Source organism: Antennarius striatus, chromosome 3, assembly GCF_040054535.1.
Source record: "Antennarius striatus isolate MH-2024 chromosome 3, ASM4005453v1, whole genome shotgun sequence".
Classification (NCBI taxonomy): Eukaryota; Metazoa; Chordata; class Actinopteri; order Lophiiformes; family Antennariidae; genus Antennarius; species Antennarius striatus.
Genome location: NC_090778.1, coordinates 3,450,077 through 3,501,394, shown reverse-complemented (window position 1 = coordinate 3,501,394; position 51,318 = coordinate 3,450,077). Strand labels below are relative to the sequence as shown.

The following is a 51,318-nucleotide window of genomic DNA, read 5'->3' as shown; positions in this document are numbered from 1 at the left end:
TAATAATAATAATAATAATAATAATAATAATAACCAGAAGAAAAGGAACAAGATCAAGATTAAAAACAAGTGAACGTTAAAATACCAGACAAAATCAATTCGTATTTTATGATTCAAGTGAAAATTGATTCACATATTTTTTTAAAATCTAAAACACTTTATAGTTTTAACAAGCTAAAATATTCTTGGTATTACTTCCAAAATATTGCGTCATAATAAAAGCCATACAGAGAATGAAACATTCCACAGACCCTACTCTGGTTTGCGTACGCTGCCCCTCCGGGTTTCCGTAGAACTCGTTTGTCACCCGGAAGTTGTTTTAGATCCATGTGACGTTTATGTTTCATAAAAATGGCGGAGTCGGAGGAGGAGGTGGATGTGTTGGTGAAGAGAGTTGTGAAAGATATCACTAACGCCTTCAAGAGGAACCCCAACATGTAAGTAGAGCTGAGTCTAAACACAGCAGACGGACTGAAGCGGGTTCGTCCCGTCTAGCGGGTCTAAACACAAACAACAGCACGACCCGGCTTTTCAACTGTCAGGGCTCGGACTATTACCTGGACGCGAGCGCTCCAGAGACACGGTGTACTTACATTAGCCAGGTTAACGACTCTTTTGGTGCAATAATTAGACGGAAGTATCCCGATGAACAACTCAACGACGCCAGTGTAGCGGTTTATTTTTCTTTGACCGGTTTAAGGCGAGCCGTTTCGTTTGCGTTGGACATGTTAGCCCCTGGACGAGGTCGGCAAGATGCGCAGGCAAGTGACGTCATAGTTTTGTAGTTTATTTAAGTCTGTGCGCGCGCGCGCGCGTACTGGATGTAAACAAAAGCGACTGTGTTTTGAAAGCTAACGCTAGCGTTACTTGCTAGCCGTTCATCTGTTCAATGCATATAGTAATTTAAAGTAATGTCCGTTACTCTCAAGTTTCAGTTAAGATGAAAATCAAAAGAGTGACTTTTATTATTCCAACAACAAGAAAGTAGATGAGTGGTGGCGCACGGTTGGTCGTATGTACTCATGTTCGTAAGTCGAACCTTCACATCTTGAGCACTATCTGTATACAGGTTGTCCCAGAAATGTACACACTTCACATGACTGTAAACTATTTGTTTATTATAATTATGTATTTTCCAAATTTTAAAGCATTTACAAACATTTTACGGCTTTTGTCACCACCTGGTCTCACCACATAATCTATCTGGAAAGTCTGCCTTTTCGAAGTAATACTCGCAGTACTGTAATACTTTGTTCTGGATCATCTTAAGAGCATGGTTAATCTTGGTAGAGCTCCACAAATCCTCTCTTCTCATTACATTCAAAGTAAACATTAATCCAGGACATTTGTATACATGTGGAATTGCTTATTTTGGCTCCATGTACCAGTACTTTCACAGTAATAAACGAAACCTGGCTTCTAACAATAAACCCGCTTCTCCCAAATGAAAACTAGACATGGACACACCTGTTACAGGTCGGTGCTGTGGCATCTCAGCTGCTCTCACTGCTGTGAACTGGTACATGTTATAGATTATTTCAGAACTTCTTTGTTTGAAGATAGTTTCTGCTTATCCCGTGTTGAATTTGTGCATGTTATATTTTGCCCCCAGCCAAGCTATAGAGTATCTGTAAGTTCTAGCCATGTCTTTGAGCTGTAGACTACAGAGCTGACGTGTCCTGCTTTCTGCGTCCTCAGTGATGAGATTGGAGTGATCCCGTGTCCAGAGGCTCGCTACAACCGCAGTCCCATCGTACTGGTGGAGAACAAGCTGGGTGTGGAGAGCTGGTGTGTCAAGTTCCTGCTGCCATATGTCCACAACAAGCTGCTGCTGTACCGCCAGCGCAAACACTGGCTGGACAGGGAAGGTACCTGAACGCATCCTCTCTCCTTCCTGACTGGCTCTGACTCTGTCCGGACTAGAACACATCACTTTGGTTTTTTTTGTCACAACAAACGCTTGAGTGATGGTTTCGAATATGTGTTACTATTTATAAAATGACTGTTCTACAATAACTTGAGTGCTGGTGACTAATAAAACAACATTGGAATTATTGAGCTATAATTACATTTTAAAAGATCCCATTACATTGAAAACATTTATGACATACTCTACCAGTCAGAAGTTTGGACACACCTTCTCATTCCATGGTTTTTGTTCACTTTCTGCTGAAGACATCAAATCTATGAAGCAAGACAGAGGGAATTTTATAGCAAACAAAGAGAAAGAACTAAATATATTTTGTATTTTAGACTTTTACAAGTAACCACCCTTTGCTCTGATGACTGCTTTGTAAAAACCCCTGGTCTTCTTTCAGTGAGTTTCATGAGGTTGTCACCTGAAATGGTTTCACTTCACACATAAGCCATGTCAGGGTTCATTCATTCTGCCTTCTTAGTGAGGTTGGAACCATCAGCTGTTGTATAGACATCAGGTTTGTTGCACAGTTGACAACCCATTTTGACAACTGTTAGAATCCATATTATGGTCAGAACTGATCAGCTGTCTGACCAAGAAGGAGAGTGATAAGAGTGCTGCGTCACGTGACCTGGCCTCCACAGTCACCTGACCTCATCCCAATGAGACAGTTAGGAATGAGTTGGATTGCAAAGTGAAGACAAGAAGGCCAACAAGTGTCCAGCATCTCTGGTGGACCACATGAAGCGTATGGAGAGAATGTCAAGAGTGTGAAGTTGTCATTAAAGCAAAAACTGTAAACTATAAAACATGTTTTGAGGTACAGTATTTCACATTTTTTTCTTCACTGCATAATTCCATTTGTGTTCATAGTTTTGATGCCTTCAGTGAGAATGTACGATGGAAATAGTCATGAAAATAAAAGCCTTGAATTAGAAGTTTTGTCTAAACCTTTGAATGACTGCGTATATACAGTTATGTTCATAATAATAGCAGTGTGTCTAAAGATGTGAGTAAACCTTAAAATTCTTCAAATAGTTTTTATTTTAACACACACAAATGCATTGGGGACACTTCACATTCTATTTCAAAGCAAGAAAAGTGGCAAAAGTCATTGAATTTGATTATATTTTACAGGAAGTAAAATATAATCAAATATTTATGTCTGGGAGTACCCTACTGTAGTGAAGCCCATAACGCAGGTTGTTGTTTGTGTGTCCATCAGCTTTAGTAGACATCACCTCCACTGTGTTGCTGCTAAACCCGGACTTCACAACCGCCTGGAATATCAGGTACGGATAAATCCTGAATAAAGCCTTTCACAGCTGCAGGAATCTTTTCAAGAATGTTCATTAATAATTCTCTTTAATGACTTAAACCGCTGCTCTGAAGCCTGATAAATAAATCAAATACATGTAATTTATTGTTGTGTGTAACGGAGGCTTGATTGTTGTTGCAGGAAAGAGTTGCTGCAGTGTGGCGTTGTTAATCCAGAGAAGGATCTCTACCTGGGAAAGCTGGCTCTCACCAAATTCCCCAAGAGCCCAGAGACGTGGATACACCGGTGAGACCCCCACCAGAGCACGCTGTCATCGTCACGTCACACATGGAACATATGGAAATGATGCACATTATTTTCCTCGAGTCAGAAGAAAGTACGACCTTTAAACCAGAATTGAATCCCCTGTATCACGTTGTCGTCTGTTGTCTCCACGCAGACGCTGGGTGTTGCAGCAGATCCTGCGTCAGTTCTCTACCGTGGGCCACAGCAGGAAGCAGCAGCAGAACGACGCTGAGCAGGCCGACGCCGAGAGGAGCCAACAGCTCAGGGACCATCTCGCCAGGACGCTCCACCAGGAGATGAAGGTGTGCTGTGACGCCGCCTGTCGTTACCCCAGCAACTACAATGCCTGGTCCCACCGTATCTGGGTGCTGCAGCACATGGCTGTGGGCAACATCAAGGTGAGATGAGATTCCAGTAGTAGCTGTAACGTTGCTGTCCTTTTCAGAGTCAGTGTGGGTGTGTAATGTCTACTTCTAACGGTGAAGTTGATGTTCCTCCTTTTCCACAGGTTTTCCACGATGAGCTGTCATCCATGCGTCTTTGGGTGTCCATGCATGTGTCCGACCACAGCGGCTTCCACTACCGCCAGTTCCTGCTCAAAGAACTGATGGCCGAGCTCTCCCAGACCCCAGCTTCCACCACTACCACCACCACGCCCCCCCAGCGCCGCTCCATCACAGTCACCAACAGCAGTCCTCACCATCACAGCCACACCCAGCCCAACAGGGAGTGGTCAGCAGAGGCGGCGGGGGACGAGGAGAGGCAGCTGGGCGCCACCACGGTCCTTCAGCTCCTCCTCCAGGAGATGGAGCTGTGCTCCGACCTGATCCAGTCTTTCCCTGGACACGAGGCTCTCTGGAGCCACAGGTGAGACCAGACATCGGGCCGATAAAGCTGTCACAAAAAGAAATGCTTTCTACTTTTACCAACACTCCATTGTCCAACCATTTATTTCTAATTGTTTTTGTACAAATTCAGCTGGTTTTTCTTTTTTATATATATATATATATATATATATATATATATATATATATATATATATATATATATATATATAAATAAGATCGACTACAAATAACAGGAAGTACAAATGTCCTGCAGTACAGTCAAAAGATTCCGACCTGTTTTAAATGCAGTATTTCGTACTGGTTTCTAATAATATAACATTAGAATATCCGTTACATGCGCAAATTGAGGATATATTTGTTGAACAATATTAAAAGTAGTGAAAATTAGCTGAAACAGTGACACTGGGTTCACAGTTTAATGCATGTTTAAAAATAATCTCATCTCTAATAGTCTAATATTTTATATATTGCGGCACGGTGGCGCAGTGGGTAGCGCTGTCGCCGCACAGCAAGGCAGTTCCAGATTCGCCAAAATTTGCATGGATAATAATAGCTGGAGGAGGCTCCAGTCGTAATGAAATATTCCTATAATGCTGTATTGACATTTTTTCTGCTGCATAAAGAAAGAAAACTGTGAGGTTTTTACGATAATGAAAATACCAGTGAAAAGCTGAAGTTAGGTTGTTAGTATTTAGACTTTATTTGACCAGTGACGGAGGTGGGGTGTTTACAAAGCAGTAAAACGATTTAAATGTAAGTGAACAATCACTTCTGTGCCTGTTGAACATGTGGCCAGTGTGGCGTGGTGTTAAACTGAACAGTACCTATCTGTGTCCACTAGGAGGCACGTCTTCTACTTGTGGCACCAGTGGAGACGGGAACATCAGCGGCGCTGCAGCAGCAACGGAGGCGGCGAGTCGCTCCACGTCAACGACTGCTGCAGCTCAGACCCGCAGAAAGCGGCCAATCAGAGCTGCGCCGGCAGGGGGGGGGAGGCGGTGAACGGACAGAGGTGCGCAAATGACGCCATGGAAGTAGACGGGGCGTCCCTGCCGGACCCACGCGACAGCAAGCGTCTGAAGAGAGGCGTCCTGCCGCCCGAACCCCCCGCCCTGTCCTCTGAGTACGGCTTCGTGAGCGGCACCCTGGACAACTGCTGTAACCCCGAGCAGAGACGATTCGCCCTGGCGTACAGGAAGTGGTTGGACACGGTCTTTGGTCAGCAGCCTTGAGAGAAACAGAACAGTTCGCCTCATCAGCCCCGTTCGCTCCTTTCTCAACATTACAGTTGCCTTTAGATGCAGATTTTGAATCAGCTTGCTTTACCACCTGTAGAGCCGACTTAAGCCAAAATTACTTCAGATACAAACGGCAGTAGGATCCAGTCCCACGTCGCCATTGTTACTGGTTTATTCTCCTGATAGTCAGTATCTAGTCTCTTCTTCCTCGGAAAACATCTGGATCTCCTTGAGCTTCATCTGAGCCAGAAACCCCTTCAGAATGGAAATCTGTACGCAGAGAGCCGAGTGGCTCGTAGCGCGTCTGTAGGTCCGTTTTCTTACTCCAGGTGTCTGTTGCCTCAGGTCAAATTTCCATCACCTGTTTTCATCAGTTTAGCTTTAAATAGGTCAAAAAACTAAACGAAGCTGCCACAGCAGGAGGAGGAGTTAATTTTCTTTGCAGAATTTACACTAAATTTACACTAAAAGTCAGTTCAGTATAGCAGAATATAGAACATTATCTAAATGGATCAAGATTCACCCATTCTATTTTTACTGAAGTTGTTTTTTTGAAGTTGGAGTTTCATTTTTTTTTCATAATTTTTTTAGGTGATTGGCAGAAAGCTTGAGGGGGTGGGACATCTTTGTCAATAGTAGTGAAATAAAATCTCTTGGTGATAAATGCCATTCAGAAATCCAGGTGTATTGCTGTGATGTCAGGAAAAATAATTTTCAAGTTGTAATCACTATCCAGAGATAAAATCCAATTTGACACTGGGTTGAATACTTGACATTGTGTTGTTGTTTTTTTCCTTTTTAAAATAATTTTTATTGAACTTTTTTTAGATGATTAAACCCTCACAATTAGAACCAAATGAAAGCAGCTCCGACTTTTCCAGCTTTTGTGTTTAAATCCATTCTACTCTCACTTGTTTTTAACGGCAGGTTTTAAGCACAGACGGACTCCTGATTTCCTTTGAGGCCTCTCAGATTTCCATTCTGAACGTGGTTACGTTTATCAGCTGTGTCGTGTTCTTTTTCTTCTGTTGCTCATGGTTTGCTGTCGCTGGTTGATTCAGTGATAATACAGTCCAGCAAGTCCAAAACGTTTTGAATTGAAACGAAAACAAACAAACTATGTAGCTTAGTTTCAGTAGCTCACAACAGAAGCCAAAAAATCTAGGCGTAAAAAAAGGTTTTGTTTGCTAACTTGCAAGTCTTATCTTTTGCCAGCTGGAAGCATTAAATACACGAGTGGAGACGGATTATTAGTGCTGATGTTTGGCCTGGAATGATACAGCGCTGGGGCCTTTCACTGGTGCTACATGTTGCCATGACTACAAGGACTTCATCTGTTACAGGGATGTAGCGTGCAACAGGAAAAACTTAACTGCACTTTGGATTATTTGTTGTGATTAGCTAGTCGTTGTTTTGTTGAATATCATCGTTCGAACAAAATTACAATTTTTGAATTCTTTTTGAAACCGGGCTAGTTTATAAACAGGACTAGCTGTTATTATGTATAGAAAATAGACATAACATAAAAAAAGGTCAAGTTATACTATGTCCTTGTGTTGAGGAATAATTAAAAAGCATTACTTTAATTGTCGTGACATGCTGTTTGTGCACAGTTCATCCCTGCAAATGTGGAAAGTGAAAGCGTGTGCCGCTCCGAGAGGGACGATGTTCTTAAATATGAATCTCAACGCATCTGAAGTTAAATGTCTGTATTCCACATGCTTACAACAGAATGGACTGCGCTTTGAGCAGAATCCACCTTGAATCCCAAGGATGCCGTCGGTACACAAATGAACAAACACGTGGATTCACACAGACGTCGTCGTCGCTCTTCACCGAAACTGCGGACACGTCCGCGTTGTTCGGAAAAAGCGGGAGATTCAAAGATGGAATGTTTTAAAAGAGCGCACAGCCTGGATTGACCAATTTCCACCCCATTCCGACCTCCATGTGCTTCCATGTAAACTTTATGTACCGCATTGTACTTGCGTCTCCTAGCAACCTACGATGTGTGAGTTGTTCAGTGAGATGTTTTACCACCTCAAATCACTGTGTACATAATCTGGAAACTAGTATTTGGAGCCATGTGTGCTTTAGGTTTGTTCATCAATAATTGGTGCATATCTGAACTTTGTTTGTGTGTGTGTGTGTGTGGGGGTATTTAAACATCCTTCCAGATCTAGAACACAAACTTTAAATACAAGACTATCTATGCAGAAATGTTTTTAAAGGTTCAACAAGCTTTTTGAAAAGAGTCATGTAGCTTCTGTTTTTCTAAGTTATTCTTCAGTTGTCTTCAGTGGAGGGTAATCCTTAATCTAGCATCTAATTAATTTTCTATTTATTTATAGGGATAAAGTCTTTAATCTTGAATTAATTGTTTTTGTCATCTGCTAACAAATGAAATAAAGTTCACATGGGATAAAAAAAAATTTTTTTGGATGCTTTTGTGTGAGTGCCAAAATTAGATCTACATTAATGATCCTAATCTAGATGAACTACTCCATTTATGTATATTTAAATAAACGACTGCTTCACGGATCATTTATGTCTCAACCCACTGACGTGGATTTATTCTGACTGTCCTGAAGAGCCTCATTGCCGGCAGTCTCCTCGCAGATACCAATGATCACCTTTGTAGCGTTTGCTGCCACCTACCGGCTGATAATAATAATACAACCGATGCAGAGGGAACGACCCCTGACCTCAGGAGTCAAAGGGACTCGACTGAGTGAAAAACGGCGGTGTCTGTCTGAAACGCATTTTATTAAATAATTTCATTATTAACGAGTTGTTTCTGTTAATTTGTTGTCCTGCTGTTGTATCAAAGTGACAGGTTCATTAGTTTAGTATAAATGTCGCCACCCTGTGGCTGGTTAGTGCTGCTTCATCTAGAAACTGTCAATCAGCTGATTGGAGAACAGCTTCACGTCCGGGATGCGGAGCATCTTTCAGTCTTGACAGGCTGCGTGTGATTGGCCAACAGGAAGCGCGTGACAGTTGTGATTGGATAGATGACAACGAACCTGAGCCAAACCGTTGTATGACAAACAGCGCAGAGGTGAGGTCAGAGAAAAGAAATAAAACTTTAAAGAGGACAGTTTGTTGGGGAAGACCAGCGCTACCTGAACATTTTTGGAAAACAGAACCTCTGACAGAATTTCTTTTTAAAAAATTAATAAATCAACTTTTATCTTCGTCGTCTGAGCATGACACCCGTAAGTTTAACTTTGAACTTTAAATTGAGTTTATTTGCGCCAGTAGTTCGAGACGTTCTGAAATGTTAACATTTTATTAAACTAGAGAATTGTAGGTTTATGCAGGTAAAAAGGAAGGAAGAGCTTCAATTTTAGAAAGATAGCACATAAAGCAGGAGAGGTGTAATTTACACCTCTCCTGCATTATGTTTTCATTTTACACCGTGTAAAATAAAAACATACAGTGTAAACATAAACAGTGTAAACATAAACAATAAACTTAAATCATAATCAATTAATAACATAAATATAAATACAATGTTTATGTTGAATAATAATTCAAAATCTAGTTCAGAACCTAATTTGTTCAAAACCTAATGGGTTAGTTAGTCAGTTAGTTCAGAAACTAATTAGTTTAAAACCTAGTTAGTTATTTCAAAACTTAGTTAATTTAAAAACCTAATTAGTTCCATAACTAGTTAGTTTAAAACACAGTTCAAAACTAGTTATTTAAAATCTAGTTAGTTGGTTTAAAATCTAGTTAATAATAATTTAATAATTAAATAATTTAACAAAAAAACAGTGGACATAACACGATGTAAACATACGTAATAATAAATAATAACATAATTAACATGTATACAGTGTTTCTTTTAAATAATAATCCAAAACCTAGTGAGTTGTTCAAAACCTAGTTATTTCCAAACCTAGTTTGTTCAAAAACTAACTAGTTTAAAACCTAGTTAGTTAATTTAAAACCTAGTTAGTTTAAAAGCTAGATCATTCAAAACCTGGTTAGTAGGTTAAAAAAACTAGTTAGTTTAAAACCTAGGTAGTTAGTTCAAAACCTAGTTTAAAAACCTAGTTTGTTAAAAAGACAAGTTAGTTAGTTTGAAACCTAGTAAGTTAGTTCAAAGCCTAGTTAATAATGATAATGATAATAATAATAATAATAATAATAATAATAATAATAATAATAATTTAACAAAAATTTCAAACATAAAAATGGTAAATATAAACAGGTATGTGGTTTATATTTAAACTACATACTGTGTTTACTGTATTTACAGTAAATATAGAAACTATATAGAGATTTAGCAGGAGTTCAGGAGGTTGACAGCTTTGGCGTCCTGTTGCTGGGGCAACGGAGACGGTGTTGTGACGGGAGTGCAGCGTGTGTGAGGAGTCTTGTAGAATTTTATATTCTAGCCAAAGTGTTTGTTTCTCGTAACTGGAGGACTAACAGGTTTTGTGATCTTCGAAAAATGTTGGTTGGTGATGCGTTCAGGTGACCTGCATCACACGTGTAAATTTGTGTTTCTGTCCTCAGGTTTCTCAGCGCCTCAAGTGGACGTCTGTCCTCGTCCCCAACCCCAATCAGCCCGGCATCCCCAGACGGATCCTAAGGAGGGTCCCGGTACCAGCGCCCCCCACCACGCCCCCTGGTTCTCCTCCGGGGGGTTCTCCCTCCAGCTGCCCTCCCTCCTGCACCTGCTGCAGCTGCTTCCCAGAGCTGGTCTCCAATCAGGTCAGTAGGACATGTCTTTGTTTCAGAGTTACATTAAAAAAAAAAGGGACAAGTCACCATAATTTTTTTATCTTCAGTTTTCTCAGCGTTACGTGTGGACGACCGTCCTGGCCCCCGACCCCGACCAGCCCGACAACCCCAGACTGATCATCAAGGGGGTCCTGGCATCAGCGCTCAACATCAGGTCACGCTGTTGCCCCCCTGACATGAGTCCTTTTTCTACTCCCCCCAGATGTCCTCCTACTTCTTCTTCCTCCTCCTCCTCTTCCTCCTTTCCCTCCTCCTCCTCTTCCTCCTTTCCCTCCTCCTCCTCTTCCTCTCGCCAGCCTGCACGTCCTCAGCCCTGCAGGACCACTACTCCTCCACCGATGTGGGTGAGGAAGGTGCGAGCCATCCTCCAGGAGAGGAAGAGGCAGCGTGGCGTTGGGGTGAGAGGAAGAGTTGCTGCCTCCCGAAGATCAACTTCCTCCAAATTATCTTCATGAAATCGATCGGAGATCATTTGGTGTGATTGGTGATTTTTCTGCATCAGCTTCTCTCCTCCCCCTCACACACCTCCCTTCTCTCTCCTTAGATCTCCTTATCACCCGTCCTTCAGCTTCTCCTCTTCCTCAGTCCCACCCCATGCTCTGCTGAGCTCCTCTCCCCTCCTCTTCCTCCTCTTCCCACTAAACTTGACTTCTTCCCTGGAGTCTTTGTGGATTTGTTGTCCTGCGGGTTTCCCCCTGTGCCGTTCCACTGCTGGGGTGAAGGTTGGCAAGAACTGACGTCATCATCGTCACCACCATCATCAATGGGGTTCCTGGTCATTGTTGCTGTGAGCTGAAGGCTTATCATGTGCATACGGCATCTTTTTCTGAGTCACTTTCAGTTCAGATTCATTCTGTAAATATTTGTGAGCTTCTGAACTGGATTAGGGTTCACGGCTCCCTCTGTGTGTTGATGTATCCAACGACCCCAAATACTGACACAGACTGTCCAGAAGGTCACCGACGTGCTGCTCCAGGACCTTCCCTCTGTGACTCGTTGAATGTTTTTATCAGTCATTTTTTAAATGACAACCAGTTTTTTAATGTGAAAGTGCTAAAGGACTGCACGTCGCTCAGTTCATTCGTTGTACATTATGTATTTTATTTTATTTGCACTATGTTTTGGTAGCTATGGAACAGCATACATGCTGTAGTGATGCACTTGAACAATAATGTTATTTATTTTATAGCGTTTTGGAACTGATTAAGTGTGTGAAAGAGTTAGAAAGCAACAGAAGCCATATTAATGCATGTTTAAAGGAAAGAAGGACATTGATACAAAGAGACAGTTTTGCACAGTTTTTACATCAAGATTGAATATTTGATGTAATAAATGAGACAAAATTAGACATTTTGGTTTGTGTCTTTATTTCTGCTACGATGGTCCTGTGTGTTTTTAATGCATCTGATGTGTCATAATCTTATCTCTGGTTCTGGTCAGAATGGAATCTCTGGTCTTTTTTTCTCATAACAATATCTTTAAACTCCTGTGTCTAATCTAGATTGTTTGAACCACTGCAGCTGACATTTGTTCTTTATTCAGATGTTGAACATCTTGGAGTTCAGACACAGACACATGTAAATGTAATCCTCAACACAAACAACAATTGCTGCTTCACTAAGTAAAATATGACAGGTGTTCATATTTTAACAATATGATTTGTCACAATAATCACGTGAATTTTCCAGCATCTGGACATGAAGCTGAGCTCCAATCAGCTGACTGGTGGTTTCTAGATGAAGTAGCAGCAACCAGCCACAAGGTGGCGTCCTTCACAATGACTCAAACATCAATGCTGTCAGTTAACACCTTTTCAGGACACCAATGTTCTGACTTTGGATAAGGAGGACAGACCTATGTGCATCGTTGCTATGACGCCGGACAAAAAATCGACTAACACGTGCGAGCACACACGCAATACACAAACGCAAAACAAAGCACATTTCCCTACATAGCCTAGCATAAGTTGACTTTATTCATGCAGACAGATAATAGGAACGAAAATGTGAGCCGAACTTACGTGCGTTGTAGCTAGACACTGTCGGTCCAGCACGTACACACGTGTTGGAGCGTGCGCGCACGCAAACGCGAAACAAAGCAGTACAGTGGTACCATTACTTATGAATACATAGATACTTTATTAAATCCCCGAGGAAATTGTACTATACGAAATTTTCTACTTATGAAACGCCTCAACAGGACAATATTGCCTCTAGTTACGAAAGAAATTTTGAGTTACGAAAGGTAAAAAAATACAGCATGGGCTGCTACTCGCAGTTCCTAAAGGTTCCTGAACGCAACATTCTTATAGTTGCTCTGCCATTGGCTATTACCTAGCATCCTGGCATCCCATTGGCTGAGAGGGACCTCTGTGTGGAGCTAGATAGGTGTCTATGCAGTGTCCTCGTCATTCGGCCCTCGACCCATGAGGTGTTCTGACAGTTTTACGTAAATATATTAACTTTTAGAGTATTCACTATGGACCCCAAGAAAGTGACGGAGAAAAGAGGAAAAGAAAAGACGAAGAAAAGAGTTTTTTTTGTCCGTACAAACAAAGCAAGAGATAATAAAAAAGCATGAAATAGGGATGCGTTTGGTTGATCTCTCCAAAGAATATGGCCGTAATGCATCTAGAATCACCACGTTATTAAAACAAAAGGACGTTTAAGGAGTGTAAGGCATCACGTGGGTGGTTGGAGAAGTTCAAAAGGAGGACTGGAATTCACTCTGTTGTTCATGGTGGGGCAAGAGGGCATGAAAGAGGGCAAAAAACAATGAGGACAGCAGTTAAAAGGTAACTGACCATCATTATTATTCTTTATTCTTTGTTTTTTACGTTATGCACAACTCTCATTTATTGTCTAATAATCTAATTGTAACATGTATTTGTTACATGTTTTGATGCATTTTTATGCTTTATAAAACATGTCTGAATTTTGGGGGGCTTGGAATGGATTAGGGCATTTGCATGCAAAACATGTCTCTCCTTACAAAATGTTCTACTTACGAAATTTCTTCCAGAACCAATTAATTTTGTAAGTAGAGGTACCACTGTATATCTTTTTTTTTCTTCTTCTTTTTTTAAATAGAGCAGGTGCGGCTTATTGTCCAGAAATTACGGTACATTACATCACCGTTTTGAAGAGGGATGTAATTACAGTCATTTCTAACCGTTAACAGTCTGTTAACAGAACAATCCAAACTCAACCAACACATGGATCATTTTGCCATATATTCCTCTGGAAGTCCAGGTTGCTGTCTTTCCTTCAAGGCAGCATCTACTATTCTAATGTATTCACGAAAGTTGGCATGCATTTCAGGAGTATAAGGGTTGTATTCAAGGTTTCCTTTCTTTGATCGTTTAAAATCTCCATCTTTCAAGCCTTCGACACACAGCAGGCGGTCCTCAGAAACCTTCAACCCCAGGAACTGGACTATTTTCCTCAGTTGGGGGAGCAGATTCCTCTGAAGGTCCTCATAGTAGATCACCTTGATGTTTTTTGCATAATTCAGCCATTTCAATATGTGGGAATGCCACGAACGAGCACCATTCTTCACATACACAGACCATCCTGCAGGACAAAAGACAGGACAGAACAGAGTAGTACTTAGAGATCTGAGTCTAATTTGGTGACTGAGCTCGTAAGTCACACAACTCATGACTGAAACATAGTTTCCCCATTTAAAATAAGTAAAATTGTTTTAATCCATTGCAGCTTTGTAAAAAGACACATATCCCTCAAAATTTTGAAAAAAACAACAGCATATTTTGACCAACCAAAAGACATGCATACATTGCCTGTTCATAATTATAAGTTATGTAAGCAATGATAAAGTATGAAAAGACATGCAAAAGTCATTCAGTTAAACAATCATCCAGTTAACTCAGGGTAACTTTTTAAAACTCTGTATGGAAGCTCCACATTACATTATAGTGTTTATATGTCTGACAAAATCTCTGAGATAAACACCGCAGGAATACCCTGCCATTGACCCTGTTTTTCACTGTTAAAACTATTTTATTGCTCATTGTTACTGTCAAATAATCCATGATGTGAAACCAAAACCAATCTAATACATATATGATGTTTAACTATAGAAGGATTTAATGATATCCTTGAGATGGACACAAAAACAAATCCAAACTAGAACCAATGCAGTCATGGACTGTGACATCGCCGTGACAGCCCTGACAGTAAAGTTAAAATGAACCGGGTCTGTATTTGAAGTACATAAGTAAAAAAAAAAGGCTTGGTGGCATTTTTATTTTTATTGTTTTCCCAACGGGGACTTAGAAAATTGAAATTTATCCTAAGTAATGGAGCGCGGAAGTGACACAACCATAGACAACGGGGTGACGCCATATCAATGCAGAAAAAGCTAGCGACAAGGTGAGAGCTGGCATTTTCATAATAATTTATCTGAATATCGCCAAAAATAACGTCGTCGTCATCGGAAACCGAAGACGATTTCCCAGTGAACCCACCTGGGGGTGTGATTATTCCATATAATTACCACCCGATGTACAAGGAGGATGAGTGTTTGGACATCTAGCGATTCATCCTAGATGTCTTCATCTGAATCACATTCTGACAGAGATATCCAACTAGTTATAATGTCCTGTTTTGGTTACTGTGTGTATGGAAAAGTTAAGCTACCGACCCGGTTTATCCGTGCTCTCAATCTCCTTCCTAGCTTCCCTGAAGGTATTTTAAAGAAGGGTAGGTCCTTGTCTTTGTGTTTCCTTGCTGTTGTGTTGACACAACCGTTCACATCACAGGTAACCATGATGTTTATTGGGTTAATCGCATCGTTGATCGCATTGTGTTCTATGGTTGCCCAGCTAAGTTTGTTACCAGTGACGTATGACGCCCACGTGACCACTGAATGTGTAAGCTGCTGTGGTGCAGATTTTAAAGTTTCAATTTATTCTTGTAAGTCACCAGTTCATTAACTTTTTGTACAATGGGACGACACATGCACATCACAGACAGAAGGGGAACATGCAGAGTCCACACAGAAAGATTCAGAGTCAGGATTTGAAATTCTGGCTTTGAGGCGACAGTGCCATCTACTGTACTGTACCTCTATTATCATTCTATTATGAAATTATTAACACATCAGAAGTCACTATACCTGAAATTGAAATCTTACTTTCATACATCAAAAGTTCTTGAGTTGGAAAAAGAAACAAATACCAAAAAAAATAATGTCACAGGTCCTCACCTGTCCCTTTCCAGTCATCCTCGGAAGCAAATCCAGTGTGGTCTGATATGATGGCTTTGTAGGGATTTCGGATAAATTATTGTTAAAAAGACAAAGTACTTATTTTAAAATTTTGCATCCTTCTGTTCAGCTGTCCATCAGCAAATCCATTGAAAATTATCGCACATCCAATGATGTTATTCCTGGGTCATATTATGAACTTTTTGTATACAAAAAACTTTAATAAGGCTTAACTATAAGATGGGCCAGTCAGCAAACATAACCTCACGTTACACTTGCTGTTTACATTACACATACCTCTAGGGACAATAGGAGTGAGGAGGAATGTTCAAAGCCATTATTCTCACTTTTAACCTTTTGACATATGGTATGGTAGATTAAAATGCTCATGACTTTTGATCTGAAATGGCTATCAGTCACAGTTATGATTAGATGAGAACTTTTATATATTTAACGATACATATATATATATATATACTGTATATATACTGTATATATACTGTATATACTGTATATATGAAAAATAAATGTCCCTCTCACCCTTGTGGGGTGGTATCTGTGTGTCATCCTCAAGAACTTTTATATATTTAACGATACATATATATATATATATATATATATATATATACTGTATATATACTGTATATATACTGTATATATACTGTATATACTGTATATATATATACTGTATATACAGTATATATATACTGTAAAGATACTGTATATATACTGTATATATACCGTATATATACTGTATATATGAAAAATAAATGTCCCTCTCACCCTTGTGGGGTGGTATCTGTGTGTCATCCTCAAGCTCGGGTCCTCTACCAGAGGCCTGGGAGTCTGAAGGTTCTGTCAGTATCTTAGCTGTTCCTAGGACTGCGCTCTTCTGCACTGAGGCTTCAGATGTTGTTCCAGGAATCTGCTGGAGCCACTCTTCCAGTTTGGGGGTCACTGCCCCAAGTGCTCCTACTACCACGGGGACCACATTAACCTTAACCTTCCTCATCTGTTCCAGCTGTTCTTTCAACCCTTGGTACTTCCTCATCTTTTCGTGTTCCTTCTTCCTGATGTTGGCGTCAGCTGGAATCACCACATCTATCACCACTGCTCTCTTCTGCTCTTTGTCCAGCACCACTATGTCCGGTTTGTTAGCCAGCAGCTGTTTGTCAGTCTGGAAGCTGAAGTCCCACAGGATCTTAGCCTTGTCGTTCTCAACCACCAATGGTGGTATGTCCCATTGGGATTTGGGTACTTCTAGTCCATACTGGGTACAGATGTTCCTGTACACTATCACAGCTACTTGGTTGTGCCTTTCCATGTATGCTGAGTTGGCGAGCATCTTACACCCTGCTAGCACGTGCTGGACTGTCTCTGGGGCTTCTTTACATAGCCTCCACCTTGGGTCAGATCTACAGTGGTAGATATTGGCCTCTATTGCTCTTGTACTTAGGGCCTGTTCTTGTGCTGCCATGATCAGTGCCTCTGTGCTGTCTGTCAGTCCAGCTTTATTCAGCCATTGGTAGGTTTTCTTGATATCAGCCACTTCCTCTATCTGACGGTGGTACATGCCATGTAGGGGCTTGTCCCTCCATGTTGTCTCCTCCTTCTCCTCTTCCTCCTCAGGTTTCTGCTGTCTAAGGCATTCACTGAGCAGTTCATCTGTTGGGGCCATCTTCCTGATGTGCTCTTGGATTTTTGATATCTCATCCTGGACAGTGGCCCTGATGCTCACTAGTCCTCGGCCTCCCTCTTTCCGCTTAGTGGAAAGAGCTTGGGGTGAAACCCTCCATGCATGGTGAGGAGCTTTCTCTTCTTGATGTCTGTGGCTTCTATCTCCTCCTTTGGCCAGCTTATGATCCCAGCGGGGTATCTGATGACAGGCAGTGCATACATGTTGATGGATCGGACCTTGTTCTTGCCATTCAGCTGACTTCTCAGGACTTGCCTTACTCTCTGGAGGTATTTGGCTGTGGATGACTTCCTTGCGGCCTCCTCATGGTTGCCGTTAGCCTGTGGGATTCCAAGGTATTTGTAGCTGTCCTTGATGTCTTCTATCCTGCCCCCTGGTAGGTCAACCCCTTTAGTTCTGATCATCTTGCCTCTTCTTGATACCATCTGGCCACATTTGTCTAATCCGAATGACATCCCTATGTCGTCGCTGTAGATCCTGGTGGTGTGGATCAGTGAGTCAATTTCTCGCTCATTCCTGGCATACAGCTTGATGTCATCCATGTAGAGGAGATGGCTGATTGTTGTCCCACTTCGGAATCGGTATCCATAGCCACTCTTTCTAATGATGTGACTGGGGGGGTTCAGGCCTATGCAGAACAGCAGTGGTGATAGTGCATCCCCTTGGTATATGCCGCACTTGATGTTAACTTGGGAAATTGGCTTGGAGTTAGTCTCCAGGTTGTCTTCCACTTCCCCATTGAGTTCTTGATGAAGGCTCTTAGTGTCCTGTTGATCTTATACAGTTCCAGACATTCCAGTATCCACGTGTGTGGCATTGAGTCGTGGATCAGGTCGTTGGTCTCAGTTATGTTCCGTGTGGGGATGGTTCTTATTGGAGCATTCACATCTTCTAGCAGATCTTCTGAAGGTACTTGACAACTTAGCTTCGGGATTTGTCGGAGGCTCCAGGTTTCCATTTGGGTCATGATCATCTTTCTCAGGTCAGCAGCTCTTGTATTGAAGCTGTGTATGTCTCTTGGGGCTTAGTACCCAATCTCAGATTGTGGGGGGGTGATACCCCCCACTATATATATATATATATATATATATATATATATATATATATATATATATATATATATATATATATATATATATATATATATATATTCCTTCTCTCCTTAAGACATTGATTTTAAGAATAATTCCCTTTATGTTGAGATGAAAATGATTTCATCACATTCACGTGAGTGTCTCACTAAATGCACACAATCATCATCATGTAGTTACAGTAATGCATGTATATTACATTTGGAAAAATGTAATATACAGTGATTACAGCTATGATGTCCTCTTTGTGTTAAGGCGTGTTCACGTGCTGATAGACAATGTGCATAGAGCATGATGAGAAGTGCTTTATGGTGAGAAAAACAAGGCTGATAATTAGAGAATAACAAAATAAGGGTATGGGACTTATTTTTTTCTGACTACAACTTCAACTTCATAAAAGCATAATTACAAAAAAACAAGAACCAAAGCAGTCAGAGACTACAACATTCCGCAACACCCAAAATTTTACCTTGACTTACTTGCATAGATCAAAGATCAAAGCTAGTGTTCTGACCTACTTTCATAGATCAAAGCACGCAAAGAGAGCGGCGCACCTTCAGAGTCAACTTCCCCGGAAGATGACAGTGAAACAGAGAGCGAGACTGATGGAGACGGATGTGACAAAGCGCTTTTCGGGCTGTTCAAATCAGACACTGAAGAAGAGGACTTCATGGGTTTGAGCGAAGATAATTAAAGTGACTTGTGATTTCAAACACAGGAGGAATTAAGGTAAATAAATGCTGATCATTTTCTTTACTCCGTGACTGAGGCGTATATCACACAATTCTTGACTGAAACATATTTTCCCCATTTAATATACGTAAAATTGTTTAATCCATTGCAGCTTTGTAAAAAGACACAAATCCCTCAAAATTTTGGAAAAACAACAGCATATTTTTATCAACCTATAGACATGCATACATTGCCTGTTCATAATTATAAGTTATGTAAGCAATGATAAAGTATGAAAAGAAATGCAAAAGTCATTCAGTTAAGCAATCATCCAGTTAACTCAGCATAACTTTTTAAAACTGTATGGAGTTATAGGAGCTCCACTTTACATTACAGTGTGGGTCTGTAATGTCTGAAGTCTCTGAGAATAACACAGCAGGAATACCCTGCCATTGACCCTGTTTTTCTCTGTTAAAACTATTTTATTGCTCATTGTTACTGTCAAATAATTCAAAATTCACTCAGATCATGCTACTGTTCAGCTCATGCCCACGTAGAAGACTGCTCTTAAATCCAGCAAGTCTGTTCAGAAAACTGTCCTGCAGTGGACGGAAGACAGTTTTGAGACTCTGAAAGGTTGCTTCCTAAGCACAGATTGGAGCATCTTCCATGACTTTCCTTCACTTTCCTTACAACAAACCATATATCACCAAGGAGGTTAAAGACTGTTAAAACAGCAAGAAAATGGCTTTTAAAAATGGGGACAAGGGATGTGCGGTTGCGGCTCAAAAGGATCTAAATCGGCTGCTGAGGCAAGCCAGAAGTAACCATCGTTCTGCTTTAGAGGATAGTGTCAGATCTATGAACTCCAAAGGTTTGTGGGATTTCATGAAAAAAAAAAACTAACATGAACCCAAAGCGAAATCAAATTGTCACTCTTGATGAACGTGCTTGTGCAAATGAGTTAAGCGACACTGGTTCGGTTTCTCAGGTACTGGTTGAGCCCTTTGATTTTATTCCTAAGTGTAATGCTTCACATCGCACCATTATTGATCCATTACAGGTCAAGTGAATTTTGAGCAGGGCTGGTGAAAAAAAATCCATGGGGCCAGATGGTTTGCCCGCCATGCTGCTGAAAATGTGCTCTGAAGAGCTCACGGCAGCCTGGTGCCCTATATTTCAGCAGTCAATTGATACGCACATTGTTCCTGATATCTGGAAAAAATCTATTGTAATTCCTGTTCCTAAAGTGTCTTGTCCTTCAGAGAACAGGGATTATAGGCTAATTGCCTTAACTTGTAGTGTTATGAAATGCTTCGAGAGGGTAATTGTGAACCATCTCAAGTCTGATGTAGCTCCTTTTTTGGACCCACTACAATTCGCTTAAGAGCTGGGAAAAGCACTGAGGATGCTGTAGTCAGCATCGTTCATTTAATTATTAAGCATTTGGAAGACCCAAAAGCCTACGCTCGGGTTCTCTTTGCTGACTTCAGCTCCGCCTTTGATACTGTTTGTCCTCAGCTACTGGTAAAGAAGCTATCAAACATGAATGTCAACCTTTACTCGCTGATTACAAACAGATCCTTAGAGGTTTAGGTAACTCTGTACTCTCAAGTCCCAGACTGTTTAGCACTGGTGTACCACAAGGGGGAGTGAGCTCACCTTTTCTGTTTACACTAATGATTGTAGAAGTCAGTTAGTCAGTCATCTTCAGATTACCACCGCTATATCCACCGCAGCGGGGTCACAGGGAGCCGGAGCTTATCTTGGCGGCATAGGGCGTTAGACAGTCCGGGCACGACGCCAGTGCATCGCGGAGCAATTGTAGAAGTAGTCTCCCTAATAACTACATTTTTAAATTTTCTGATGACACTGTTAAACTGAGTCTTCTGAGGGATGACAAGTCTGGTGGGCTATATGCAGAAGATTAAAGGTCCCATATTATGTATGTTTAACTTCAAGGGGCCCTATTATGAAAATCACACTTTTTCGGGTCTCTACATATACATAGTGGTCCTCCCTAACCCGATCAACTCCTAGAATCTGGTAAACAAACGCTCCCTGCATCAATAGATATTTGGAGTTTTAGGAAGTCATGGCTCTGAACGACTCAAATCGATCATATAGCTCTAGAATAGCCATTCTTGACGTCACACTATGCACTCTGTGCTATTGAACAGAGTATTAGACGATATGGATTGGTTGACACTCCCAAGGGCGTGGCAATCCCCAAAACGGAGTTCTTTGCGTCAGACGTGAGGCAGCAGTCTGTTAAAATGGTGTCCGTCAGAGGGAGACATGGTAGTTGCTCAGTTGTTGATTGTACAAATCAACACCAGTGTTTATTTTTCATCCCATCCAAAGAAGAACAGAAGAGAGCGTGGTTGCATTTCATTTTTAATGGCTCTGTGCAGCTACATCACCTGCACATTTGTTTGTGTGTGAACCACTTCACTCCAGCCTGTTTTAGCAATGAGGGTCAGTCCAGACGGGGCTTTGCCTTGAGACTGATCCTCATTCAAGGACCACTCCCAACCATACGGGACCAAGGAACTGCACCCTAGTTACAGGTAAGTCTCACCACATTTATCTTTCTTGCAGTTGTCTGTCAGCATTAGTGATTGAGTGCTATTTGGCTAATTAGGTAGTACTGCTTTGTTTCGCATTTGCGTGTGTGTGCGCTCCAACATGTATGTACATGCTGAACGTACAATATCTAGGTACAACGCACATAAGTTGGGCTCACATTTTATCTTTTATCCTGTTGTCTGTTAGCATGAATGAAGTCATGTTGTGCTAGGCTATGTATGGAGGTCTCCTTTGTTTTGCGTTTGCGTATTGCTGATCACGTGTGCGTGCTGGATCTACAGTAGGTACAACACACAGAAGTTGGTCTCATATTTTCTCATTGTTTGTTAGCATGAAGTCATGTTATTCTAGGTTATGCAGGTCAATGTGCTTTTTTCGCATTTGCGTATTGCGTGTGTGTGCGTGCCGCACCTACAGTATAAAGCTAAAACGCACGTAAGTTGATCTCATATTTTCTTCATTTTTGTTAGCACGAATGAAGTCATGTTATGCTAGGCTATGTAGGGAGGTCTCCTTTGTTTCATGTTTGCGTATTGCATGTGTGTGCATGCTCCCACACGTGTGTGTGTGCTGGCCTACAGTATAAAGTTAAAACACACCTAAGTTGGTCTCATATTTTCTTTCTTATTATCTGTCAGCATAAATAAAGTGAACTTATGCTAGGCTAAGTAGGGAGTTGTGCTTGTTTCTTATTGTGTGTTTGCGCGCACATGTTAGAGTCTATTGTTTGTTCGGCGTTATAGCAACAACACACACAGGTCTGTCCTCCTTATCCAAAATCAGAAAATCAGTGTCCTGAAATTAGTGTCCCTCTTCCTTGTGCATCCATTCAGCCTACAGCTTCAAGTGTCGTGGCGTGCCAAACTGACCCAGTGGACACCCATACTGTTGGTACACAGCTGTCCTTCAGGACTCTTCATTCCCACTATAGAAGTAAAGGTAAGTACAAGTCATATTCCATACAATATGTTTTAATAAAATTGGTTAAATAGACTAATTTTCTTAATATTGTTGTCTATAGGTGTTCGTGAATGCACGTGTGTTGATAGTAGTTCAGTAAAAAATAATAATTTTGTGTATTAGAATATTCCAGCAAGACAGTAAGTGAAGTGAAGAGTTTAGTATAAAAAAAATTTGAGACAGATTCATGTATGTCATATGATATTGATTTGGCTCCTTATTTTGTTACGTTTGGTGTACCCCTCTACAAGATCCACTTTCCAAAGGCTTTTGAAGGGACAATGCAGAGTCAAACCTCACGAGAAAGAGCCAACATTCTGTTAGTGTTGCAATATTTTAATATTTCAAACAAACATGTTTTGAAATTCTGCTGGTAATTGCTCACAACACAGTAAAAAGTAACCATACAAATAAATAAATAGTAGCAAGTATCAGAATGTATTTTGAACACAATTTTTCCAAACAAAGAAATGAATCAAACAATATCAATAACAGTAATGATACATCTTTGTGTTTTATTGAACAGGTTTTGTAGCTGACATGTTGGACCTCATATTTGACAGTCTTGGTGGACCCCATGCCATACACAAATGAGATGTTGGCCATTCGTGTCCCCAAGAATCTGTCGGCCCCGTATGAGCGTCCGGACAAGGAGGAGGTCATTGCCAGCTACATGACCAGGTTCAACCGAGACTCGGTCTGAATCCAGCGTAGTGGCCTTCATCTTCAGGAAACTCTCGGCGTATGCGAAGGACCACACAGGCTGGAATGACGACCCGGATTCTGCGTCATAAGTAGCCCCAGCACCAGCCAACAAAGGTGCGATAGGCCAGATGTCTGCACCGTCTACAGAAAAAGGACACAAAATTATTTATTTCACAATGTGTTCAATCCTGAATATTATAACTGTTGTTGATTTCCTGATAGGATGGCCCTGTGTTCTCATTATTGTTATTGGATGTAGTGTTTTACGTAAATAAATGCTTGTATATGTCAACAGAAATGGATTGTGAATACCAAAAAATGTTCAACATGTAATAAGACAAAATTCAAGGTGTCGCAAATACAAAATATTAGACTTTGTTGTACCTATATTTGTCATGTGTTACTGCATTAATGAAGGTATGCCTGATGAAGCAAAATAAAACATAGCTTTAGTTTTTATTGTGAAATTTTTCAAAGAACGACTGACCGATGTATTCGTCTCAGACGTGAAGGGCCATACTCAGCCCTCAGTACGTGACCAGCCATTTGTAGGGTGTACACATTTAGGCACACAGGCTGAAACCCAGGATGTTTAGTCATGCACGGAACCTAATCAACCTCTTGCAGACGTCTCCTAACCTACAGTGAAAAATATGGTAAAGGTCATTTTCATTTATAATTGTAAAAGTAGCTAAATAGAGACAGAACTGTGTGGTTTAGCTGTGAGCTTGCTACTTGTGGTATCTCCAAACAGCAGATGTTTTCTGCTTCTGTTGGCATACGTTCAGTGACCACAGGCACTGCACAATAAACAGAAGATGAAGACATCTCAAAATTGAGTAGATAAAGGCATCACTGCAATATGACTACATCAATTCACCATTAACCAGCTGTGATGGTGGCAAGTGTTATCTCCATGCGTCTTGTAACAGAGGACTGCCTAAAATATTTAGCAGCTTAGTAATGGGTTAAATCAATGTCATATAAAAATAAAGTAACTTGACTGTGAGCAGAAGCTAGCATTAGCCACATGGTAATAACTATCAGAACCACCATCAGACTTTACTGTCACTTATAGAAGTACAGCAACATTTTAGCAGTCAACACGTCCTTATATATACAAAAAACATAAAAAGACAGATATGACATTACTGTGCGATAAGAGGCGGGAGTAGAAAAAAATGTAGCTACCGGACGATGCTCCGGTCCTGTGATGACGTCGGTTACAAAACACAACACAGAACCAACTAAGTAACGTTCGCACTTACTAACCATTCAGAAACGTTCTGCTGCAGCCGCACAGTTGGTGTTTCTTCAGGAGCCCCCGCTTCTGGGTCCGACTCAGGGTCATAAATGTACGGCGACGCGATGGGGCCTCCGAACGCCACAGTGATAACAAATGTAATGCTGGTCAGTGTCCTGTTAACCTAATGCTCTCCTTCAGAGGGGCGTGACCCAGGTGAAGGAGACGTTGACCATCGTTACATTTGCTCATTAGCATACTACAGCCGGAGGCCTGAAACAAAGCGTTTTGTGAGTAGCTCAGGTAAGTGATTTTGAAAAGCTGATATTTAGGACCACAGATCACTTTAGGTCAAAATATTTGGAATAGTCTAGTTGGACATCTGGCAGCTGAATGACATTAAGTTTAAAATACATTATAGGACCTTTAAAGCACTGCAATAAATTCTGGGTAATCCTGGAATGTATGTACCAAAGGCATCAATCTTAACAGTACTGTAAATGTAGGAGTGGTGACATAAAAATGAAAAAAAACAATGAGTAGCGACTTCAACAACGAGCGACTTCAAAAAACGAGTAGCCGAGAGGCTGAGGCTGGGGCTTTACTAAAGAATACATTTAACTTTTTAAAAAGAACAATCAACTTATGAAACTGTGCTCAAACTCATAATCAAAGTGATCAACAAAAAATGCGACCCTGCTCACCGTCTCTCCCGCTCTCCGGCCACACAGGTGAGCGGGTGCCCCTATTAACCTATATTAACACCCCCCTCAACATCCATTTGACCTACTTATTCCCTCATTAACGTGATCACCCAAACTCTACATCACAAACATCACAACCACAAACACAATATTTAAACCATCACACCCCTACAAAATACCTATAAATCTGTTCATGGCTCCAACACTAGTCGTTTTCTTTCCTGTAATTGACATATCTTGTCATTTCAGAATCTTTCTCAAACTTCCTGCATATAATCTGCTCATTTCTATTACCTTTGTTGCCCGGCCTGCTGCTGCTCATCATTTATTCAACCTCTTTATTACTTTTAATCTTTTTAGCCATCAGTAGGATTGTTAGAGATTGATTCCTGCTATACAGGTTTCCTGTTCTTCCTGTCTAACAACTCCTATAGAATGAATCATCTCCTTTACAGTATAGTCATTGACTGAACTACAACCTTGGAAATGATATCATTCTATGTTGATCATTTGAATCTTTTCATGTTATGTACAATATCTAATGATAGAAAATCTTGCACAACAGCTGAGCAAGTTGATTATGAATGTCTTTTATGAAAGACGTCAAATCTTGGGTTGTTTCCAGAGTCCAAGAATGACTGATTTAGTGTGAGGTTTATAACTGTAAACAGTGGATGGATGGAACATTACAATAGTATAAATGTGAGTCTGGCTATTAAATACATTGTCTGATGCAACCTGAACACATCATCAGGAATGTATCCTGGGTTCATGGGGTGTTTCGGATCTTGCAACAATATACACCTGAACACAAGTCATTCAGGTGGCATTCACTTGCCCCCATGTCTCTCCTCTCTGGATCCAGAGCCATCTCGAGGCTTTCTCAGCTGCCTGAGTAGAAAAAAAAAGTACCGGATGATGCTCCGGTCCTGTGATGATGTAGGTTACACAACACAACATAGAACCAACTAAGTAACGTTCACACGTACTAACCATTCAGAAACCATTCAGAAACTGATGTCAGTTTATAAATAACAGTTTCTAAGCTAAATGTTATGATGCATTAACCTGTATTTTGCTTTTGTGGTTAAGCTTAATGAACTGTTGTTGAAATGTCCAATTCTCAAGTTTCATATAATGTTTCCCATTTGTCTTTGTTACTTCACATCCTCCTCCATATCCTACCCCTCCTCTTCCACCTCCTCTTCACCAACTAAACATTGTCTAAAACCTTCAACAATCCTCATTTAAGTTTATTCAAGCAAAGCCAACCAAGATTCTGAGAACTGAGTTGAGAGAGAAGAACAATATTCTGTCATGAAAACCCACCTTGCAAATTTCAGGTGACAAATATTCTGCAGATTTGTTCTGGAAATCAAACCTATGACTTCCATACAGGATCAGTTGAGGCCTGGGTTAACAACGACCGCCATCGGTGCTGTTGACCTACAGGGTGCCGGTGGAAATTGGATTACTGTTGGTCGAAGAAGGAGAGGAGGAAAGTGTGTCCGTAGGAAGAGAGAGAATAGGAACGCCAAGAGTATAGGCCTGAGAGTAGGGACGTTGAATGTTGGAACTATGACAGGAAAAGGTAGAGAGTTGGTTGACAAGAAGCAGAGAAGGAAGGTAGACATACTGTGTGTACAGGAGACCAGGTGGAAAGTACCAAAGCTAGAAGTTTAGGAGCAGGGTTCAAGTTGTTCTATCATAGTGTAGATAGGTAGAGAATTTTTAAAAATATATATTGACTATGGAGTAGGAGTAGGAATGGAGTAGGAGTTATCTTGAAAGAGGAGTTTGTTAGGAATGTCCTGGAAGTAAAAAGAGTTTCAGATAGAGTGATGAGTCTGAAGCTAGAAATAGAAGGTGTGGTTAGAATTCAATGTGGTTAGTGGGTATTCTCCACAGGTAGGATGTGAGCTAGAGTAGAAGGAGAAATTCTGGTTGGACTTTGATGAAGTGATGCATATCTACAAGTGACAGTTGTCATTGGTGCAGACTTCAATGGAAATGTTGGTGCAGGAGAGAGAGGTGACGAGGAACTGATGGGCAGGTTTGGTATCCAGGAGAGGAACGCAGAAGGACAGATGGTGGTTGACTTTACAAAAAGGATGGAAATGGCTGTAGTGAATACTTTCTTCCAGAAGAGGCAAGGGTGACCTCTAAGAGTGGAGGTAGGAGCACACAGGTAGACTACATCTTGTGTAGTTGGTGTAATCTGAAGGAGATCAGTGACTGCAAAGTATTGGTAGGTGAGAGTGCAGCCAAACAGCATAGGATGGTGGTGTGTAGGATGACTCTGGTGGTGAGGAAGATGAAGAGAACAAAGACAGAGCAGAGGACGAAATGGTGGGAGCTGAAAAAGGAAGAGTGTTGCATGACTTTTAGGAAGGAGTTAAGACAGGCTCTGGATGGTCAGGAGGTGCTTCCAGATGACTGGACAACTACAGCTAACGTGATCAGGGAGACAGGTAGGAGAGTACTTGGTGTGTCATCTGGAAGGAAAGTAGATAAGGAGACTTGGTGGTGGAATGAGGAGGTACAGGAGTATATACAGAGAAAGAGGTTAGCTAAGAGGAAGTGGGACACTGAGAGGACTGAGGAGAGTAGACAGGAGTACAGGGAGATGCAGCGTAAGGTGAAAGTAAAAACAAATCCACATTCGAGCTCCTGCTTCAATAAGCACTCGCCCTGCTCTAGTGTTCTTAAACAGGAATCTGAGTCCTTCTTTCTTTTGTCTGACAGCACTTACTAAAGAATACATTTAACTTTTTATCAATGAAAAAGAATGAACAACTCATGAAACTGTTCTCAAACTCTTAATCAAAGTGATCACAGTGATAAAAAAAAAAAAAAAAACGTCCAACAAAGAATGTGGCGACATTCAACGTGTCTTCACAAAAGACAAAATAGATTCACGCAAAAAGGAATTCACATTCAATAACAATAGAAGAACAATAATAACAAACTAAACAAGATATAATTACAATCATACGATGAAAACAGAAAAAAGTGAACTGTTGGACATTAAACAAGAATACTTGAAGATCATTACATGCAGTACTGTATCTCAGTCAGGATCCTCACACTGATTATTCCCTTCGGATTAATTAGAATGTGCCTTTGAAATAAAAGATGTTTTACAAGCTAACTAAAAGAAATATACATAAATTAATTCAACCAGTGGCTGAACACAAGATTCTCACTCAGCACAGAACATAAGACATCCTTGCCACACCACAAGTTTGTAAAAGTATTTAAAACATTCATAGCTCTGAAGTAGTTAATCTTGATTCCAATCCTTGTTTGAGACATTCTTTTTAGAATGGTTTCTGCACTGCAGGCGCACGAGCCTTCAACCTTTTTTCTCCAGATAGCGGTTCTAAACACCTTCATATGAACACAGAGGACAGTAACACAACCATTACACATCACACACCATGTACCATATTGGCCCGAATATAAGACATTGAAATAAGACTGAAAAAGTGGGGTTCGTCTTACATTCAAGGTCTAGACATTATACCCATTTACAACGCTATATGGTGCCAGATATCTTTAAAGCGAATGCTGAACTAACTCCCCAGGCCAAAGCGAACCCCTGTCACAAACAAGAAAAATAAAAAATAGCGGTAAGAAAGAAAAGAGAAGAAAATTAGAGAAAACAGAAAATGGAGAAACGTAGCGACAATCTGGAAAAAGTGAGTCAAAGATCGGCCAGGTTAACCGGCATGTGATAAGACAGTTTTTGCATGATTTGAATGAGGCAAAATAACCTACTTTTTCTCTCGAATATATTGTTATAATCATTTGTTTCAGATGTACTGTAATTATTTTCTGTAATTATTCACCTATTGTCTGCGCCAAGACTTCATCTGGTATGATTCAAGATGTCAGTCATTCGCGGGCAGCAGGGGCAGCAGGTAGTGGATCCCTCCACGCTGCAGCCCCCTCCCCCTCCCCCTCCTCCTCTACAACAATCAGCTCACATCCACCCCCCACTGGTCACGTCATGTTAGTGCCACCCCCAACTGCTCACTTCTTCAACCCACCACCCTCACCCATACCCCCCAGCACACAGTCCCCCTGCTCCACCCTGTCCCACACCGAATCCCATGTGAGAAAGCAGCTCCAGAGAATCAAGGCAAGGAAGGCTGTGGATCCAGATGGCATCAGCTCCGGGCTCCTGAAATCCTGCGCAGACCAGCTGTGTGGGATTGTCGGACACTTGTTAAACCTGAGTCTGAAGCTGGGGATGGCTCCACAGCTGTGGAAAATATCCTGCGTGGGCCAATGCCCAAGATTCCACACCCCAAGGACCTCAACAGCTACAGGCCGGTGGCGCTAACATCCCACCTGATGAAGACCCTGGAGTGACTGGTCCGCTGTCATCTCCGTCCCCAGGTGAGCCCATCACTGGACCCACTCTAGTTTGACTACCAGCCTGCCATCGGGGTGAACAATGCTGTTATCTTCCTCCAACAACGAGCCCTCTTTCACCTGGAGAAGCCTAGGAGTACTATGAGGATCACGTTTTTGATCACTCCAGTGCTTTCAACACAATTGAACCATCACTGCTGAGGGACAAGCTGGAGAACACCGGGTTGGATCATCACCTCACAGAATGGATCTTGGATTATTTAACCAACCGCCAACAGTTTGTGAAAACCCTGGACTGTGTGTCAAACACAGTTGTCTGGCAACACGAGGGCACCACAAGGAACAGTTCTGGCTCCGTTCCTATTTACCCTCTACACTTCTCCTACAACTTCCCCACTTGTCACCTGCAGAAGTTCTCTGACGGCACTGCAATCATTGGCTTCATCACTGATGGGGACGACAGAGTACAGAGAACTAACTCAGGACTTTGTGGACAGGTGCCAGCGGAACAGCCTCCAAATCAATACTGGGAAAACCAAGGAACTGGTGGTGGATTTCCGCAGGTGAGCACTCTGCCTGGTTACACTGGTGAACATCCTCACAACACAAATGCTCTCTATAAAAAGGGTCAGAACAGACTATCTGCTAAGGAGGATGAGGTCTTTCGGAGTGCAGGGGCCACTCCTGCAGACCTTCTATGAGACCTTGGTGGCCTCGGCTATTTTTCATGGGGTGGTGTGCTGGGGGAGCAGCATCACTGCCACCGACAGGAGAAGACTGGACCGGCTGATCAGGAAGGCAGGCTCTGTCCTAGGTTGCCCCCTGGACTCAGTGGAGGTGGTGGGAGAAAGGAGGATGACAGCCAGGCTGTCATCAGTGATGAAGAACAGCTTCCACTCCCTGCTGGGCACATTACGATCAATGGAGAGCTCCTTCAGCGATCGGTTGCTTCATCCAAAATACTTGAACGCTATCGCAGGTCTTTCCTGCCTACAGCTATCAGACTGTACAATCAGCACTCCTCCCAGTCGACCACATACAGACAATCATGCACACAATCTGGATGACCGGAGTAGTCTGTAGTTGTAGAGGTAAATCGTAAATTGTTGATTTCTAAAATATGTACACTACATGTTAATAAGAATACCATATGTTAATTTTTAATTTTACTGTTGTGATCCCCAGAGTGAAATTAAGAACGCACACTCTAGTATGTTAGTCATCAATCACACGCATTCATATTAGTGTGTACAGGCCCCTGTAATACACATAATGACACACAAGGGAGCCTGACACACACATTGTGTCAGCTTCTTAATCTGGGCAGTCTATGATGTCCTACTACCCCACTAAACCTGTTTTGGGAAGGCGGAGACCCCAAACTGCCGGTTGTGCTCAGAGAGAGGAACGCTCGAACACGTCCTGAGCTCCTGCCCAGCAGCACTTGGCCAGGGCTGGTATACCTGGTGCCACATTCAGGTGCTGAAGCCGATTGCTGAAGCCATCAGCAGGGGTATCAGCAGCTGCAGGCGGGTGCACAACGCCACCAACACCATCACATTTGTCAAAGCAGGAGTTCAGCCAGAGGCAGGTGGCAAGAAGGCACCAGCAGGGATCCTGGCAACTGCCCAAGATTGGCAGCTCTCGGTAGACCTAGAGAAGCAGCTACAGTTCCCCCAGTATGTCATCAGCACCACTCTGACGCCAGACATTCTCCTGATCTCAGAGAGCACCAAGAACATCATGATCATGGAGCTAATGGTGCCATGGGAGGACTGCTTGGCTGGAAGGCACGATGTATGCCCATGATGTATGCAGGGGATTTGTGGGGCGCTCGCTCCACAAGGCCCTGACCGTGTTGGGAATTACAGGAACAGCAAGGACAAAGCCATCAAGAATACCTCTGAGGCAGCTGAGAAAGCCTCGAGATGGCTCTGGATCCAGAGAGGAGAGACATGGGGGCAAGTGAATGCCACCTGAATGACTTGTGTTCAGGTGTATATTGTTGCAAGACCCGAAACACCCCATGAACCCAGGATACATTCCTGATGATGTGTTCAGGTTGCATCAGACAATGTATTTAATAGCCAGACTCACATTTATACTATTGTAATGTTCCATCCATCCATCCATCCATCCATCTTCCTCCGCTGTTTACACTTATAAACCTCACACTAAATCAGTCATTCTTGGACTCTGGAAACAACCCAAGATATGACGTCTTTCATAAAAGGCATTCATAATCAACTTGCCCAGCTGTTATGCAAGATTTTCTATCATTAGATATTGTACAGGACATGAAAAGATTCAATTGATCAACATAGAATGATATCATTTCCAAGGTTGTAGTTCAGTCAATGACTATACTGTAAAGGAGATGATTCATTCTATAGGAGTTGTTAGACAGGAAGAACAGGAAACCTGTATAGCAGGAATCAATCTCTAACAATCCTACTGATGGCTAAAAAGATTAAAAGTAATAAAGAGGTTGAATAAATGATGAGCAGCAGCAGGCCGGGCAACAAAGGTAATAGAAATGAGCAGATTATATGCAGGAAGGTTGAGAAAGATTCTGAAATGACAAGATATGTCAATTACAGGAAAGAAAACGACTAGTGTTGGAGCCATGAACAGATTTAGAGGTATTTTGTAGGGGTGTGATGGTTTAAATATTGTGTTTGTGGTTGTGATGTTTGTGATGTAGAGTTTGGTTGATCACGTTAATGAGGGAATAAGTAGGTCAAATGGATGTTGAGGGGGGTGTTGATATAGGTTAATAGGGGCACCCGCTCACCTGTGTGGCCGGAGAGCGGGAGAGACGGTGAGCAGGGTCGCATTTTTTGTTGATCACTTTGATTATGAGTTTGAGCACAGTTTCATAAGTTGATTGTTCTTTTTAAAAAGTTAAATGTATTCTTTAGTAAAGCCCCAGCCTCAGCCTCTCGGCTACTCGTTTTTTGAAGTCGCTCGTTGTTGAAGTCGCTACTCATTGTTTTTTTTCATTTTTATGTCACCACTCCTACATTTACAGTACTGTTAAGATTGATGCCTTTGGTACATACATTCCAGGATTACCCAGAATTTATTGCAGTGCTTTAAAGGTCCTATAATGTATTTTAAACTTAATGTCATTCAGCTCCCAGATGTCCAACTAGACTATTCCAAATATTTTGACCTAAAGTGATCTGTGGTCCTAAATATCAGCTTTTCAAAATCACTTACCTGAGCTACTCACAAAACACTTTGTTTCAGGCCTCCGGCTGTAGTATGCTAATGAGCAAATGTAACGATGGTCAACGTCTCCTTCACCTGGGTCACGCCCCTCTGAAGGAGAGCATTAGGTTAACAGGACACTGACCAGCATTACATTTGTTATCACTGTGGCGTTCGGAGGCCCCATCGCGTCGCCGTACATTTATGACCCTGAGTCGGACCCAGAAGCGGGGGCTCCTGAAGAAACACCAACTGTGCGGCTGCAGCAGAACGTTTCTGAATGGTTAGTAAGTGCGAACGTTACTTAGTTGGTTCTGTGTTGTGTTTTGTAACCGACATCCTCACAGGACCGGAGCATCGTCCGGTAGCTACATTTTTTTCTACTCCCGCCTCTTATCGCACAGTAATAATGTCATATCCGTCTTATTATGTATTTTGTATGTTGTATATATAAGGACGTGTTGACTGCTAAAATGTTGCTGTACTTCTATAAGTGACAGTAAAGTCTGATGGTGGTTCTGATAGTTATTACCATGTGGCTAATGCTAGCTTCTGCTCATGGCTAAGTTACTTTATTTTTATATGACATTGATTTAACCCGTTACTAAGGTGCAAAATATTTTAGGCAGTCCTCTGTGACAAGACACACGGAGATAACACTTGCCACCATCACACCAGGTTAATGGTGAATTGACGTAGCTATATTGCAGTGATGCCTTTATCTACTCAATTTTGAGATGTCTTCACCTTCTGTTTATTGTACAGGTGCCGCTGTGGTCACTGAACGGATGCCAACAGAAGCAGAAAACATCTGCTGTTTGGAGATACCACAAGTAGCAAGCTCACAGCTAAACCACACAGTTACGTCTCTATTTGGCTACTTTTATAATTATAAATTCAAATGACCTTTACCATGTTTTCACTGTAGGAGCTGTCTGCAGGAGGTTGATGAGGTTCCGTGCATGACTAAACATCCTGGGTTCCAGCCTGTGTGACTAAACGTGTACACCCTACAAATGTCCGGTCACGTACTGAGTCACATTGTGAAATAAATAATTTTGTGTCCTTTTTCTGTAGACGGTGCAGACATCTGGCCTATCGCACCTTTGTTGGCTGGTGCTGGGGCTGCTTAGGGAGCAGAATCTGGGTCATCATCCCAGCCTGTGTGGTCCTTCGCATACGCCGAGAGTTTCCTGAAGATGAAGGCCACTACGCTGGATTCAGACTGAGTCTCGGTTGAACCTGGTCATACGGACGCTCATATGGGGCAGACAGATTCTCGGGGACACGAATGGCCAACATCTCATTTGTGTATGGCATGGAGTCCACCAAGACTGTCAAATATGAGGTCCAACATGTCAGCTACAAAACCTGTTCAATAAAACACAAAGATGTATCATTACTGTTATTGATATTGTTTGATTCATTTCTTTGTTTGGAAAAATTGTGTTCAAAATACATTCTGGTACTTGCTACCATTTATTTATTTGTATGGTTACTTTTTACTGTGTTGTGAGCAATTACCAGCAGAATTTCAAAACATGTTTGTTTGAAATATTAAAATATTGCAACACTAACAGAATGTTGGCTCTGTCTTGTGAGGTTTGACTCTGCATTGTCCCTTCAAAAGCCTTTGGAAAGTGGATCTTGTAGAGGGGTACACCAAACGTAACAAAATAAGGAACCAAATCAATATCATATGACATACATGAATCTGTCTCAAATTTTTTTTATACTAAACTCTTCACTTCACTTACTGTCTTGCTGGAATATTCTAATACACAACCATGTTATTTTTTACTGAACTACTATCAACACACATGCATTCACGAACACCTATAGACAACAATATTAAGAAAATTAGTCTATTTAACCAATTTTATTAAAACATATTGTATGGAATATGACTTGTACTTACCTTTACTTCTATAGTGGGAATGAAGAGTCCTGAAGGACAGCTGTGTACCAACAGTATGGGTGTCCACTGGGTCAGTTTGGCACGCCACGACACTTGAAGCTGTGGGCTGAATGGATGCACAAGGAAGAGGGACACTAATTTCAGGACACCGATTTTCTGATTTTGGATAAGGAGGACAGACCTGTGTGCGTTGTTGCTATGACGCTGAACAAACAATAGACTCTAAAATGTGCGCGCACACACACAATAGGAAACAAAGCACAACTCCCTCCTTAGCCTAGCATAAGTTCACTTTATTTATGCTGACAGATAATAAGAAAGAAAATATGAGACCAACTTAGGTACGTTTTAACTTTATACTGTAGGCCAGCACACACACACGTGTTGGAGCATGCACACACATGAAATATGCAAACGCGAAACAAAGGAGACCTCCCTACATAGCCTAGCATAACATGACTTCATTCGTGCTAACAAAAAGTAAGAAAATATGAGATCAACTTACGTGCGTTTTAGCTTTATACTGTAGGTGCGGCACGCACACACACGCAATACGCAAACGCGAAAAAAGCACATTGGCCTGCATAACCTAGCATAACATGACTTCATGCTAACAAACAATGAGAAAATATGAGACCAACTTCTGTGTGTTGTACCTACTGTAGATCCAGCACGCACACGTGATCGGGCGTGGATGCACACATACGCAATACGCAAACGCGAAACAAAGGAGACCTCCCTACATAGCCTAGCATTACATGACTTCATTCATGCTAACAGACAACAGGAAAAAAGATAAAATGTGAGTCCAACTTATGCGCGTTTTACCTAGATATTGTACGTTCAGCATGTACATACATGTTGGAGCGCACACACACGCAAATGCGAAACAAAGCAGTACTACCTAATTAGCCAAATAGCACTCAATCACTAATGCTGACAGATGACTGCAAGAAAGATAAATGTGGTGAGACTTACCTGTAACTAGGGTGCAGTTCCTTGGTCCCGTATGGTTGGGAGTGATCCTTGAATGAGGATCAGTCTCAAGGCAAAGCTCCGTCTGGACTGACCCTCATTGCTAAAACAGACTGGAGTGAAGTGGTTCGCACAAACAAATGTGCAGGCGATGAAGCCGGCACATTGCCATTAAAAATGAAATTCAACCACGCTCTCTTCTGTTCTTCTTTGGATGGGATGAAAAATAAACACTGGTGTTGATTTGTACAATCAATAACTGAGCAACTACCATGTCTCCCCCTGACGGACACCATTTTAACAGACTGCTGCCTCATGTCCGACGCAAAGAACTCTGTCTTGGGGATTGCCACGCCCTTGGGCATGTCAACCAATCCATATCGTCCAATACTCTGTTCAATAGCACAGAGTGCATAGTCTGACGTCAAGAATGGCTATTCTAGAGCTATATGATCGATTTGAGTCGTTCAGAGCCATGACCTCCTAAAAATCCAAATATCTATTGATGCATGGAGCGTTTGGTTACCAGATTCTAGGGGTTAGTCGGGTTAGGGAGGACCACTATGTATATGTAGAGACCTGAAAAAGTGTGATTTTCATAGTAGGGCCACTTTAACAACTTTAATACTGTATGTGGTAACAGTCACCTGATCTTGAACACCACTAAGACAAAATAATCTTTGACCCAAGAAATGTATGACTTCATGATCCAGTGGCTATCGGTAATATGAAGATTAAACAGGTTGCTTCTTATAAGTACTTGGGGGTCTACATGGACAACCAGCTAAAGTGGCATGTTCAGGTGGAACATCTGTGTTCCAAATTGGCTCAAAGACTGCACTTTCTCTGTAGACTGAGACTTTTTGGTGTAAGTTCAGGAGTTATTTCTACTTTCTATGACTCTGTCCTTGGGACAATAAAAGCAGCATGGCTGCCTGCTTTTATTGTCCATTCTTTGGACGATAAAATGGACATGCTTCTTCCCAGAGGTGTTAGACAGCTGAACTCCTGTGGTGCTCTGTAGTCACCCTCACGACGCCCCGAGTGTCACCACAGACACACAGGGATTCAGTGCAATATGGTGCTTCATCAGGTGCAATAGATGCTGGGCTTGCACTAGGAGCTAGTATGACTAAGCCACTGTGGCTCAGTGTAAAAGAATTGAGCAAGCCACAAAAAGCCACACTCTGTGTCCAAGACAATGGTGCACGGGCGGACGACCCATGCTGGGCGTGGGAGGTTCCGGGGGGCCTCCCCCGGGGAATTTTTTAGAAAATGGGGTTGTTTTCCTGCATTCTGAGGGCAAAATCTTCTGTTCAGTTCACCTACAAAAATACACTAAAGTCAACAGTTCAAGCTGAACTATCTTTATTTCTGTCCTACTTTATGCAGCTATGCATGTGATATTTAACAATTGAAAACTTCCATTCACTATGTGAAGATAGTCATACAAAATATTACTCAATGTTTACTTGTAAGTTTTACTTAGACTAGAAGACATTTCAACTTTGACCACCACCAACACCATTGGTATGCCATAGTTTTATTTTATTTTTTTTTAATTCAATAACATGATTTTTCATTTCAATTTAAAAAAGCATGAAGCGAGGTGAATACACATTTACATGCATCGCTGGTTATTCCTGTCGGTCATAGGGAACAAAAGTCTAAGACTACAAACAAGTATTGACAATGGGTCCGTTTCCGTTTAGTGGAAAACCTGGGTAAGTTAACCCTGAAATCAGGGAAAATCAGGGCTTTCGGTGTCACAAAGGGAGGTAACTTAACCCAGAGTCAGAGGAGTAAACCTAGCCTGTGTCATGAGGTAAACCTGTAGGTTTGTTACCACAGTAACAGACTCTGAAGTGTCACAAAGCGGGTGCAGTGGAAACCCAGAGTAAGTTCACCCTGAAATCAGGGTTCTCGGTTTCACAAAGGGGGGTAACTTAACCCACAGTTAGAGCAGAAACCCTGGCCTGTTTCACGTAGCGAGGTAAAGTGAATCTCTGGGTTTGTTACCGCAGTAACAGACTCTCTGAACATAACCTGGTCGGGAGCAGGTTTTATTCCACAAACTCAGGGTTTCTTTTGACTCCGCCCCCTTTCCCCGCCGCTCGCGCGGCTTCATTTCCTGGTTCTGTCAGATGGAGAGTCTGACCGAAGTAAGGTTTAATAAATAACTCCGTATTTTAGAGGTGTTTTAGAGGTGAACATGTCATGTCCGTTTGACGTGGAGCCCCTTGATGGAGTTTCCGCATTCATTCACAGAGAATTAAATATGTTTGAATCGCGTTCAGATGTACCGTCATATCCAGACAGTTCTCTGTCTGTCACACAAACACATCAATCGTCACATCTGCAGCAGCGCTGCGTGTAGCGCTCCGTTCAGTTTTTCATTTTTTATTTGCAAACGGTAATTTTGGTCCCAAGCCCAGATAAATACAGAGGGTTGCGTCAGGAAGGGCATCCGGCATAAAACTTTTGCCAAATTAAGGATGCGAGTCAAACCTATGACTTCACCTCCTCCTCCATATCCTACCCCTCCTCTTCCACCTCCTCTTCAACAACTAAACATTGTCTAAAACCTTCAACAATCCTCATTTAAGTTTATTCAAGCAAAGCCAACCAAGATTCTGAGAACTGAGTTGAGAGAGAAGAACAACATTCTGTCATGAAAACCCACCTTGCAAATTTCAGGTGACAAATATTCTGCAGATTTGTTCTGGAAATCAAACCTATGACTTCCATACCGGATCGGTCGAGGCCCGGGTTAACAACGACCGCCATCGGCGCTGTTGACCTACAGGGCGCTGGTGGAAATTGGATTACTGTTGGTCGAAGAAGGAGAGGAGGAAAGTGTGTTCGCTCAAAGAAAGAGAAGAGGAACACCAAGAGTATAGGACTAAGAGTAGGGACGTTGAATGTTGGAACTATGACAGGAAAAGGTAGAGAGTTGGTTGACATGATGCAGAGGAGGAAGGTAGACATACTGTGTGTACAGGAGACCAGGTGGAAAGGTAGCAAGGCTAGAAGTTTAGGAGCAGGGTTCAAGTTGTTCTATCATGGTATAGATGGGAAGAGAAATGGAGTAGGAGTTATCTTGAAAGAGGAGTTTGTTAGGAATGTCCTGGAGGTAAAAACAGTGTTGGATCGAGTGATGAGTCTGAAGCTAGAAATAGAAGGTGTGATGTTCAATGTTGTTAGCGGGTATGCTCCACAGGTAGGATGTGAGCTGGAGGAGAAGGAGAAATTCTGGTCGGACTTTGATGAAGTGATGCAGAGCATGCCTAGAAGTGAGAGAGTTGTCATTGGAGCAGACTTCAATGGACATGTTGGTGCAGGAAACAGAGGCGATGAGGATTTGATGGGCAGGTTTGGTATCCAGGAGAGGAACGCAGAAGGACATATGATAGTTGACTTTGCAAAAAGGATGGAAATGGCTGGTGAATACTTTCTTCCAGAAGAGGCAGGAACATAGAGTGACCTATAAGAGTGGCGGTAGGAGCACACAGGTAGACTATATCTTGTGCAGACGGTGTAACCTGAAAGAGATCAGTGACTGCAAAGTAGTGGTAGACGAGAGTGTAGCCAAACAGCATAGGATGGTGGTGTGTAGGATGACTCTGGTGGTGAGGGAGATCAAGAGGGCAAAGGCAGAGCAGAAGACGAAATGGCGGAAGCTGAAAAAGGAAGAGTGTTGCATGACTTTTAGGAAGGAGTTAAGACAGGCTCTGGGTGGTCAGGAGGTGCTTCCAGATGACTGGACAACTACAGCTAATGTGATCAGGGAGACAGGTAGGAGAGTACTTGGTGTGTCATCTGGAAGGAAAGTAGATAAGGAGACTTGGTGGTGGAATGAGGAGGTACAGGAGTGTATACTGAGAAAGAGGTTAGCCAAGAGGAAGTGGGACACTGAGAGGACTGAGGAGAGTAGACAGGAGTACAGGGAGATGCAGCGTAAGGTGAAGGTAGAGGTAGCAAAGGCCAAACAAGAAGCTTATGATGACTTGTATGCTAGGTTGGACAGTAAGGAGGGAGAGACTGATCTATACCGGTTGGCAAGATAGAGAGATAGAGATGGGAAGGACGTGCAGCAGGTTAGGGTCCATTGTGACAAGAGCATTCTGTTGGCGATAAAACAACTGAAAAGCCGAACGTCCACTTATTATTTATTGTACAATGTCATTATGTTATAATGAGGAAGAGGATCCTTAACAAGATGATGCAGAAGTCTGACCTGTGTGAACGATGTTTTTAAACTTCATTCTCAGCTGTTGACATGTGCGCTTCTCCCCCGCTGTATTGCATCTAATAAAATAATTTAATAAACTATTATTCAAGCCGTAATTGTACCGTGAGTCCAATGGACTACGTTTAGACGTACGCATCGACTTGAGCAGCAGTTTAAAGTCATCTCATTCTTCTTTACAGCTGCAACGCTGTTCTTCATTTCATAACATGTCCTCAAATTTTTCATACACGTAGATTACAATCTGCACTTCAACTGTGTGAAGTAACGCGGAGCGCGTCTCGTCCGTCGTCATGGTGACTCGTCGAATCTGGGCTCCATTGATGGTGGCTTGTTAAAGTGGCGTCGCGCCTGTTAAACTGCGGGTCAACTTACCCTGGGTTACAAAAACTAACCTTGAGAAGCGCTTGTGAAACCGAAAACCCTGGGTTTCCAAGTTCAGGGTAAAGCAACCCAGAACCACAGGTTGAACTCAGGGGTCGTTATCCCTGCTTCGTGACGTGGGGCCGTTCAAAAAGCAGGTTTAGTGGACAACCATTGTGAGTTAACCCTGAAGTCAGGGAAAACCAGGACTTTCATTTTCACAAAGGGAGGTAACTTAACCCAGGGTTAGAGCAGTAACCCTGACTTGTTTCATGACGCGAGGTAAAGTGAACCTCTGGGTTTGTTACTGCAGTAACAGACTCTCTGAACTTGACCTGGTCGGGAGCAGGTTTCACTCCACAAACCCAGGGTTTCCTCTGACTCCGCCCCCTTTCACCGCCACTCGCGCGGCTTCATTTCCTGGTTCTGTCAGACGGAGAGTCTGACCGAAGTAATGTCTAATAAATAACTCCGTATTTCAGAGGTGAACATGTCATGTCCGTTTGACGAGGAGCCCATTGATGGAGTTTCCGCATTAATTCACAGACATTTTTTTTTGTATCGCGTTCAGATGTCCAGTCATATCCTGTCGGACAGTTCTCTTTATCAGTTCTCTTTAAAAAGGGATGAGAATCTGTTAATACTTCAGTAGCGGATAAATGTCACTCTGTATTCCACCAGAATGTGAAGCAATGGGAAGAGAACAATCAGTAACATAAAATATTATTCCACCTTTGTTTTCTTCAATTTCTTGTTAATTTCTTTCTTTTTTTTAATCATTATTAACTCCTGTGTCTATCATGTGACTAAAACAGACAGAAAATAAAACCTGGAATACCTTAAAGCGGTTATAAGCAGTACAATGCCACGGCCACTGTTGTATGAACTAAAGCAGTTTTGGCTATTACTGTATCAAACGAGCTACATGTCAGGTCTTGATTTCAGTTCTTAGATAATATCGGTGTACGCAATGGTGTGAATATCCTTCTCAACTGTTTTTGTAATGTTCATATGTCGATTTACTGTTTCATCTACACAACAATAAAACGTTTTAATGTATTTCATTTTTTAACAGAACCTGATATAGATGAGAGCGCATTTATGTGCGTGAAAAGAGCGTTATGTTGGCCATGACACAACTGAACAGTCAAACGTCCACTTAATATTTATTGTACAATATCAAACATAGTGAGGATGAGGAGGATCCCTAATGAGATGATGAAGTCTGACCTGTGTGAACGATGTTTTTATTTCCATTCTCAGCTGCTGACGTGCCCTTCTCCCCCCACTGGATCGCACCTAAATAAAATAAATTAATAAACTATTCTTGAAGCCGTTTACTTCCGTATTTTTACCGTGAGTGCAACGGACTTAGAACTTACGCATCGACTTGAGCAGCAATTCACTCCCACGACATGTCGCTCTTCTTTCCAGCTGCAACGCTGTTCTGTTTCTTCTGAAAATTTCCTCAAAGTCTTTCTAGTCATAAATTAAAATCTGTACTCCGACTTCCGTAAAGCGTTGCGGTGCGCGTCTAGTCCGTCGTCATGGTGAATCGATGAATCGGGGCTCCATTGATGATGGCTTTTTTTCAAGTTGTCGTGTCAGTTAAACTGTGGGTCAATTTACTCTGGGTTAGAAAAACTAACCCTGAACCGCGTTTGTGAAACCGAAATCCCTGGTTTTTCCAAGTTCAGGGTAAAGCAACCCAGAACCACAGGTTTACCTCAGGGTAGGTTAACCCTGCCTTCATGAAATAGGCCCAATATCTTTCATTTACCTTCTGATCGGTCTGTCACCACTCCTACCCCCTCTCAGCATTCACCATTTGTTTAATAATGAGGACTTTAACACAAACTCTACTATAAAACACTGGATTCTTTTGATAGATCGTCCTCACCTTGTCTTACACCAATTTGCGGGTTCAGCTTGTAAAAAAAACAAACAATATTTTTGTTTTTCAGTGGATGAAAGGAGGTCATGACCCCAGTGCATATTTGATGATCGGGAGTGTTCAGGTCACTTCGGCTATTTCCGTCGGCATGCGGAAATAGCGGCGCTAGCGCCGTTTGCTAGCGGAAGTAGCGGCACTAGTGCCGCTCGCTAAAGGAAATAGCGGCGCCTGCTAGCGGAAGTAGCGGTGCTAGCGCCGCTCACTAGTGAAAATAGCCTAACGGAAATAGCGAGTGCCGCTAGCGAGCCAAAAAGTTGTAAGTTTTAGCCTTTTTTCCGTAAAAATAAGAACGCCACTGTGGCTACACAGTCTAAAAACCTTGTAGCCAATCTGGAATTTACTTTGCTTGTGGCGAAGTGGCGAATGGCTAGCGCAAGCCCAGTGATGGAGCACCCACACACTTAAGCTGCTGTATTGTAAATACATTTTTGCTGTTCAGACACTTTACACTTTATATATCTTGCATTTTAAACTTTTGTCTGTTCCCTTATTTATCTTACATTTTAACTTTTTTTTTGTTGTTTTCCTTAACTTATCTTATTTTATCAACCGGCTTACTGGGACCTTCAGAGACGTATTTCATACTTTTAAATGTGAAAACGTGTGTCAGTATGACAAATAAAGACTCTGATTCTGTTATCTGATTGCTTTCTACAAAACCTATTTTTGAGGTTTTCAAATCCACAATCTGTTCCTTTCAAAGCAAAGTCCCACCTCTATAATTATTACCATATCAGAAGTCACTATACCTGAGATTGAAATCTTATTTTCATACATCAAAATTTCTTGAGTTGGAAAAAGAAACAAATACTAAAAAAAATATTCTCACCTGTTCCTTTCCAGTCAACCTCGGAAGCAAATCCAGTGTGGCCACCATGTTTTCTGTTAAATTCTGATATGATGGCTTTGTAGGGATTTCGGATCAATAGGATGCTGGAATCAAATTCATCAATACTCTCCTTCGTTTTTTCGTGTGTCTTAACGCAGATCGTTGTCCCTTTCCTCCAGTCTTCCCCTTCTCCTTTAAATTCTATGAAAGAATATTCTCACACAATCACACACAAATAGATGTATGAATCAAGTCAAACAAATGTTGATGCAGACAGAACTCTTTACCATGTCTGTAAAGACTTTTGTCCAAGTATATACTGCCAGTGTAGAAGCCAGTGGTGAGCTCTATGAGATGCCGTGTCCAGGTGTTGCCGGATCCAGGAAAACTGGCGAGGGCCACCAGTTTCTTTGACTGAGGAGATAGGAAACGTCGTTCCAGGCAGAGGTTATCTGACAAAAAACACAGATTTTACTACCAATTTATTGATGTCATCCATTGTAATAAACACCATGGGTGGGTAAGCACTGTCGTAGCACAGCAAGACGGTTCTGGGTTTGCGTCCAGCTCTGTGCGGGATGTTCTCTTTGTGTCTGTATGTGTTCTCCGGCTTCCTCCCACCTCCAAAAACAAGCTCTTCAGGTTAATCAGCCAGCCCCAAATTGCCCATAGGTATGAGTGTGTGTCTGGGTGGTTGTCTTTGTACATATGTGGCTCTGCGGTGAACTGGCATCATGCCTGGAGTGTCCCCCCTGCCTCATGCCCCAGTTGGCTGGGATAAGCTGAAGCACCCCGCAACCCCCGACGGTGGAGGAAGTAGTTTGAAAATGAATACATATATATATATATATATATATATATATATATATATATATATAAGACACACATGGACAAGGGCGGAGAATACGGAGTTGTTGGAATGCTACTACACGAGTAATCCCAGAGAGAGGGGATATATGGGGCGGATGTGGGACCAATGGATGCTTCGAAACCCACAATCAAGGCTAACAAAGAAACAGCTGTTAGCCCAGTGTTCCAACATCCGTAACCAAAAACTGCTGTCACAACTAGAGATTGATGAAATACTACAACAATGCTACGGCAAGGGGGAGCCAGGAAGCCAGGTCAGCGGGGGGATATCACCCCCCCCCCCCACAATCCGAGATTGGGTACCAAGCCCCAAGAGACATAGACGGCCTCAATACAAGAGCTGCTGACCTGAGAAGGAAGATCGTGACCTAAATGGAAACCTGGAGCCTCCGACAAATACCTAAGCTAAGTTGTCAAGTACCTTCAGAAGATCTGCTAGAAGATGTGAATGCTGCAATAAGAACCATCCCCACAGGGAACATAACTAAGACCAACAAGCTGATCCACAGTACAGCAACAGTAATCCTCGAGATGCTGGGATATAAGATCAACACAGGGCATAACAAACAATACCCTCCATGGAAGAGACGGTTAGAGGCCAAGATAAAGGCGACACGGAGAGAAGTCAGCCAGCTAGCCGAGCTACAAAAGGGGAACATGGTGAATAAAGGGGTACCCAGGAAATACAGCAAGCTCTCCATACCTGAAGCACCCGAAACTGCCAAACAGAGACTAACGGCTCTGGCTACCCGACTGAAGCGATACACCAAGGAGATTGAAGCCAGGAGAATAAACAAGACCTTCTCCACTCAACCAGCAAAGGTGTACTCTCAGAGGCAGGGAAATAGCATCCGGCCAGACCCACCAAGAGCTGAGGTGGAGAAATACTGGAAGGGCATATGGGAAAGGGAAACATCACACAACACCGATGCCCAGTTGCTAGTGGACCTGAGGACTGACCACAGCTGGCAGACATCCAAGAAAGAGTGTCAAAGATGAAGAGTTGGTCAGCACCGGGCCCGGATATGATCCATACATACTGGCTAAAGAAGCTGACAGCACTCCATGAGCGTCTAGCAGCACAGATGAACCAGCTGCTAAGGGATGAGATGCACCCAGAATGGTTGACTGTAGGCAGGACAATCCTGATCATGAAAGACCCACAGAAGGAATCTACCCCATCCAACTACCGGCCAATAACCTGTCTCAGTACAACATGGAAGCTCCTGTCAGGCATCATGGCGGCTAAGATGAGTAGGCACATGGATCAATACATGAGTGGGACACAGAAAGGAGTTGGTAGTAACACCAGGGGAGCCAAGCACCAGCTACTGGTGGACAGAGCAGTACACAGAGACTGTAAGAATAGGCAGACCAACTTGTGCACCGCCTGGCTAGATTACAAGAAAGCCTATGACTCAATGCCACACATGTGGATACTGGAATGTCTGGAACTGTATAAGATCAACAGGACACTAAGAGCCTTCATCAAGAACTCAATGGGGAAGTGGAAGACAACCTGGAGACTAACTCCAAGCCAATTGCCCAAGTTAACATCAAGTGCGGCATATACCAAGGGGATGCACTATCACCACTGCTGTTCTGCATAGGCCTGAACCCCCTCAGTCACATCATCACAAAGAGTGGCTATGGATACCGATTCCGAAGTGGGACAACAATCAGCCATCTCCTCTACATGGATGACATGAAGCTGTATGCCAGGAATGAGCGAGAAATTGACTCACTGATCCACACCACCAGGATCTACAGCGACGACATAGGGATGTCATTCGGATTAGACAAATGTGGCCAGATGGTATCAAGAAGAGGCAAGATGATCAGAACTGAAGGGGTCGACCTACCAGGGGGCAGGATAGAGGACATCAAGGACAGCTACAAATACCTTGGAATCCCACAGGCTAATGGCAACCATGAGGAGGCCGCAAGGAAGTCATCCACAGCCAAATACCTCCAGACAGTAAGGCAAGTCCTGAGAAGTCAGCTGAATGGCAAGAACAAGGTCCGAGCCATCAACATGTATGCACTGCCTGTCAACAGATACCCCGCTGGGATCATAAGCTGGCCAAAGGAGGAGATAGAAGCCACAGACATCAAGACGAGAAAGCTCCTCACCATGCATGGAGGGTTTCACCCCAAGTCCAGCATCCTGAGGCTATACACCAAGCGGAAAGAAGGAGGCTGAGGACTAGTGAGCATCAGGGCCACTGTCCAGGATGACACATCAAAAATCCAAGAGTACATCAGGAAGATGGCCCCAACAGATGAACTGCTCAGACAGCAGACAGAGGCCTTAGACAGCAGAAACCTGAGGAGGAAGAGGAGGAGGAGGAGACAACATGGAGGGACAAGCCCCTACATGGCATGTACCACCGTCAGATGGAGGAAGTGGCTGATATCAAGAAGACCTACCAATGGCTGAATAAAGCTGGACTGACAGACAGCACAGAGGCACTGATCATGGCAGCACAAGAACAGGCCCTAAGTACAAGATCAATAGAGGCCAATATCTACCACTGTAGATCTGACCCAAGGTGCAGGCTATGTAAAGAAGCCCCAGAGTCAGTCCAGCACGTGCTAGCAGGGTGTAAGATGCTCGCCAGCTCAGCATACATGGAAAGGCACAACCAAGTAGCTGTGATAGTGTACAGGAACATCTGTACCCAGTATGGACTAGAAGTACCCAAATCCCAATGGGACATACCACCATAGGTGGTTGAGAATGACAAGGCTAAGATCCTGTGGGACTTCAGCTTCCAGACCGACAAACAGCTACTGGCTAACAAACCGGACATAGTGGTGCTGGACAAAGAGCAGAAGAGAGCAGTGGTGATAGATGTGGCGATTCCAGCTGACGCCAACATCAGGAAGAAGGAACACGAAAAGATTGAGAAGTACCAAGGGTTGACAGAACAGCTGGAACAGATGAGGAAGGTCAAGGTTAATCTGGTCCCCGTGGTAGTAGGAGCACTTGGGGCAATGACCCCCAAACTGGAAGAGTGGCTCCAGCAGATTCCTGGAACAACATCTGAAGCCTCAGTCCAGAAGAGTGCAGTCCTAGGAACAGCTAAGATACTGACAGAACCCTCAGACTCCCAGGCCTCTGGTAGAGGACCTGAGCTTGAGGATGACACACAGATACCACCCCACAAGGGTGAGAGGGACATTTAAAAAAAAACAAAAACAAAAACACTGTGTATATATACTGTATATTTACACACACATATACATACACACACACACACACACACACACACACACACACACACACACACACACACACACACACACACACACGCACACACACACACACACACACACGCACACATACTGTATATATATACTTCTATATATTATATACAGGTATATATAAAAGCTTGACTGTCCCATGTGTTTAATTTATTCCATGTTTCTGATTAGACAAGAGCCATGCGCTTGTGTGTGTGTGTATCCTGATAGGGATGGGTTTTTTTGCCATGCTTTCTTTTCCAGCTTTCTGTTTTTACATTGCTCAGACTCACAGCGACTCTTCAGCTTGAAGACAGACAGTCGGTTGACTCCTCCACACAGGGTTCTCTCTCCTGTACAAAACGTTTTGCAATCTCCGTCTACTGTGGTTTGCGTGAAGACTTGGTTACCACAGAAGCACATGGTTCCATTCTCCAGACCTGCATATGTGTAACCTCTGGGGGAAGAGAAAGGAGAAAAGATTAGCAATGTAGGTCAATGAAAAGCTGGGAGGTTTGACCCATTGCTTCATGACACATGATGGATGAAAGACCTAAAGTTGTCTAGGTAGATGTATGAGAGGAAAGTGGAGAAACACGGAGTACAGGAAATAACAAGATAAATGTTTTGAAAGCAGGAGCATTCATTACACATGTTAGCTCAATCTGCAATCACAAGTAAACCTGGAAAACTTAATTATCATATATCTTCTAGTGCTGTCAGGTGATTAAAAAGTTAATCTAATTAATTATAGGATTTGTAATTAATTAATGTAATTAATTGCATTTTAATCTCATACCTGCTGAAGGCCCCCAAATAAAGAATTTGAATTCTAGGAAATTAAAAAAAACTGTAGTACATGACTAATCAATAGAATACAGCAAGAAGAGAAGATTTGAAATCCACATTTTTATTGGTTAAGTGTGCTCTATAAATGAAATTCAAAAGCCTATTGAGACTGAGTCTCAAATAGGTACATAAGCAGACTCTCAATCAAAATGAATACTAAAGCTGAGTCAATACAGCAATTCAAAATGAATAGTATAACATGCCTCTAAATAAGGCAAGATCAGTAGTAAAATGCCAGCAGGGCAGGCATTTCCTTTAAAAAGGTAAGCTTATGTTCAACTCTGTCCTTGACATGCATTGCATTTAAATGATACGTTAGGCTGGAGCTGCTTTGGTAATATGAAAATTCTCTTTTACAAAAGGTACAAATAATAATAATAATAATAATAATAATAATAATAATAATGGATTAGATTTATATAGCGCTCTTCTGGACATCAATGATGCTTTACATTCATTATTCATTCACTCCTCATTCATACGTGGTGATGGGGTAACTACGTGTGTAGCCACAGCTGCCCTGGGGCAAACTGTGGAGGAGGCGTCTGCAGCGAGAATCACTGCGTTTTTGTTGATAGTCCCGTCTTTGTTCTTTTTATAAATAAACTTTCCACCCAAAGGTCAGAGTGGGCTTGCCTCGCTCTCCTGTCCATCTCTGTTGTCAGTCACTCTGCTTTTGACTAGTGGCGCAGGTAGGAAGTGACGTCACTGCAGCCTACGGGTCCCTCAATTGGAAAAATTTAAAATATATATATATGCTGTTATAATCCCTGAAGGGAAATTAGTAGCACACTCTAGTAATCCATCAAATTTCAAGCATTTATATATATATATATATGTATGTGTGTGTGTGTGCGTCCTGGGCCTGTACACACACACACACACACACACACACACACACACACACACACACACACACACACACACACACACACACACACACACACACACACACACACACACACACACACACACACACACACACACACACACACACAACACAAGGGGCCTGTAGGCATGCAGTGGGAGGAAGAGTGATGGGCAGCTCATTCTTGATGCGCAAGTATATACTTCTGACAAAAGAGAGAGGAAAAAGATGAATTTTATTTGATGTTGTTGCTGCTATAATACCTTTCACCACAGTTGTTCTGGCAACGGAGGACAGTCATGCTTTCATCAACAAAGGAATATCCTCGCAGTGCTTTATTCTGAGTGTTGTCAGGATAGCAGCCAATATACTTTGCTGAAAAAGACAACACAATTTTACACACGAAGCCTGATGAGCTGAGATGGACAAAGAAACACGTACGAGAACAAGATGAGTGAGATGAGTATTGGACTTGCACGTACAAAGCAGTGCTGCTCTGCAGGGGTTGCAACAGAAAAAGGAAGTACAGTAGTCGCATATAGCAGCATGCGGTTTTTTCGTATGTTGAATGTTTGTATCTTGAGGATTTCCTACGTTTGGGTAACTCACTTCTCAGGAGGATCTTGCCCTTATTGTTGTCACTTTTCGCCATGACCTCAATGTTCCTGTAGGTGGTGTTATCTGTCCTCCTGGGCACCCCCTCTCCATGGCTGACACCAGGAAAACCAAAGTGCAGGAAGAAGATGGTTCCAGTAGTGAGGAAGAGGACGATGAGGAAGAAGAGGTGCACACGTTTCCCACAGGCAGCCATGATGGTTCCCCTTGGAAAATTAGAAATAATATGACCAAGAGATGACACAACATTTTCCAGAACATTCAAGGGGATAACTCTCTGATTGTCCCAGGACAAATCTACAGAATATTTGTCACCTGAAATCTGCAACTTGAATTTTCATGACAAAGAATACTGCTATTCTCTCTCAACTCAGTTATACGAATATTAGTCGGCTTTCCTTGAATAGACTTAAGTGGGGATTGTTGAAGGTTTTAGAAAATGTGTAGTTGGTGAGGAGGAGGAGGAGGAGGAGGAGGAGGAGGAGGAGGAGGGGTCGGATATGGAGGAGGAGGTGAAATAACAAAGACAAATGGGAAACATTGTATAAAACTTGAGAATTGGACATTTCAACAACAGCTCATTAAGCTTAACCCCAAAAGCAAAATACAGGCTAATGCATCATGACATATAGATTGGAAATTGTTATTTATTAACTGACATCAACATACTTTCTTTTCAATCAAAGTCCAGATTTTAATAGGAAGTAAAACAATAGCATCAAACAAGAAGTGTGTTATTTATAAGAGTTTTAATATTAACATCACACTATTTTTTCTGACTGCTTGAGCGACTGTTTTGTAAAACATGAGGCTTCATTCAGTGATTTAAGTCAAAATTGAAATCACATGGAGGGTCCTCGAACAAACTTTGTAACACTAACTGCAAGTATGAAGAAAGTGTAAATGAAAGGAGTGCCATCTCTAAAAGGAATACAGAACTACACATTAGCTGACAGACCTTCCAATGCAGGATCCACACTCGAGCTCCTGAGTCAACAACCCGTCACCCTGCTCTCGTGTTCTTAAAAGGAATCCGAGTCCTTCAGCAGAGCTGTTGTGAGGATAATGTGTCACCTCCTGCAATGAGGGAGAAATAAAAATGGCATTTTCTATTCATTTTTAAAGCACTGCAATAAATTCTGGGTAATCCTGGAATGTATGTACCAAAGGCATCAATCTTTACAGTACTGTAAATGTGTGGAGTGGTGACATCAAAAAACAACAAGTAGCGACTTCAACAACGAGCCACACAGGTGAGCTGGTGCCCCTATTAACCTTTATTAACAACCCCGTCCACATCCATTTGACCTACTTATTCCCTCATTAACTTGATCACACATACTCTAAACATCACTACAACAACAAACACCATATTTAAACCGTCATACCCCTACAAAATACCTCTAAATCCGTTCGTGGCTCCAACACTAGTCTTTTTCTTTCCTGTAATTGATATATCTTGTCATTTCAGAATCCTTAACCTTGTTGCATATAATCTGCTCCTTTCTGTTACCTGTGCTGCTCGGCCTGCTGCTACTCATTTAATCAACCTCTGTAGTGCTTATACTCTGCTTAACCATCATCACATTGTTACAGATTTATTCCTACCATACAGGCTTCCTGTTCTTCCTGTTTAACAACTCCTATAGAAAAATCATCTCCTATACAGTATAGTCATTGACCGAACTACAACTTTGGAAATTACATCACATTCTAAGTTGATCATTTGAATCTTTTCATGTCCTGTACAATATCTAATGATGGAAAACCTTGCACAACA

General features: G+C 42.2%; 2 protein-coding genes across 2 annotated transcripts; one reads left to right on the top strand and one right to left on the bottom strand.

Moving 5' to 3' along the window:
• The first annotated feature begins 347 nt into the window (after positions 1 to 347).
• Positions 348 to 7,984, top strand: ptar1 (protein prenyltransferase alpha subunit repeat containing 1). Its single transcript, XM_068310573.1, has 7 exons — positions 348 to 437; positions 1,699 to 1,868; positions 3,144 to 3,210; positions 3,378 to 3,482; positions 3,637 to 3,880; positions 3,991 to 4,349; positions 5,172 to 7,984. The coding sequence occupies exons 1-7, from the start codon at positions 352 to 354 to the stop codon at positions 5,560 to 5,562; spliced, it is 1,422 nt and encodes a 473-aa protein (XP_068166674.1). The 5' UTR covers positions 348 to 351; the 3' UTR covers positions 5,563 to 7,984.
• A 5,558-nt stretch (positions 7,985 to 13,542) lies between these two features.
• Positions 13,543 to 49,734, bottom strand: LOC137592138 (sialate:O-sulfotransferase 2-like). The gene is made up of 6 exons (XM_068310063.1): positions 49,533 to 49,734; positions 49,187 to 49,298; positions 47,500 to 47,663; positions 43,378 to 43,542; positions 43,091 to 43,291; positions 13,543 to 13,895 (listed from the first exon to the last, which is right to left on the bottom strand). Exons 1-6 carry the CDS (start codon positions 49,732 to 49,734, stop codon positions 13,543 to 13,545), a joined length of 1,197 nt encoding a protein of 398 aa, XP_068166164.1.
• Positions 49,735 to 51,318: the final 1,584 nt, after the last annotated feature.

What these genes read in the sequence shown, in the direction of transcription:
- LOC137592138 (XM_068310063.1), bottom strand. Translation starts at nt 49,734, where the DNA reads ATGGCTGCCTGTGGGAAACGTGTGCACCTCTTCTTCCTCATCGTCCTC. An exon ending in CTTCAAGCTGAAGAGTCGCT is followed by an intron (nt 43,543 to 47,499) that starts GTGAGTCTGAGC and finishes GTTTTTTGTCAG; the next exon opens with ATAACCTCTGCCTGGAACGA. An exon ending in CAAAAGTCTTTACAGACATG is followed by an intron (nt 43,292 to 43,377) that starts GTAAAGAGTTCT and finishes ATTCTTTCATAG; the next exon opens with AATTTAAAGGAGAAGGGGAA.
- ptar1 (XM_068310573.1), top strand. Translation starts at nt 352, where the DNA reads ATGGCGGAGTCGGAGGAGGAGGTGGATGTGTTGGTGAAGAGAGTTGTG. An exon ending in ACAACCGCCTGGAATATCAG is followed by an intron (nt 3,211 to 3,377) that starts GTACGGATAAAT and finishes TTGTTGTTGCAG; the next exon opens with GAAAGAGTTGCTGCAGTGTG. An exon ending in TGGCTGTGGGCAACATCAAG is followed by an intron (nt 3,881 to 3,990) that starts GTGAGATGAGAT and finishes CCTTTTCCACAG; the next exon opens with GTTTTCCACGATGAGCTGTC.